We start from the raw sequence: 61956 nt of genomic DNA on the forward strand, positions 1-61956 counted from the left end.
GCATCTAGTGAATTAAAAACGGATATGTATGAGGTTTGTGATAGAGAGGTGAGGGAATTGGGTTTCGAACCCAAAATATAGAGTTTGTAGTGTAACAACTTACCACCAAGCTAAGGTACTTGCAAGAGAGAGAGAGAGAGAGAGAGAGAAAGAAAGATGTGTGCTCAAAGAAGACTATGTTTCAAACTTGCCTTTACAAGGTAAGTAACCCACTTATATTGTTAGGTTAACTATGTGTTCACATTATAGATACAAGGTGGACGGAGTGGGATATTTATCCCAACAAACTCCCCCGTAAAAGGATTACTTTGCATGCATACAATGATATGGGGTGGTGGCCGATTAGGCAAAGATAAAGTCGGCTTGTTCGGATGCTTGCCGAGTCGACTGATGTTCGAATAAGACATTACTCGATTAGACCTTTAACCTCTAAGCTATCAGCTTTTCGTGCATGCTGTTTCCTATGCTTTCTGATTGATCGTTGATCGGCTTTCAGTTCCTTTGCACTCAACTGCATCTTCAACCTTCAGGCTGATTGGCTCCTTCGACTTCGCCTGTTCGACTTGTCTGGCCATGCCGTTCTTTGACTTACCTTCTGCTTTCCTTTCAGCTCTTCTTTGCTTGCTCCCTTGTTGTAGTCCCATATGTCCTCTTAATGCGTTGAATAGTTGATCTGAGAGTGGCTTTGTCAGGCTGTCGACGATGTTCACATGGGTATCCACTTGTCAGACTTCGAACTTCTTGTTAGTGACAAGCTCCCGAATGTGATGGTACCTCACCTCAATATGCTTCATCTTGGCATGGTATACCGGATTCCTGATGAGGTATATTGCGCTTTGTCAATCGCAATAACGGGTTGGCACTGGATGGTCGATTCGGCCTTTAGCTGATAGTTGGTGCAACCAAATGGTTTCCTTGGCAACTTCCAATGTGGCTATGCACTCATCCTTTGTTGTCAAGGGTATCGTGCAATCTTGTAATTTCGACCTCCATGACATGGAGCAACTGCCATAGGTGAAAATATAACCTAATGTTGACTTTCGATTGTCTAGATTATAGGAGTAGTCAGAGTCAGTGAAGCTTTTAACTTTGGTCTAATTGTTCGATCCGAATGTCATATGTAGATCTTTGGTGCCTCATAGGTACAAGAATATGTTCTTTACAGCCTCCCAGTGCTTCCGTCCAGGTTTTGACATGTATCGGTTGTCAATCCCTACGACATATGCAAGGTCGTTGCCACCATTGTGTACATGAGACTTCCTACAACCGATGCGTAGGGTATTTTGCTCATGAGCTTTCTCGCCTCTTCTGTGGATGGAGAGTCTCTGTCCGATAGTTGGAGTGACGTCAGAAACGGTGTTGGTGTTGGCTTCGAATTCTCCATATTGAAGCGCCTCAACACCTTTCAGATGTAATCATACTGGGAGGGCCGTAGAGTCTTTGTCTTCTGATTTCACTTTATCCTCATCCCCAGTATGTGTTGGGCTTGTCTAATTTCCTTCATCGCAAATTTGTCGTGAAGGCTCCACTTTAGTTCTCCGATCTTTGCTCTATTGTTCCCTACAATGAACATGACGTTGATGTATATCTGGAACTCATTGGCCAATTGCCGAATATACATACATGGGTCGGAGTTGGACAGGTGGTACCCGAGCTGTCGAATATAGGTATCAAATTTTTGATACCTCATCCTCGACGCTTGTTTTACGCCATAAAGGCTTTTCTTTAGTTGACATACAAGGTGACCTTCCTCCCTCGTCTTCGTGAAGCTTGCCGATTGAGACATATAGATTTCTTCTTCCAAGTCTCCATGTAGGAATGTCGTCTTGACATCCAACTGCTCGAGCTCTAGGTCCTCAGTCACCATGACCCCAAGTATGAGTCAAAGGGTGGTCATCTTGACTATTGGTGAGAATATCTCATTGTAGTCAACCCGATGTTCTTGTTTGAATCCCTTTGTGACGAACTGAGCTTTGTATTTGGGCGTCTTTGAATCAGATACATATTTGTATCAAAATACCCATTTGCAGGGCATCGGCTTCCTTCCAATTGGTAATTCAAGTAGCTCCCATGTTTGATTCTGATGAATCGAGTCCATCTCAAATTTCATGGCTTGTAGCCATGTGTCGACATCCGATGTGCTATAGCTTCCTCGTAGGAGCTTGGTTCGCTTGCGTCCGTGTAGTTGGCGTAGTTGAGGCCCAGTTGGTAAAACTTTGTTGGCATTTGCACTCGTCCTGATCTCCTGGGTGCCGATTTGTTCGGTTCGGATTCTTCGATCATCATTATTGGTTGATAAGTATTTTTTGAACCATCTTCAGGAGTCCTTTGGGATGACTCACCTCTAGAATGGGATTTTGATGATGTTTGGTCATCCTCCCTTTCTTCGGGATCGATTGATAGAGGGATTTGTGCCTTGGTTGGTTGGGCTTAGTCTTTTGGCACTTTAGCATGAATGGGCGATTTGGTCATTTTGACTCTATCATTTTCACCTCCTGTCAATCTCTTAGTCGAATCGAATTCGACTAGTGAACCTCTTGTCGATTCGAATTCAGTAAGGGGATTGGATTGGTCTATTAAATTCAACAATTTGTTGAATCTCCAATTTGGTCCGGTGGGTCGGTTCTTCTATGATATCTTTGTCGAAGGAGACATTTTTGCCACTTCTCTTAGGTTGGGATGGGTTTGAGGATAGAATGGAGTCGTTATTGAAGACTATGTCGCTGCTCTAGATCAATTTCCGGTTCTCTGGGTCCCATAACCTGTAGCCAAATTCCCCATCGGTTCCATAACCGAGAAATATGCACTTTGTTGCATGGGGTGCCAACTTGGTCCATTTGTCCCTGGGTATGAAGGCGTACGATTCGCATCCGAATTTTTGGAACTTGTTGTAGATCGGTTGTATGCCTGACCATAGTGCTTGTGGCACTTCGCGCCACACTGCCCTCGACGGTGATAGATGTATCAAATAGATGACCGTCAACAGTGCCTTGGCCCAACATTCCAACATTAGTCTAGAGTGCTAGAGCATTGATGTCACCCTCGTAGGGATTGTCTAGTTGATCCATTCCTCCACACCATTCTAAATGGGAGCATAGGGAACGTGCTTTTGATGCCAGATCCATTTGTTGGACAGGTACTATTTGAAGGCTCAGGAGGTGTATTCCCCTCCATTGTCGAATCAAAGTGTCTTCACTCGGTGTCCTGATCAGTTCTCCACTTTGGCTATCCATCGAGTGAAGACCTCGAGCACTTCGTCTTTCGACCTAATGGAGTAGGCCCAAACATTCCATGTACAATCATCTACGAATGTGATGAGGTACCGGGAGCCTGCTAGTGACCTTTCGGGATTGGCCCACATATATATGTGTGGACCAGTTCTAGGGGTTGTCGTATTGTCTTATTATGGAGAAAGTGCGTACTTCGGGTCTGTTTCCCGTAACGACAATGCTCGTAGAAATCCGTCTTTGTCTGGAGCTTCGGGATGTAGCCTATCGTCGTCGGTCTAGTCCTGCTTGTGAAATATGGCCAAGCCGGCCATGCCATAGTTTTGAGTCCCACGATTCGGCTATGTTCACTTCCCCTCCTAGACTGATCACCATAAGTGGGTACACGTTATTGTATTTGTATCCGTTTCCAATTTTTAGATTTCCTCGGCTGATCTCCATGATGATTCAATGAGAGTCGTTCTATACCCAACTTCAACTAGCATGTCGATGGAGACCAAACTCCTTTTCAACGCGGCTACGTACTAGAATTGGTGTAGGGTGATGCTATTGTCATTTGGCAATTGGATGGGGACCTCGCTGATCCTTGTGATCACACACTCCTACTCGTTGCCTAGTCGAATTGCGTTGTTGGCGCTGGTCGAATAGTCTGAAAACCATTCAATGTTGGGGGTTACGTGAAATGTGGCTCTAGGGTCCAACAACCACATTTGTGCATCTTGTGCGCGATATAGAATTTCACTAGTCGATGATTCCAAAGAGAGGATTTCTCCCGATTGCGATTCAACAACATTAACTTGGTTGCCATCGGGAGAACGTTTCAAATTAGATTCTGTTGGATTTCGCCCGAATATCCGACCATTTTGCTTCTTCTTGATCGACTAACAGTGGGAGGCATCATGACAAGTCTTTCTGCAATAAGTGCAAAAATCACTTGATCAACTATTCCTCGACTTCGACCGTTGTCGATTGTCAATCCTCCTTCTCGACCAACTGATTCTTCCAACTGGCTCGGTCAAGTAGTGGGCTTTCATCGATGGTGAGGCCCATTGATTTTTGTTGAATATCCTCAGTGAGGACTCGTCCGGTCATTTCATCAAGATTCATCTTTGGACAACTATTGGTGAAAGCCATGTAGAATACCTCCCAGCTCGCCGACAAGCTTGAAAGTAAGGCAAGGGCTTTCACTTCTTCTTGAAAGTTAATCCCTTGGGAGGAGAGCTCGGATAACACCCGACTGAAGGTGTTAATGTGGGAGATCGTCAAATTTGTCTCTCTCATCTTCATATTGAACAACTATTGGATCAATATGAGCTTTGATGAGGACGACTGCTTTTCATAAATGGCCTGCAACTTCTCCCACAAGGTAAATGTCATCATATCTTTGGCCATGTTGAAGTAAACGTTCTTTGATTGGATGCATTCGGATGGTCGACCTAGGTATTTCATCTAGTGAGCGACATTCGTCTACTATCATTGAGGCTGGTTTGTTATTGTGTTGTATTGGCTCGATTTGACATTGGATGATCAATACATATTGTATCATTTCCTTCCATAGGACAAAGTTCGTGCCGTCGAACTTTCGGATTTCTACTCCCGTGCCGGTTGTAGAAGCCAAGTTTTGTAGGAAGTAAGATTTTTCTGACCTGGTTTTTTCCTTTAACTGATTCTTTTCTTCTCAAGTTTGTGTTGATGTTGCCGCCGGACTGCAAGTCACTGTGATACCAAATGTAGAAGTGGTTGGTACGGAAGCGAGATTAAGGACCTGTCAGTGAGTCTTGCGAACAACACTCGTACTGAAGAAGATGTGCACTATGATAAGAATCAAGAAGATGAAAGTAGACATTGGCATGAAGAGAGAGAGAGAGAGAGAGAGAGAGAGAGAGAGAGAGAGATGTGCTCAAAGAAGACTATGTTACATTAACCTTCGAACTTGTTTTTACAAGGTAAGTAACCCTCTTATATAGTTAGGTTAACTATGTGTTCACACTAGAGATACATGGTGGGTGGAGTGGGACTTTTATCCCAACACAAAATTCCTTCAACAAAGAATTGTGTCATGTTGTAATTCCAATTTGCAAAGTTGGCGTGTCTAGCTTCTTGCCACGGAGTGAGCTACCCATTTATATATTCATGATGACCGTTGTCGCGTTGTTACGCGCGTGCGTGTAGAAGGGGCGGGACCACGGGGGTCTCGAACTAGGGAGTAGAGGAGAAGGAATAAGGTATGATATGGAGGCTTAGCTCAAGAGGAGAAGAAGAAAGAATAAGATCACCACATAGAAGGAGAGATCACGGAGGCAAGATACTCAACAAGTTATATTAAAACGAACAAATGATTACAACAATGGTGGCCGCATGGGCCGCACCAAAACTACTATGAGAAAACCCTAACCGAAGATGAATAAGGAAAACCCTAAACGAAACCCTAACCCTAAAACGGTAAGAACTCTAGACTAAGTGGTATACCTCTCATACGCAAAATAGGCAACCCTTCATAAGTGACCCCTCCCTTCATTTTATAGCCCAAGGAGGGAGGGACCTTACAATGTGGGATAAAATTTCCCCTCTCTTTCTATACACCATATCCTAGTATACATGTGCACATGTTGCACACCACCAACTTGCCCATTCCACCCCGGTTTCACATTATAGTCGGAAATCTTTATGACATCCACCCCCACCAAACCGCACATCCACCGGTATGTGCCAAGAAAGGAAAAGGGTGAGAGATTTCGGCGACGGTGATCAACCGGGTCCTTCGACTTACTGGCACCCAATCGTCTTGCCGGTCCCTTGCCGGTGCCAATCCGTCTTACCAGCTCCTTACCGGCCCTGACCCGCCGGCTCCATCCGATCTACCACGTTCACCGCGTGTCCCCGAACCAGCGGCTCCATCTGATCCGCCATATCCGACGTTCGCGCCTTCTTCTTCGACCGGCCCTCCCGAACATCGTTGGTGACCCGATTGCTCTTCCTTTGTCCGCCTCATATATCCTCCGGATGCGCTCCCAATCTCTCCGATCGCACCCCGGATTCCGCCCTTTGCGTGCCGCGTATGTTCCTCCTTTGGTTTTATCGTCTCCGCATGCCGAACACCTCGGCGTGTCGACTCTTCCCGCTCCGCGCTTGCCTTTCGTAGGCTCTTCCCGTGCGTCGAATATGCACTCATTCTTTGGCCCTTAGGCGACCTCATTCCGCGTTCCTTGCTTCTCCTTTGCCTATCGTGCTCTCTCGTCGTAGAGCGTACCGTCATCCCGACCTATGTGTCGGTGTCCCTCGAGGCTCTCGTTACCGCCTCGCCTCGACTTGCGCCCTCTTGGCCCGCTTGGCCTTGCATGCCCTCCGGGAAGCCGCCGCGTTTTCTCTTCCCGATGTGTACCCCATTGTTCTCCGCGCATCCCCTCCGTTTTCCCAGACACAATTCTTCGTTCATGTCGATCATGGCGTCTCGTCGCACCGTCCTTCGTCCCGCGCTTGCCTCTCGAAGGCTTCCTCCAACCATTATCATCGGTCACTCGTTGCGGCTCCTCCGAATGCATGCTCATTCTTTGGTCCTTAGGTGAAGAATTTCGGCCAGAGGCAGAAACCGGGAAACATTGGCTACATCGGCGGGGTGCAACGTGTGTGCTCACCCATGTACATTTAGTGTGAATAACGAGGGCGCCTTTATGGCGCCGAAGAGTAGTCAAGTTGGGACAGACGATCCCATGTAAGTCGGGAATTATCCCACATTGTAACGCATCTCTCTCCTTGTTCTATAAAAGGAAGGGAGCGCCCTTTGTGAAAGGGTTGCCCATTTTGCGTTAGAGGGTATACCGTTAGATTTAGGGTTAGCGACATTTCTTCTTCTTCTTCTTCTTCTTCCCCCTTCGTGTTCGCTTAGGGTTTGCTTAAGCTCGTCTCCTGCGCAAGACCCCGCTCGGGTGCTTCCCCTTTCCTACGTTTCCTGTGTATATTCCAGTATGTCTGTGTATATTCGCGTCTCTGTTGGTGTCGGGTGCTTCCCCTTTCCTACGTTTCCTGTACATAAGGGCGTGAGTCGGGTCAGCATGTGTGTGTGTGCGTGAGTCAGTGTTAAGCGCGCGCTCCCTCTCTTTCTCTCTCTCCCTTCAGTCGCTTCCGGTGTGCTTCTGGGATGCCCCGGAAACGGTGAAGCACGACTTCCTACGCTCTGTCACTCCCTAGTCCAAGACCCCCGTGGTCCCGCCTTTCTCCACGCATGCGCGTAACAACGCGACATATTTGGTGAACTCGACGTGAAAGGCGGAAAGGGAGGATAGAGTCGGAAGACGACGACCTCGCGGAGATGGTGGCCGAAGTGGTGTTGGAGTCGGCACAAGTGATGATGAGGCGAGAAGCAGCGCAACAAGCGGTTGAGCGAGTGGTCGAAAGAGTCAGCCGTTTCAACGGGGACAGAGTCCCATCTTACTTGGAAACCTACAACGCGGAAGTGGAGGAGTGCGGCGTAGACGAGGCGTTGAGGCTGGAGTTCTTCTGTCGGGTTGTAGCTGTCCGGATGCATGCGGAAGTAAAGGAGCTCCGTGAGGCTCATAGTTCGTGGGAGGCCTTCGAAGAGGCGCTCTTGAAGGCATACGGAGGACGGCGGAAGATCGGTACGACGGTACGACAGGAGAGGGTGCGGAACAAAACGCCCTCTCGACTTGCGGAGATAGAACGGCCAAGGACGAGGCCGAGATACAAATCGCAGAACCGGGTAGTTGGGACCAGCGGTTTCGGGCGTTGTCGCGTTATTACGCGTGTGCGTGTAGAAGGGCGGGACCGCGGGGGTCTTGGACTAGGGAGTGGAGGAGAAAGATTAGCTCAAGAGGAGAAGAGAACGAATATGGTATTATGATAGAAGAAGAAGATGCAATCAAGATACTCAACAAGAAGTTCTATTAAGAAATGAATGATTACAACAAATGGTGGCCGCCATGGCTGCACCAAACGACTATATGAAAAACCCTAAAGGAAAACCCAAGAAGGAAACCGTAACCGAAACCCTAACCCTAAAACGAAATGGGAAGAAGTAGAACCCTCGACTAAGTGGTATACCTTACTCACACAAAATAGGCAACCCCCACAATGGTGCCTTCTCTCTCCCTTTATAGCACAAGGAGGGAAGACCGCTTACAAAGGTGAGACTAAAATATCCCCTTTCATTCAAAGGGGATATTTGCCTTGATTTGGGGGAGGGTGAGATTGATGGCCCCTTAACTCCCACCTCCTCACAAACAACTAGGTACCTATGTACCGCATAGTACCTCTCTCTCTCTCTCTCGCGTGGATGTGCGTACAACCACATCACCTTTATACCTTTATTACTATTACAAATACATTATGTACGTGTGCAATGTTGCACATCGCTCTTTGGCTCTCGTTGCTCGGGTTTCCGCTTGTGGACGAAAATCTTCACGACAGCGTGTCAGCCTGAAACCCCAAAAATCGGAGAAGCAAGCCCAGGCGGGGCTTGCGCGATCGGTAAGAAGACGACCGCCGACCACGAAGAGTCGGTGGCTACAGAGAAGGGCGTAAAACGAACGAGCGATTCTTTGTGTCTTCCCACACTTGCTCCCGAGACGATGGCAGTCGGGCCCGAGTGCCCACGTGAGTGAGTCCCAAGCGGAGGAAGGCGGTGGCGAAAGACCAAGAATCACCGACGAGACGACACGGGGAAGGAGCGGACGAAAGCCCAGGGACCCGATTCCGGAGAACTTAGCATTCGGGCCCGTATGCCCATGTAAGACCGAGGAGATGGATGGTAGTACCGAGGAGTCCTGGCATGATGCCAGCGAAGATGGATGGGAGATGGCCAGCGAAAGGGTCGACGAGGAGACCAAGGAACGACCCGACCGGGGACAGAACCATGCGACGCTCTGATACGGGTGGAGCGTGATCTGGTCGTGGATTGTTCGATCGGGGCCGTATTCGGCATAAAGGTGCCGATACGGGAGAGGGTGCGGGACGAGCCGCCCTCTTTTACATGGGGAGAAAGACCGACTGGGCGAAGGTCGAGAGTTGAAAGGAGAATGAAAGTCGGTCCTATGGAGTTCCTTACACCGATCCGGCTGTCGGCCCGAGTGCCGGCGTGGGTCCTATAGGAGAGATCGGTGGCGACAGGAGAACGGGACCCGGCAATACAGAGAAGGACTAACGGACCCGGACGAGAACCGGGCGGAGCGGACTCCCGGATGACCATTCCGGGAGGGAGGAAGAGAGCAGGCCTAGGGAGAGGCTGAGGAGACGGTACGTCGGTACCACGGGAGAGGGTGCGGACCAAAACGCCCTCTTGGCATGCGGAAAAGGATGACCCGAGACAGGGTCAGGAAGACAAATCGGAGGCCCAAGGAGGATCCTTCACACCGGTTCTAGAGACTTCGGCAGTCGGCAACGCGGCCGACGTAAGACCAAGATACTGACGGTGGCGGCGAGGTGACGAAGGAAAAGGGCTACGGATGGGCAGTCTACGGAGATCCTCACACCGATCCGGCGGTCAGCCCGAGAGCCGGTGTGAGTCCTATAGGAAGGGACGGTGGCGGCAGGTGAACATGACCGGACGACGGAAGCAGAAAAAGAAGGTATCAGGCCAGCGGGGCGGCTACGAACCGAATCGGACCTTCCGGCAAGGTCAGTGGGCGAAAGGAAGTCCGGTCCTACGGGATCCCCACACTTAACTAGAGACTCCGGCAGTTCGGCCAACGTGGCAACATGAGACCGAGAGTGAAGGTTGGTGGCGGCGGGAAACGGGACCCGACTACGCGGAAGACACGAGGAGAGTCCGGGAGGGACTCAAACAAAAGACACCCGAATTTCGGCAAGCATAGAAACGGAGTCCGGTCCTATGGGACCCTCACACCGATCCGGAGACTCCGGCAGTTCGGCCAACGTGGCAACGTGAGACCTAGGGAGAAGGAGGGTGGCAGTAGGGAACGGGACCCGACAACACGAGGTTTCGGAAGGAAGCCGGTAGGGGCAAACACGGGGCGGTGTGTCAGGCCGGAAAGGCACACCTGGGATGGAATAAGAGTCTCGCAAGTGGCCATCGCGGGCCGGATCAAAGCGTGACTACGGGACAGTGTTCGGCACGGGCGGTGCCGAACGAAGGAAGCGAAAGACGGCACAAGGGAGGTGCCGGGAACGAGGTGACAAGTGCCTAGTGGACTGCACAGGGTTGGAGTCAGGGGATGCCAAGAGAGGCCAGAGGAGGATCCTCCACACTCGCTTCGTAGATCTCAGTAGCTCCGTTGAAGTAGCGAAGACTGACACGGCAAGCCGGGATGACAAGCGGGTGGGGGCGAGGGGACGACGGCAAGCGGAAGACTCAGGACCTGTTGTAGCACCACAAAGACGGGAAGGGCCAAGCGGGCTACTACGGGGTGTTCCTCGGATGCGGAGAACACCAGTATGCGGGTGAGCGGCGATGCACGATTTGGCCGGGAAAGGGGCCGACAAGGCGTGCAATGAACCAGAGTACGGCACAGGTGGTGCCAAACAACGGGCGAGGGTATGTGGCGCACGGAGGTGCTGGAGCGGAAAGACGAGCGCAGAGATAGGTTGCGCGGTTCGGAGGTAGCGCGTAGAAGGCCAGAAAGGGATCCTCCACACTATTCCGGAGACCATGGCGGTTCGAGCCGACGCGACGATGTAAGACCATGGAGAAGGAAGGTGGCGGCGAGAGGACGAAGGCAACGCAAAACAACATGGGACGACAATCAGGACATCACAAATGGTCAACGGAGGCCAAGCGGTCCACTACGGGCGTGCCTCAAGCGGAGGACATCAGGCATACGGCGGGAAACGGGGCGTTCATATGGCCGAACAAGGGCCAACGGAAGTACGCGTACTACGGAGATCGCGGCAGAGGACCCATCGACGGGTCGAACGAGCCTATGGGGAGGTAAGCGCGAAGGAAGAATCGAAGCCGAAGGATCAAACCGGCAACGAGCCGGGATGCGGATCACGGAAGACCGGTTTCTCACCGGCCAAAATCTCTCACCCTTCACCGGATTTGGCACGTACAGGTGGACGTGTGGTTAGGTGGGGGCGGATGTCGTGAAGAATTTCGGCCAGAGGCGGAAACCGGGAAACATTGGTTACATCGGTGGGGTGCAACGTGTGTGCTCACCCATGTACATTTAGTGTGAATAACGAGGGCGCCTTTATGGCGCCGAAGAGTAGTCAAGTCGGGACAGATGATCCCATGTAAGTCGGGATTTATCCCACATTGTAACGCATCCCTCTCCTTGTTCTATAAAAGGAAGGGAGCGCCCTTTGTGAAAGGGTTGCCCATTTTGCGTTCGAGGGTATACCGTTAGATTTAGGGTTAGCGACATTTCTTCTTCTTCTTCTTCTTCCCCCTTCGTGTTCGCTTAGGGTTTGCTTAAGCTCGTCTCCTGCGCAAGACCCCGCTCGGCACGACAAGCCCGTGAGCTCCCCGACCGGCGGCTTGGCAGCTAACGACTACTGTAACCTACCTCGGTCCGGCTCGAAGCCGGGAATGTATTATTCCTTTTATATATATACATTTGCGTATGTCTGTGTATATTCGCGTCTCTGTTGGTGTCGGGTGCTTCCCCTTTCCTGTGTTTCCTGTACATAAGGGTGTGAGTCGGGTCGGCATGTGTGTGTGTGTGCGTGTGTGTGCGTGTGTGTGCATGAGTCGGTGTTAAGCGCGCGCTCCCTCGCTTTCTCTCTCTCCCTTCGGTCGCTTCCGGTGTGCTTCTAGGATGCCCCGGAAACGATGAAGCACGACTTCCTACGCTCCGTCACTCCCTAGTCCAAGACCCCCGTGGTCCCGCCTTTCTCCACGCACGCGCGTAACAACGCGACAACCCGCACCTCGATTCTCCCTTGCTCTCCATGCTCTCTCGTAGTAGAGTGTATCGTCATCCCGACCTTCGTGTCGGGGTTCTTCGCGGCTCTCGTTACCACTTCATCCCGACTCGCATCCTCTTGGCCCGCTTAGCCCCGCATGTCCTCCGAGACGCCGCTTTGTCTCTCCCCGATGCATAACTCTTTGCTCTCCGTGCACCATCCTCCGCTTTCGTTGTTCATCCGCCGATCCCGGCAACTCACCACCCTGTCTCTTGCATCGTGCTTGCCTCTCAAGGGCTTGACCGGTCCGCCGTTGCCGGTCACTCGTTGCCGCTCTTCCGGCTACATGCTTGTTGCTTGGCCCTTCGTCGGTCGTAGTCCATGCTCCGTTTTACGCCGTAATGCATGCTTCGTGTTACACGCTTCTTCCGCCGTAGTCCCGACCTCCGCGTCGGCCTCTTCTTCCTTTGTCGTCGTAGACCCTTCCATCTCCGTTTGGACCTCTTGGCCATGCTTGTTCGTCTTCACGCACCGGGTACCCGTTCCGGTAGCCTCGTCCGTTCCGGTCTCCGACTCCTCGTCGCCACCCGTCGTCTCTCCGGTCTTATGTTGATCCACAACCGCCAAAGTCTCTAGAATAGATGGGGAGGGTCCCACTCGTTTCCGGTCTTCCACGGAACCGTAGTCATCATGCCTGCTTGGCCTCCTTCTCACGCTCACCGACTCCCACCGGGTGTTGTGGCTCGTTCGCCTCGACCTCCAATCACGAGCGGAGGTGCCAGGACCTTACCCACACCTATTCTAGAGACTTCGGAGGTCGGCCCCGAGAGCCCACGTGAGACCGGAGAGACGGAAGGTGGCAGCGGCAAAGCGGACGATCGAAACGATGACGAGGAAGGTCATAGCGGACGGAGGCAAGACCACTCGACACCGAGACCGGAGACTACGACGGTTGCGCTCTGTTGAGAGACAAGCTCAACATCGGCCGGATCGGTTGGACCGATCGGTTAGGCCGAGTGCGTAAATCGGTACGTAGACCGGTGCATAGGTAGGGCCGAATCAGTGCATAAACCGGGAGGTTGTTAGGAAAGATATTCCGTGAGGAATATGTTTGGGAGTTAGTGTAGGAGCTCTCAATGAGCATTGAAGTATTGTCAGAACTTCTGTTAGTCCTTCTTGGACTTGTATAAAAGTGTTCACTGAACACACATATGTATAGAATGGTGAATAGAGTTTTTTGAATATAGTTCTTGTGTTTTCTCTCTATCACTCTCTCAGTCTCTCCCGCGTATACTGCGTAAGCTGAAGCTCTCCATTAAACCTGAGTTTTCTTCCTTCTGTTCGGTCTTCATACTTGCTTCCGCACGCTACTTTTTACATGGTATCAGAGCGCGAGGGTTGAGAACCTCTCTGCAGCCGACACAGTGACGAAGAAGAACAAGAAGAACGATGGATAGAGGCATGGCGAGCTCACTTCCAACAGAGAAGCTCGACAGAACGAACTACGCGTCTTGGTCCTACAAGATGCACCAATACCTGCTCGGGCACGGCTACTGGAGTTATGTCGAAGGAGCTAATGACGCGGCACCCGAATCGACACACAGAGACTTCCCGTCGTGGGAGCAATTGGCGAGCAGGGTATTATACTGCTTCGCATCGTGTGTGGGCGAATAGCTATTGAGCTATGTCCGGGATGCAAAGACGCCGAAGGGTGCGTGGGAAAATCTAAAGAAGATTTTCGTCGCGAGCACCACAGCTAAGAAGCTTCAGCTCCGACAGGAGTTGAGCAACCTACGACAACGCGACTTGTCGGTGGCGGACTATACCTCGAAGATCAAGGATATCTGCGACTCCCTCGCCTCCATAGAGGTGAACATCGAGGAGAGCGAGATGGTCCAGATCTGTCTCGGAGGTTTGGCGTCGAAGTTCGGAGCGTTCCGAACGGTTGTGTGTACCCGGGAGAATACGTCGTCCTTTCTCGACTTACAGTCAATGCTCCTGGTAGAGGAGAACCACGCGGGTGCGTCGACAAGCACGCATGCCGACAACAGAATGTTGTACACGAAGGGAGATAGGCCCCGTGGACGTGGAGGACGAGGCGAGTCGGCGCGCAATGGAAGCGACCGACGAGATCAAGGAAGAAGGCACCGAAGTGATGCCGACAGCAACTCTGGACCCTCTAGAAACAAGGGGAGTCGAAGCGATGAGAACCGGCAAGGGAAGGCCATCGCAGAGTGCTGGTATTGTGGCAAGAAAGGCCACAGGGAGAGTGAGTGCTGGAAGAAGCGCGCCGATTCGGAGAGAACCGGTTCCGGAAACGGCTCCGAACATACCGACAAGGGAAATCGGCAGCGATCGCACTACGCCAAAGACTCCGGGAGAGCCGGAGAAGGGTCTGTCTTCGTGACGAGACACGAAGCAAACTCAATGAAACGGACCACCCCAAGATCGGACGAGGTGTGGTACATAGACTCCGGCGCGTCAAACCACATGACAAGCCATAAGGAATGGTTCTTGTACCTTGAAAAACGTTAGTCTTGGCACAAAACGTTAGTCTTGGCGGGAGCCGATATTTCGTCTCCTTCATCGACGACCACACGCAGCACACGTGGATCTACCTCATTGAGAGGAAGAGCGAAGTCTTCGACTGTTTCCGAGACCTCAAAGGGTTCGTGGAAACGGAAACGGGACGAAAGATCAAGTGCCTGCGGTCGGATGGCGGGAAAGAGTACTTTTCCGGTCAATTCAACGGTTATCTACAACAAATGGGAATTCGGCGCGAATTCAATTGTAGATACACGCCGGAGCAGAACGGCGTGGCCGAGAGGAAGAATCGGTCAGTTGTGGAAGCGGCACGGGCAATGCTGGAGGAGAAGAGCTTGCCCAAGTTCTACTGGGCCGAGACGGTAAGGACCACGGTATACATCCAGAACCGGATCGGAGACAAAGTGTTGGCGCACGAGCTATATTTCGGAGCGAAGCCGAACTTGCGACACTTGAGGGTGTTCGGTAGCATTGCGTATGTGCATGTACCGAAGGAGAAAAGGAGGAAGCTGGACGCAAAGGCCGAGAAATGCAACTTGGTCAGTTACTCGGACAAGCAGAAGGGTTATAAGTGTTATAACCCTCGCACCAAACAAGCGCGTGTTAGCCGCGACGTTGTGGTTGACGAGTCCGCGTCCTGGTACCAGCCCCCGACTCCGAACCCCGACTCCAATCCGAGCTCGGACGATGAGGTCAGCGAGGCTGAGAGGCCTCCGGATGAGCCCGAAATCGAGACCCGCGAAGAGAGTCCGATTTCACTCCGTTTAAGTGGACCGATTGGACAACTGAGTCGGTATGACCAATCCGATGAAGAGCCGACAAGTTGTAGAGACTCGGCCATGCATTCCCCGCGCAGGAAGCCGAGGAGACGGTTTACGCGCAAAGAGAAAGGAAAGAAGAAGGTGTCGGATTCCGGCACGGATAGGAACGAGTCAGACCGACACGAGTCCGACTCTGAGGGAAGTCCGCGTCGACCGAGAAGGCCTCGACATCGACTAATGTGAGATTACGCCGATCTTCCCGCCAGAAGAATCTTGTTTTGCGGTTCGGATACAACGAGTACATGGAGCATCACTATGCATACATGACCCGTGTAGCGGAAGTGCGTGAGTCGGAGAGCTACGCAGAAGCGGCTAAAGACGCGACTTGGCGTGCCGCGATGGAGGAGGAGATGCACGCATTGGCGGAGAACGAGACCTAGGACCTGGTTGACGCACCGAAGGGTGTGAAGCCGATCGGGTGTAGGTGGGTGTACAAGGTCAAGTACAACATCGATGGCTCGGTCATCCGGTACAATGCTCGGCTAGTGGCAAAGGGCTACGCGCAGAAACACGGCATCGACTACGATGAGACATTTGCCCCGGTCGCGAAAATGACGATCGTCTGTGTTTTGCTTGCCGTAGCCGCGGCCAAGGGGTGGCACCTACATTAGATGGATGTAAAGAATGCGTTCCTGCAAGCCCCGCGTGCCTGGAACGCGAAGATCACGCAACAATTGCGTCGGATGGGCTTCGTCACGTCAAAATCGGACTCTTCCCTGTTCATCCGGAAAGGTCGACTTGGACCGGTTAGTATTTTACTATATGTTGATGACTTGGTCATCACCGGCGCCGACCTTGGTGAAATCGACCGCGTGAAGCTCCAACTTGCGGCATCGTTCGACATGAAGGATCTAGGGGACCTTCATTACTTCCTCGGGATCGAAGTGATCCGCACCCCTGAAGGCATACTAATCAGCCAACGTCATTACGTGCTGAATATGCTCTTCAAATTCGGGATGGCCGATTGTAAGTCCATCTCGACTCCTCTGGACAGATACGGGAAAGGTATGCGACCGACGAGGTTCCGACAAATTGTCGGAAGCCTCATATACTTGACCATCACCCGACCCGACCTCAGTTATCCGGTCGGAGTGATCAGTCAGTTCATGGCGCGACCTACCGAGGAGCACCTTCAGTGTGCACAACGCATACTTTGGTATGTCAACGGCACTAAGGACTGGGAACTGCTATATCGGATTGGTGCAGCCACGCAGTTAGTCGGCTACACCGATGCTGATTGGGCTGGCAACGTCGTCGATCGCCGATCCACGTCCGGATACGCGTTCTCCCTCGGGAGTGCCGCGATCGCGTGGAGCAGTAAGAAACAGCCGACAGTTGCGCTGTCGAGCACCGAAGCTGAGTACCGAGGAGCAGCTGTCGCGACATGCGAAGCCATATGGTTGAAGCGGCTACTTAAGGACCTGCAAGAGGAGGTGTCAGATCCGACGACGATCTACTGCGACAACCTCAGCAACATCCAGCTCACGGAAAACCCCGTTTTTCACGCACGGACCAAGCACATCGAGGTGCACTACCATTTCGTCCGTGAGCGTGTCCTTTCCGGTGAAGTCGAACTTCAGTACGTGCCGACGGATCGGCAGACTGCCGACATCTTCACTAAGCCTCTTGGTCTGGACAAGTTGCGGCAATTCTCGAGTGCGCTCGGATTGCGTCACCTCGACGTGCCAAACTTGAGGGGGAGAACAGTCCCGAACGACCAAGCAAGGCAGCAGGAAAGGAGCGGAGACCGCGACACCGAGTCAGTTGACTCGGTTGTCGAGTTCGTCTTCAGATTGGCTGAAGAAGCCGAGGGCGGACCCGCGGAAAAGTCCAGAAGCGGACAGAAGGGGAGCAGCTAAAGGAGAGAGCCTAAGCCAACCACGCATGGGGGAGATGACGCCATCGAGGGCGAGAAGACTGAAGACAAGTTGGAGACAGCCAACTCGGACGAGAGCGAAAACCGATCGGAGGTAGCCGAGTCGATTTGGATGTTTGATTCAGATACGTTGAATCAACCGAGGCCCAAGCGGAAGAAAAGGAAGCAGGAGAAGCGTCAACACCGCAACAGCAGAAGAGCTAATAAGGGCCACATGAGCAGACAAGCCGACCGGAAGGGTCGAAGCGCACGGAGTCGAACAGGTCGAGGAGCGCGAGCGAGGCGTGAAGCCAGGAGGAACCGGAGCTGTGAGCTCGAAGATCCCGAAGAGCCTCAAGTTGAGCTTGAGGGGGAGTGTTGAGAGACAAGCTCAACATCGGCCGGATCGGTTGAAGAAGCCGAGGACCGGATCGGTTGGACCGATCGGTTAGGCCGAGTGCGTAAACCGGTACGCAGACCGGTGCGTAGGTAGGGCCGGATCAGTGGCCCGGAGCGAACACGTGCGAAGATGAGGATGCGAGGCCCGGAACGGGCATATACAAGAGGACCGACGGAGAGGTTGGTGACGGGAACTGAACGCTCCCTCTACGCAACGCTCGGCCACAACCGAGCTTAGGATCATACACAGAAAACGGGAAATAAATGCACGACACAAAGGAGAGAAAAAGGTAGACAGGATGTTTACGTGGAAAACCCAAACTAAGGGAAAAACCACGGCAGCCCACAGGCTGCAAACTATCACTATGTTGGAATGTACAAACAGTGAGTTCACAGAGGCAACGACCTCGTGCTCACGATCTTCGCCACAGGCGGCGGTTACAACAGAGGCAGCGACCTCTTTCTCTCTCTCTCTCTCTCTCTGTACACTGTTACGCGCTCTAATCTCTTACAAAACAGGAATGACAACAACAACCATCAACTACAACTAAAAGTTTGCCCTAAGTCATATTTATACTAATATGACTTTTCAGCTATTTACAAATATAGCCTCGATGGACTCTCAGAAACATATTTACGAATATGTCTCTTCATCCGGTTCTCACCGGGTCTGCACCATCCGGTTCTCCGTAGCCAGGTACTCCTCATCCGGTCTTCACCGGGTCTGTATCATCCGGCTCTCCGTAGCCGGGTACTCCTCATCCGGTTCATACCGGGTCTGCACCATCCGGCTCTCCGTAGCCGGGTACTCCTCATCCGGTCTTCACCGGGTCTGTATCATCCGGCTCTCCGAAGCCGGGTACTCCTCATCCGGTTCATACCGGGTCTGCACCATCCGGCTCTCCGTAGCCGGGTACTCCTCATCTGGTTTCGGCCTCGACCGAGTTTGTTCATCGGCACTGTTCTTCTCCCTTCCCATCCTGAGGGACCTGTCTCCCAACAGTTGGGAGCGGCAAGGAGGAGAGAGTCGGGAACCGACCCGATTGGAAGATGAACCAGTTGATAATCCGACACGACCGGAAGACGAGGCGGAAGAAGATTGGAGCGGGGTCCAGTCAACCGGGCCCGAAATGAAGAAGAGCCGGCAAGGCCGGATTGGTGCGGACAAACATGTACCGGCCAATTATGGTTACGAAAGGGAGTCGACCAAACCGGAACTCGATCGGCCGAGACCGATCCGGGCAAAGGCTAAGACGGCATGATTGGAGGTCGAGGCGAACGGGCCACAACACCCGATGGGAGCCGGTGAGCACGAGAAGGAGGCCAAGCATGCACGACGAGTACGGGTCGATGAGAGGCCGAGAGCAAGAGGAGCCCTCCACAACTATGCTTGAAACTTCGGCGGTTGCGGATCAACGGGAGACCGAAGAGATGGCGGGTGGTGGCGAGGAGTTGGAAGACAATGCGGAATCGGGTACCGGAGCGGATGCCTAGTGTGGGAAGGACGAAGAGACCAACGCGGAGGTCGGGTCTACGGTGGATGAGCGTGAAGTGAAGCATGCACTACGGCCGACGGAGGGTCAAGGAACAAGCATGCACTTGGGGGAGCGTCAATGAGTGACCGGAAACGGTGGACCGATTGAGCCTTTGAGAGGCGAGGACTCGGTGGTGGACCAAGAGTGGGAGGAACCCTCCACACCTAACCGTGAGGCATCAGCGGTCGCGGATCGAAAGGAGAATGAAGAAATGGTGGGTGGCAGCGAGGAGTTAGAGACTAACGCGGAGGTCGGGTCTACGGCGGAAGCGCGACATGAGACGCATGCAATACGGCCGGTGGAGGGCCAAGACACAAGCATGCATACGGCAGATGGGCGACAACGATTGACCGACGATGACGGTCGGGTCAAGCCTTCGAGAGGCAAGCGCAGGACGAAGGACGGTGCGGCGAAACACCAAGATCGACGATATGGGCCGAGCGCGATCGGCATGAGCGGAGAGTCGTATCTAGGAGAACGGAGGAGGTGCGTGGAGAACGGAGGGCTACGCACCGGGAAGAGAAAACGCGGTGTCCCGAAGGACATGCGAGGCCAATCGGGCCAAGAGGGCGCGGGTCGAGGCGAAGCGGTAACGAGAGCCACGAAGAAGGACGGGGTGATGGCACGCTCTACCGCGAGAGAGCACGGCGAACAACGGGGAAAGCCTGCGGAAGGCAAACGCGGAGCGGAGAGAGTCGGCACGCCGAGGTGCGCGGCACACAAAGGACGGAATCCGACATGCGAACGGGAGCGCATCCGGAGGATATACGAGGGGGACAAAGGAAGAGCAACCGGGTCGGCGACGGCGTTCGGGAGGACCGAACGGGGAGGAAAGCACGGGCATCGGATACGACGGGTCGGATGTAGTCGGTGGTTCGAAGACCCACGGTGGACGTGGCGGATCGGGTGGAGGCAACGACTCGGCGAACATCGTCGAGTGTGGCGGATCGGATGGTGCCGACGGTTCGAGACCATTCGGCGAGGATGGTGGACCGAAAGGCGGCGGTGGTTCGTGTGGACGGGGTGGTCTTGCTCGAAGTGGAAAACAAAACCGGGCGGGCCCACGAGGACGCTAAGGACTCGGTCGATCGTCGTGGCCGAAAATCTCGTGTCCTCTCCCCTATGTTTTGGCACATACCAGTGTATGTGCGGTTAGGTGGGGGCGGATGTCGTGAAGATTTTCTTCCACAAGCGGAAACCCGAGCAACGAGAGCCAAAGAGCGATGTGCAACGTTGCACACGTACATAATGTATTTGTAATAGTAATAAGGGTAAAGTGTATGGTGCTAGAAATGCCCCATAGGATCCCTAAGGTATAAAGGTGATGTGGTCTTGTGCGCACATCCACGCGAGAGAGAGAGAGAGAGAGAGAGGTATTATGTGGTACATAGGTACCTAGTTGTTTGTGTGGAGGTGGGAGTAAAGGGGCCATCAATCTCACCCTCCCCAAATCAAGGCAAATATCCCCTTTGAATGAAAGGGAATATTTTAGTCTCACTTTTGTAAACGGTCTTCCCTCCTTGTGCTATAAAAGGAGAGGGAAGGCACCATTGTGGGGGTTGCCTATTTTGAGTGTGCGAGGTATACCACATAGGTCGAGCGTTAGGGTTAGGGTTAGGGTTTCTTTATCTTTATCTTCGTCTTCGTCGGTTAGGGTTTCGAGTAGTCGTTTGGTGTGGCCTATGCGGCCACCATTTTGTAATCGTTCATTTCGTTTTAATACATCTTGTTGATCATCTTGTCTCCATCTTCCTCTTGTTCGATCTAATCTCTTGTTCATTCTTCTTCTTCTTGAGCAAAGCTCCCATTCCATGTCCAATTCCTTCTCCTCTATTCCTTAGTCCAAAACCGTCGTGGTCCCGCCCTTCTCCACGCACGTGCGTAGCAACGCGACAACGCGTCGACCTCTCGTCCGACGGTAGTGCGTAGCCACTCACCGCCCTCTCTTCTCCGCCGCTCGTGGGCCACGTTGTTGCCGACCGCTCCCCATCGGGTTGCCGGCATACCCACTCCGGTTTCGCGTAATCGTATGCGTCCAATAGAGCTCCCTCAAAGGACACCCATGACTCGTGAGCTTCTCGTAGCTCCTTGACCTCCTTGTGCACTGGTACGACCGCCACTCGAGGAAAATACTCTAGCCGCATCGCCTCGTCCACGCCCCCTTTCGCCATCTCGGCCTTGTAGGCTCCCAAAAATTTTGGGACCTCATTCCCATTGAACCGGCCAACTCGATCGACCACCGTTTCGACGGCTTGTTGAGCCGCGTCTTGCTTCTCCATCTTCCGTCCAGCTTCCATCACGATATTTGCCATCATCTCCTCGAAGTCGAAGTCTTCTTCCATCTCCATGCTCCCTTGCCGCCCTTCACGTCGGGTTCACCAAAGATGTCGCGTTGTTACGCGCGTGCGTGTACAAGGGGCGGGACCAAGGGGGTCTCGAACTAGGGAGTAGAGGAGAAGGATTAAGGTATGATATGGAGGCTTAGCTCAAGAGGAGAAGAAGAAAGAATAAGATCACCATATAGAAGGAGAGATCGCGGTGGCAAGATACTCAACAAGTTATATTAAAACGAACAAATGATTACAACAATGGTGGCCGCATGGGCCACACCAAAACTACTATGAGAAAACCCTAACCGAAGATGAATAAGGAAAACCCTAAACAAAACCCTAACCCTAAAACGGTAAGAACTCTAGACTAAGTGGTATACCTCTCATACGCAAAATAGGCAACCCTTCATAAGTGACCCCTCCCTTCATTTTATAGCCCAAGGAGGGAGGGACCTTATAATGTGGGATAAAATTTCCCCTCTCTTTCTATACACCATATCCTAGTATACATGTGCACATGTTGCACACCACCAACTTACCCATTCCACCCCGGTTTCACATTATAGCCGAAAATCTTCATGACACCGTGGCGATTCTTATTCATTCTCCTACTTCTCTTTATTGATTTCCTTTTATCTTTCTTCTCAACACACAATATGTGGTTGATGGATGTTTTCCATACATGGGCTATTTTGTTGCATTGCAATAGCAATGGTCGTCCATGTTCTCATGCATGAGTTGGCTCTCCAAACAATAAACAACTTCAAGAACAACACAAATCAACCAAGTGACTATGCTAATAATAACCCTCATGTCACGAGACCATAGAATGAGCTAAAAAGTATAGTTACATGAAATGAAATAGGTTAAATTTTAATATATATGCGTGTGTATGTGTGTGCTATAAGAGTGAATAGAGAATCATACACTAAAGCCAATATATATTATTTAAAAAAATGGCCAAATGATTACAATGAATCTGCAAATTAACATGGAGGGAACACTTTGATAATATAAGATGTATGTGTTGGTTCACATAGAATTTATGATCAATCCAATGATGATGGGATCCCGAAAGTGTCTACTTCATTGCTAAGGCATTTCCCATTCAATAATTCAATGGTAGAATTAAACATAAAGAGTGTATGTTCATACAAAAGTGTGAAAGATGGGAGAGTGAATGAAATACCTAAAGTTTTTCTTCATAATGCTAAGGCATCTCCCATTCATTAAATTAATGATGGACATAAACATAAGGAGGGTATGTTCATACAAAAGTGTGTGCTTGACATCTCCAACACCTATGCTAGCACACAAACACATATATGTGGAATTTATAGGTTAATGTATGGTCCATTGAGCTTTAATATATGATGGTGATTGTTCTCGACGGCCAAGTGTAGCTACATGCATTGGCCTAGGTTATATAGTGAATTACTAGAAATGGAAAATGTGTCATTCTGTTGCATTACAATGGTCTACGAAGATAATAACAAGTGGGCACAATATTGAAATGTCTCCATACAATGCAAGGGTGGTTTTGATTTCATAACCGATAGCTTTGTATTCCAATAATTTCCATAAAAGTCATCAAGTTGCTTAGAGAGAATGGGCTACCAACAATGACCTAGGCGCCACACATGGCTTGTGACAATTTCCATCACCAATTGTGTTATTAACATACACTAATCACATCGGGTTGCCAAAGGGAGGTTGGATTTAATGACACATGCATAGATGTAATAGAATCGAAAGAAGTCAATGCTAATGTTCTCTTCACCACCAATACCTCGCCGATATGCACACGCATGGAGAGATTTGGAGAGGTAGATGGTGATTTCCTCGCGGGTGGACAGTCAACGTAAACTTTGAGGACATAAGGAGTAAGTCTATCTCAAAAAATGAAGGGTATGATTAAGAAGGGATGAAACAAACTCCTAAGGACTCAGAGATCATTCATTAGTCACAAACAAGAGGAGTTAAGGTCATTAGGCTCATGGCTGCATAATACCGCTTGTGTCATGTTGTAATACCGCCTGTAATTTTGTTAGACCGCTTTTGCGTCTCCTTCTTCTTCTTCTTCGTTTTCTGCAACAGAAGCAGAGAGAGAGAGAGAGAGAGAAAGGGGGGGAGGGGAGCCATGGATCCCCTGAGCGTGCTCCGGGACTACGCCATGCGTTCCGACTTGGACAGTATCAAGCGCGTGGGTGAGGAATACCACTTCGGAGATGAGTACAGATTCCCCTGCAGCGTCGAGACGGCCTACAGATCGAAACAGGGAAGCCTTTATACCTTAGATTCTCTGGTCTTCTTTGTTAAAAACACACAGGTGAAGCACACCGAGTATATGCAGCAATCTCGTGCTTTGAAGCTTCAGACTGTCACCTTCATAGATCGCAAAGCTTTACTTGACTATCTGGAAGGGAGGATACAAAGCACAGATGCTATTGAGCTTCTTGCCCCTTCCTCTGCTGCAGTCTCTTCTGCTCCTTTGCACATGGAACAAGGGTTTCCTGCTACAGAAGAAGATGTAGAAGAGTATAGACCTGATGATCCAAGCTTTGCTCCTTCGAAGAGGAGCAGATTAGATGATTCTGTAGCAGGCGAGTTCAGTTCGGCTTCTGAGTTTGAACCGAAGGATTTAGATGCAACACAGATTATTGCTTATATAAAAGAGAGAGAGAGACCTATTCGAGACAGAAATACTATTCTTCTATGCCATAACAAGGATTTTCAAGAGATCTTCACCATGCTTACTAAGAGAGATGAAGAGAAGAAGAAAGCAGAAGAGAATCGAGATAAGCAACAAGCAACAGCGGATAATGAGTTAAATATTGATCCTTACTCTCATAAGCAGCAACAACAGCAACATTTGAGGAAAGATGGAAAATCCAAACCAGATGGTATCAGGTCATTGCAAAGCCAACAGCATTCTTCGCAAAATCACCATCATTCGGCTCCTCTTCGGAGTTTGCTTCCAACATCAACTTCATCTCTAAAGGGAGGAAAGGGAGAGATTGAACCTCCTATCATATTGGTTCCAAGTGCGTTCCAAACCATGCTTAATATGTATAATGCAAAGGAGTTTTTGGAGGATGGTATGTATATATCGGCTGATGTAAAGGCTAAAGAGCTCATGAAGAAACCTGAAGTGGTGAGATTTTTGAGGAAAATGGGACGTGAAACTCCCATCAAGTATGAAGTTAGAGATAAATCGTCTGCTTTGTCTCCCAAAGATTGGGATCGTGTTGTCGCTGTCTTTGTGCTCGGTAAAGAATGGCAATTCAAGGATTGGCCATTCAAAGATCATGTGGAGATCCTGAGTAAAAGTAAGGTTCTCTTTTTTTCTCTCTTTTTTTCAAGTTCAATCCTATACAAAATACCTACAAATTTGATTTATTTTGGATGGAAATGTCTAGTTATGGGCATATTCCTCCGATTTGAGGATGATAGTATTGAATCAGCCAAAAATGTCAAGCAATGGAATGTGAAAATCATCTCTGTAAGTAAATTATTAATGTCATTGGCTTGTAGATCTTATTTCCTCTTGAAGCTTATAGCTTGGATATTTCTTCCTTCTTGTTGGGTCTTTGCAGTTAAGCAAACATAAAAGACATCAGGATCGAACTGCTGCTTTGCAATTCTGGGATTCATTGGAGGCGTTTATCCGTGCACGAAGGTTGAGCATTGTCTTTTAATGCATTGCAATGTAAACCTATTTCATTCATGAGAACTACTGTTACATCAGAATTGCAGCGAAACCCACTGTTTATGAACAAACCTTTGACAGAATGATAGTATTTGCAATGAGTAGTATTGAGTGATGTTTACTCTAATATTTCATATTGCCAAGTTTGATTTGATTTACTTGCATTAAATTCAAGATGTTGGATGGTTAAGAGGCTGCATTGGAGCTTTGATAACAGCTATAACAATACCCTTGTTCACATCACCTTCTGGTCATGCCTCTTTCCTATAGTCAATGTTCTTGTACATTCATAAAAAAGCGTATGGAATTGTGCAAAGATAGAAGTCCAATTCATATACAATTTGTATAGTTGTTTTATACATACATATTGTCCATCCTAAGATATAGCTTGCATTTACAACATTTAAGGTCATCTTGCAGATATATGCAAGACTTGGTAATGACAATGAGGACGCAAGTGAGTATATTGATCTAGGTTCCAGCTTATCATATGATAAATTACATGTATAATGCATCTTCTTGCCCATTGAATAGTAATGTATCATGGAGAAGAAATTGTTGGCATTACATATGAAGGAAAGAACATTGTTTGCACAATGATAAGGAGTTGTGTTAAAGAAGACTCGGTGGGAAATGATAAAATGCAAGTCAGAACAAGCAACTAACAGCATGCTATTGATGTTGACAAGGAAAATATAGTGCCACAGAAGTATGCATCTATAAAAAGAGCTGGAACAAGATTGTACACGTTATTCACAGCAAAACAAACCATCAATTTTGAAGCTTAATTTACAACTCTTTGCAAACCGATATTTTCAGATGGTAATAGAAAACTTGCATATCCAAATTTTCCTATTTTCAAATGATAAATAGGGGTTGCATATCCACTAAAATTTTCAAACTTGCCAAAGAACATACGTGAAGATCCAGGAAACCAGGATGGGGCAAAGCTAAATGCAAATAACAAAAACAGCATGATGACATTTCTTTCAACTAACCGTAAAACCCCATTATTGTGACCAGTCTAATCAATGATAATGAGTTACACATGGCCACATTGTCTGACTTGGAATTTTTATGAGTTCCAATAGAGAAAATACTATGCAAAACAACCCAAAGCTCTAAAAGAATTCCCATAAGTGAACTCAAATTTTGATATCCCTAGCCTCAATCATGAAATTGCAACCTACACAATAAAATGCATTTGTGGAGAGATTTAAACACTAATTTTCCATGAGATTACAAAAATGACCGAAAATTAAAAGTATATTATCCATGAAAATATTCGTAGATCTTTATCAAGTTAAAAGATAACAACTTACAATGTCACGTCATCAATGTCTAGTGGTGGATTCTCTAACAAAATTTGCAAAATAAGGTCCACAAACAAGGATATCCTTTGCTTTTTTTTGGAAAATAAGGATTCATAAAGTTGTGGGGAAATGTAAGGTCCGCAAGCAAATTATAGCACTTCCCGTGCTTTGGCAACCACATTGTCCACATTGATGCCAAACTCTTTATAAAGAACATTGGCAGGCGCACTTGCACCGAAGTGATCCACACCAATTGACTTGCCTTTGACTCCAACAATCTTCTCCCACCCAAATGTCGAGCCTGCTTCCACACTTACTCTAGTAGTAACACTAGCTGGTAAAACGCTTTCCTTGTATTCATCACTCTGGTCATCAAAAAGTTCCCACGACACAAATGAAACAACACGAACATTCTTTCCTTCCTTCCGTAGGACCTCAGCAGCCTTATAAGCTATCTCCAACTCAGATCCCGTGCCGATCAAGATTAATTCAGGTTTGTTCCCATTTGAATCATCACTAATAATGTACCCTCCCTTTGATACCCCTTCGATAGACGTTCCTGGCAAATTCGGCAACTTTTGCCGAGAGAAAGCAAGAACAGAAGGTCTTTTCCTGTTTTCAACAGCAACCTTGTAAGAACCTGCAGTCTCGTTTCCATCAGCTGGTCGCAACATTAAGATGTTAGGCATAGCCCTAAAGCTTGCCAAGTGTTCAATGGGCTGATGAGTTGGCCCATCTTCTCCTAGACCGATGGAGTCATGAGTCATCACGTAAATCACCCCAGCCTCAGATAGTGCAGAAATTCACATTGCAGCTCGCATGTACTCGGTGAATACAAAGAAGGTAGAACAATATGGTATCAGGCCACTTGCATGAAGAGCAATGCCATTGCAAATAGCACCCATACCATGTTCACGAACACCGAACCTTGCATTACGCTCAGATGGAGTATCCTTCTGGAAGTCTCCAAACATTTTGAGTAAAGTCATGTTTGATGATGCAAGATCAGCGCTACCTCCAAGTAGACCAGGAAGCACCTTTGCAAGTGCATTAAGACATATTTGCGAGAGGTTTCTTGTTGCATCTCCAGGTGCATCTGGCGTATAAACCTGAAGCACAGTTAACTATTTGCCTAATACTTCTATATACAAAAGATACTACCATGAGAACAAACCATATAATCTCGACCTTAGAAAAGACTTACTGGAAGAGCTTTTTCCCAGCCTTGAGGTAATTCTCCACTGATCAAATTCTTGAATTCAGCAGCTTCTTGTGGGTATTTATTTTCATATACAGCCAGATCAGCCAACCATCTAGCTTCCAAATCTGCACCTCCTTTGGTATGTCGATTCCAATGACTAATTTGTTTCATTCATCAAAATTCCATCAGAAAGAATCTTCATTTATGATTTAAAAAAGAAAGAAAGCTCAATCAATGCCTTCCACACAAACCTTTTCACATCTTCTGGAACAAAGAAGGGCTCATTGTGCCAGCCCAAATTCTGTCTAGTAGCTTGAACCTCTTTGGCACCAAGTGCACTACCATGAACATTGTAAGAATTGGCTTTATTTGGTGAGCCATAACCAATAGTAGTAGTAATCTGCATTGCAATTCGGCAATATTGCAAATATGAGCCTTCAGTTGAAGCATTCAAAACACGGCCTTGATAAAGCTTTCTAGAAGGCATTATATCAAGCCCGAAATATACCCAGATTTACTTTAGTTATCAAGAAAAAAGGATGACCTTGATATATGTAGGTTTATCGGTTACTGCCTTAGCTTCCTCGATTGCTTGCTGAATGGCTTCATAATCTGTATTACCATTTCTTACCCAAATCGTGTGCCAGCCAAGAGCTTCGAACCGAGCATCAACATTCTCAGTAAATGCAATATCTGTGTTACCATCAATAGAGATATGGTTGTCGTCATAAAACAAGATGAGTTTTCCGAGACCCCAGTGGGCTGCAAGGGAGCAGGCTTCATTGGAAATTCCTTCCATGTTTCAGCCATCTCCCACAATACAGTACCTATATGAGTTTAATACCATATATATTAACACCCCATGGAATAATCATAAGATGGAACTGTTCAATGTCTCCAATGGTCCAGACCTCACTTTTATGCAAACAAGCCCATGTCAAGACCTCATCCTTGAGCAACGTCAGTTTTTTAAGAAGTCCAGGCATGACTTTGGCAAAGAACCATACAGCATGAACTTGAAAAACAAATTAAAACACGTAAGACAAAAGGTATTCAATAAACACGTACGTATAATGATCCACTATCGTGGCATCTGGCTTATTGAAGCGAGAAGCCAAATGCTTCTCGGCAAAGGCAAGCCCAACTGCATTACATACACCCTGACCAAGGGGTCCTACGAATGTGAGAAATCAACAATGATAAGGAGATGATTTATTTAAGTAGGAAATGCACCACAATAAATCATTAAATTGAAACATGCATATAAAGAAGAGACAAATTACCTGTGGTGACCTCTATACCCGGGGTCTCAAAGTTCTCAGGATGACCTGGTGTCCTGCTATTCAACTGCCTGAATTGCTTCAGATCCTCTTCCTGTACATGTAATGCCACCCATACAGATTTAACACAAGCCCTAAGATAGAGAGAGAGAGAGAGAGAGAAGTCAAAACGCAATCCCAAATGATAAGAGACAAAAAAAGAAACAAAATGGACAATCCCCACATATGGATCACGTGTGAACGGTCGACCTCCTGTCTTGTTTTCATTGCATCAATCTCTAGGGTTAAACCAGAAACCATAAAACCATGTACATGATATAGCTGATTTCATAGCTAGGAGACTCTACCGAGACATTAATCCATGTGCATGTTGTTTATATTTCATTACACATCATACCTGGGGTCTTGTCCATAAAACAACAAACTTAAAATTAATGGGAGGCTAAAAAGTAGGTCGGAGAGATCACTAATCTTTTAAGCATAGTACCTACCTTGACGCTGTCATAGCCTGCAAGGTGGAGGAGAGCATAATGCAGCATGCAGCCATGACCAGCCGAGAGGACAAATCGGTCACGGTTGAACCAAAACGGATTTTTTGGATTGTACTTCATGACCTCGTCATATAGGATGTGTACTATGGGCGCGCACCCCATGGGCAAACCAGGGTGTCCAGAGTTTGCCTTCTCCACGGCATCGATGGCAAGAAACCGTATGGTGTTGATGGATTTCTCGATTACGTTAATGGTATCAGAACTACTATCACTTTTGTTCGGATTGACCGTGTCCACAGGTGTGAACGCAGATGCAGCTACGGGTCTGAATCTGCATCGACTGTGGGTGCGGATTAGGGTTAGGGTTATGGTGTTGCTGCAGAGAAAGCTGTTCAATGAGGAGGGCGAAAGCTTGAATCTGTGGAAAGTAGGGGCAGTTCTAGAGAGGCTAGAAGTATTGTTAATATTAACATCAAGCCGATGGAACGAAGAAGAGGAAGAGGGAGCAGAGATGGTGGTTTGAGAAGGGATAGAAGAAACAGAGGAGGACATGGCAATAGTGGGGTTAGCCATAGCTGGTGATGGTATAAGAGAGAGTGTAGGAGGATCAGAAACTGGCCGGTCAATATAAGAAAGGAGGAGGATGGTGGAATTTCAGCGATGGAAAGGCGACAGAAAGAGAGAGAGAGAGAGGCAGGGCTGGGCAATATAGCAGCCAGCCCATGCATATACGTATTTTCTTCACGGTTTATATACATATACGTATAATGTGTGTGTGTGTGTGTGAGAGAGAGAGAGAGAGAGTCCCTCCCATGCAAGCTCAACTCGACTCAAAAACCCAATTTCTAGCTCAACTTGGGCTCCATTCAAGTCCTCCCCTTGCCTTCTTTGTCTAATTGCCATTGCAGGTAATAAGTTTGTGGCCGAAGTGTAGCTCAAGAGCAGTTGGATTTCGGCTCAAGTGACATAGGTTTGCTTACCTAAACTTTCATTTTCCTATCGGCCTAGAGCCAAGTGGATTGGCTCAAGGCCCCTATAGCCAAGTCGAGGTGATGCCTACTTGAGCAAAGCAATTGCTTGACCCATGGTTTTCCAACTCAACCTTGCTCCCTTCCTATGCCATTCCCCTTGTCATCACCCTTGCCTTTTGTCTTAGTCGCCATTTCCCAAGCTTCTCATGCCGATAAGCCATGAGACAACTTGGTTTTGACTAAAGTGGCTTAGACTTGGTTGGTTGAGCCCAAACTTTGACAATTTTCATTGACTTAAAGCCAATACAATTGACTTGAGCCCACCACAGCTAAGCCAAGTCATTGTCTTTTCCTCTTACATGAGTGGAACAATGACCTCGACAATAAATAACACAAACATTCATTACTCTTCACAACCTTGTCATTGATATTGTATTCCCATCTTAATAGCAAGCTAAATAATAAGCTAAACATATGTGTGGCAGAATTCTGAATCCCTACAATACACTGATTTCTTAGCAATAACAACGCAACCATGAGGGCTACTCCCCATTTCCATCATTGGACTATGCATTCCTCTCAAGTGACCATAGTACTGCCCTCCAATAAACTATAGGGAAAAGTACCATGATACCCCTGGAAGTTCGTCTATTTACCAGATTGCCCCTAGAAGTTCCAAATTTAGGGGCATTCTGGTAAATAGACGGATTTCCAGGGGTATCATGGTACTTTTCCCTAAACTATATCAGAAGACAATATAGTGGGTGATTAGTTTTTACAACTTACTTGAAGCGCGCAAACATGGGACAAGGGTTATATATATATTTTACGAGGCAATATTTCCTTGGGAGTTCGATCTCACAAGGTCCTGCTTTACAAAATGGGGGAGTAAGTCCTCTCCAGATGTGCCCACATTGATCCACGCCTCCGAGTTAGACAGACGGCAAGAGAAGATGTCCATTGTCCACCAATGCACATGTGTTTTCTAGACTCCTCCCTCCCTTACAACCAAGAGCTTGTGCCACATAAATGACAAACTCCATGTGAATCCAGTCCCTTCTTCAATTAAGAGAAGAGTATACATACATACATACATACATACATCCTTGGCCAATGGCTACTACATAAAATCTCTCTCTCTCTCTCTCTCTGGGTTAGGTCTTTCTCAACATTTCGCTAAACCCTGCCTGCTTGCTTGACTCCTGCCTGCCATGGCTCGTCGCCGTCGAGCTCCCTCGGACTCAGATGAAGGCAAGCCGAGTTTTTTCTTCTCATCATGCTAGTTTTGTCTTCTTTCCCTGAATGCGTTTGTTTTCTAGTAGCAGAAGATGAAAGAGACGACTACGTGGAAGACCCTGCTGAAGACGATACAGCGGAGGAGCAAGAAGATGGAGACGGAGACGGAGACGAAGACGAAGAAGATGAAGATGAAGATGAAGATGAAGATGAAGAAGATGAAGATGAAGAGGATGAAGAAGGAACAAAAAAGATGAAGCTTATGGATTCTGAAGAGGAAAGCGACCAGGATGACGACGACGACGACGAAGGTAAAGTCTTATCAAAATTAGTTTCTGCACCTTGAAAAATTTCTCTCTTTGAGCTTAGTTAGCGTGGTTCTGAGATGTTTTCTTATGTAGATTTCTGATTCTGTCCTGTTATTATCAGAGAGTGACGACGAATTGGATGTGGAAAGGAAATCTAGACTGCTCGATCTTGAAAAGGCTGAGCAAGAAAAAGATGCTGAAGCTGAGCTGCAGCTAAATATACAAGGAAGGCAAGATGACTTTCAGCTCCCTACTCCAGAGGTTGGTTCAGAAACATTTCGTTTCCATAGTTCTATCGAGGTCTCTATGAAAATAGCTATACTTGAACATTTAACATGCCACATTATCCATGGTTGGATATCCGTGAATGAGCAGTAAATTGGCTCTCCTATATCGACAGATTCAACACTTTTTTTGTATCTTCAAATGAGCAGAATTTAGCCCTCTCTTTCTTGCTATATCAGTATGCGTTATCAACATCAACACGCGTTCTCAACACTTATTTATATTATATCTTGTTTAACAATGCTGCAGGAATTAGAAGAGGAGTCCCAAAGGCCTCCAAACCTTCCTGCTGTTCTGCAGAGAATCAAAGATAGTGTGTCTTTATTACCGAAGTTTTGTTATTTAGCACCAAATAGCCCAGAATCATGCTACTAACTTCCATTTATTACTGTATGATTTCAGTTGTTAGAATTCTGTCTAGTTTCAAAGACCTACATAAAGAGGGAGTTGCAAGAAGTAATTATGTGAAGCAGCTTACTGCTGATCTGTGCTCATATTTTGGTTACAATGAGTTCTACATTGACATGGTGTTGCAGGTATACTCTGATAATTATGTATCATTTTATCACATGAGCTTTTGCATTATTCTCATAGTAAGGTGGTTCTGGCAGATGTTTCCTCCTGCAGAGGCATTGGAGCTTTTGGAAGCAAACGAAACTCCTCGCCCAATTTGCTTGCGATCAAACACCTTGAAGGTGTAGTATTTTATTGAGGATACACTGATAACTTACAGTGATTAATCATTAGTAAAAGGTTCGTGGAGATTGCTAAATAAGTGCCCACTCTCCAAAAAGGGTTTCAAGTGAACTCAATTATCTTTCATTAGCTCTCCCGTAGGTATTGTAACAAAGTAAGATTTGTATCTGAGTAGTAATCAGATGTCCAACATTTACATGCATCCTTTTTTTATATGTGCATGCTTTTATTTCATTGCTGGCAGTTGATATACAGTTTGGACTTTGGAATTACTTCCGGGGAAGATTTACATGCTTCAACAATTACATATCTCATATTTTTATTTGGCTTTTATTTTACTACTAGCAATCAATCCTTAAACTATGATTGTTTTTTTTTTCGTTCACTTTAGTTAGCCTTCCTCCAGGGAAGATTTACATGCTTCAACAATTACGTATCTCATATTTTTATTTGTGCATGATTTTATTTGACTGCCAGCAATCAATTATTAACCCATGATTGTTTTTTTGTTCACTTTAGTTAGCCTTCCTCCAGGGAAGATTTATATGCTTCAACAATTACATCTCATATTTTTATTTGTGCATGTTTTTATTTGACTACCAGCATTCAATCCTTAACCTATGCTTGTTTTTTTTGTTCACTTTAGTTAGCCTTCCTTGTGGTTGAATTTCTCCATTGCATATTAAAGATGTGATAGAAATGTTGTTTAATTAATTCTTTTATGTACATATGCCTATTCTTAGGTCTTATAATGTGAGTATGTATGAAATAAACTTGCTGACCTTTACTGCATTTGAAGCCCTCAAAAGGCTATGGTTGCACTTTAGTTTTACACTGCAGCTATGAGTACTTATTAAAACAGGGGGAGGTGGATTGGTGCAACAGTGTAGCCTTTTATGCCCACATCTTATCCTGTGTAGATAAAAATCCATCTCGTTACGGTCTGCTCGTCTTTCCCAATTGTTTTCTATTATTTTCTCACTGTATCATATACACATACATTCATACTAAGGCCCGGATTAAAGAAGCAAACAAAACTTCCAAAGAAGAGAAATAAGAAAGTGAAAGGGAAATAAGAAAAAAACAAGCCCAACTAATGATATATATATATGGTATATAAGTCATGATATATATGATGATGTCTATACTTTGATGCCGTGTTAAAAACTTTTATTCTCAAGTCATGTTTCCAGAAGCATCAAAGTCTGCTTGTTGTAATGCATAATCACAATGAAGCTATTTGGTTCTACAGACAAGGCGTCGGGATCTCGCAGCAGTTCTGATAAACAGAGGAGTGAACTTAGATCCACTTGGCAAATGGACTAAGGTCAGTATACTGCAACCAAAGATTCATAGGCTATTTTTTAAACATTCTTTGCAATGCTATATACTTGCGCTCTTCAATAGGTTGGACTGGTAGTATATGAGTCTCAAGTTCCGATTGGTGCGACTCCAGAGTATATGGCGGGTCATTATATGGTACTAACAATTATCATTATATACTCTCTATTAAAGCTACCATAAATATTTATATTTTTCCATCGTTGATTTTATCTGTTTATTAGCTTCAAGGTGCAAGCTCCTTCTTGCCAGTTATGGCCTTGGCTCCACAAGAGAAAGAAACAATAGTTGACATGGCGTATGATTTCCTTGATCTTGAAATTATAACATCATTTGAACTCATCAGAAGATGATTTAAGTTTCTCAGGCTTATCTATTTGCTTATGCTGCAGTGCAGCACCTGGAGGGAAAACTACATATTTGGCTGCCCTTATGAAGAATACAGGTTAGGTTTAGTTTTTTATTTTCTCAACAATTCTGCAATGAAATAGAATTGTTTATTTGGGTAATTGAGATCAGCACTGGGCTAAGTTAAAAAAGCAATGTACTTGTTTTATATTCCATGTTTCAAATGATTTAGTAAAATGGCAAATATGAGTGATTGGGTAGGAATTGACATCTCCTATATAGAAACGATGGATTGACATGTTCTGCCTTTTGGTTTTATGTGTTTCTTGCTTCTTTGTGCTTCTCCTGTTGGGGGATTGTTCATTCATCTCTCTCTCCCTCACTCATGCTGTGTCAAAGGATGGTAATGTGGTAAAAAAGAATCAACTGAACCGAAATGGGTAATGTTTGAGTGCTGGCTGTCAATTACCAAATGTTATGGCTGTAATTTCATAAATGATTGACAGTATGAGATTGATGCACTTTTTGGAGAGGAATGCAATCTAATGGATTGTACGTGCTACTGAGTATTCAGCGTGCATTTAGGTGGGAATCAAATAGCTCCATCTGTGCTAAGTATGAACTAGAACGGGATATTTGTGTCATTTTAAAAAGGCTTTGCTAGTTGTGGAAGGTGAATTTTCTGCCTTCTAGGAAGAGAAAATGCCATTCTCTTCATTTTTCGTAAGTAACAGAGGAAGTATCATAGTCTGCTTTTTCTTTGTCATTTTATTTAGTGAATTATGTTTGAAATTCCGCCCATTTATGTGTGTGCTAGTGCATGTGAAAAATCTTGAGAAGTTTTAAGTTTTAAGTCCGGTCCATCAGGGGTGATATAGATACACTCGCATTTACTACGGTAAATTTTGCTTCATTTATGATTCACTTTCTATGCCTTTCTGATACTCCACATGTTCCCATTTATGTGAATGTGCTAATTGCATGTGACAATATTGAGAAGTTCATGGTTTTGGTTCTTTCTGCAAGGGGTTATATTTGCAAATGAGTTCAAGGAAAAGAGGTTGAAGTCTTTATCTGCAAATCTTCATCGAATGGGTGTAACCAATACCATAGTTTGTAACTACGATGGACGGGAGGTTAGTTAACGCAAAAAATACTGTGCTCTTTTTAGCTATTGTTATGTGAAGGAAAAACAGTATCAAAAACAGTATCTATTCTTCTTCTTCAGCTGCCAAAAGTTGTTGGGATAAACAGGGTGGATAGAATCTTGCTGGATGCACCTTGTAGTGGTACTGGGGTGAGTATTTGACGTGTTTTCTGAATTTGATTATTTGAATAATATAGTTGTTTTTCAAATTGTTTCAAAATTTGCATTTTGTTTTCCAGGTTGTAGCAAAGGACCAGTCTGTGAAGGTGTCAAAGGGTGCATTGGACATTGAGAAGTGTGCAGCTCTTCAAAAGGTATAATATGTTTATTGTTGATGTACTGCTATCACTGATGTACACAGAAACATAAATTTCTGAGTGTTTTTATTTGATACTGTGTTTATGAAGAAACCTATATAAAGATCTACGTATCTTGATCTTATTTACTTTGAAAGGTTTAAGTGGTTGTAATATCGTAAGTGCCCTTCTCAAGATGTGAGAAGTTCTACGAAAAAGGAAAATAAGAAAAGCTTTTCTGCTCATGACACGCCCAATATGATTAATATCTATTTATCCTGTTAAAAATCAAATCCGCAAGAGAGTGACTTTACCTATAGCACTGTTGATCCCATGATATCAATATTGCTCTTTTTCTCCTTTGCAAAATTGAACACCTTCTCTTCTTCTTTGGTTTGGGGTTTAGGCGCATGCTAGATCTCAACAAGATTTAGAAAGGGTAGCAGCCAGACAACTGTGTAGGGCTCCTTTCCACGGAGGCAATGAGTTAATTTACTCGTGTTTCTACTATTCTAGAGCCCACATTCTTGACAATCAATGCAACTCATTGTTTGTCCCAATAAACAGGGTGGGTTTCAAAGTGTTGGGAATAGCTTGTGTTTGTCTTAAGCAACCAACATGTGTGTTACTATTAGATGTGTAGGTGGATAATGAAAGGTTGAAGTGGTTGTAATATCGTAAGTGCTCTTCTCAAGATGTGAGAAGTTCTACGAAAAAGGAAAATAAGAAAAGCTTTTCTGCTCATGACACGCCGAATATGATTAATTTCTATTTATCCTGCTAAAAATCAAATCCGCAAGGGAGTGACTTTTACCTATAGCACTGTTGATCCCATGATATCAATATTGCTCTTTTTCTCCTCTTGCAAAATTGAACACCTTCTCTTCTTCTTTGGTTTGGGGTTTAGGCGCATGCTAGATCTCAACAAGATTTAGAAAGGGTAGCAGCCAGACAACTGTGTAGGGCTCCTTTCCACGGAGGCAATGAGTTAATTTACTCGTGTTTCTACTATTCTAGAGCCCACATTCTTGACAATCAATGCAACTCATTGTTTGTCCCAATAAACAGGGTGGGTTTCAAAGTGTTGGGAATAGCTTGTGTTTGTCTTAAGCAACCAACATGTGTGTTACTATTAGATGTGTAGGTGGATAATGAAAGGTTGAAGTGGTTGTAATATCGTAAGTGCTCTTCTCAAGATGTGAGAAGTTCTACGAAAAAGGAAAATAAGAAAAGCTTTTCTGCTCATGACACGCCGAATATGATTAATTTCTATTTATCCTGCTAAAAATCAAATCCGCAAGGGAGTGACTTTTACCTATAGCACTGTTGATCCCATGATATCAATATTGCTCTTTTTCTCCTCTTGCAAAATTGAACACCTTCTCTTCTTCTTTGGTTTGGGGTTTAGGCGCATGCTAGATCTCAACAAGATTTAGAAAGGGTAGCAGCCAGACAACTGTGTAGGGCTCCCTTCCACTGAGGCAATGAGTTAATTTACTCGTGTTTCTACTATTCTAGAGCCCACATTCTTGACAATCAATGCAACTCATTGTTTGTCCCAATAAACAGGGTGGGTTTCAAAGTGTTGGGAATAGCTTGTGTTTGTCTTAAGCAACCAACATGTGTGTTACTATTAGATGTGTAGATGGATAATGAAAGGTTGAAGTGGTTGTAATATCGTAAGTGCTCTTCCCAAGATGTGAGAAGTTCTACGAAAAAGGAAAATAAAAAAAGCTTTTCTGCTCATGACACGACGAATATGATTAATTTCTATTTATCCTGTTAAAAATCAAATCCGCAAAGGAGTGACTTTTACCTATAGCACTGTTGATCCCGTGATATCAATATTGCTCTTTTTCTCCTCTTGCAAAATTGAACACCTTCTCTTCTTCTTTGGTTTGGGGTTTAGGCGCATGCTAGATCTCAACAAGATTTAGAAAGGGTAGCAGCCAGACAACTGTGTAGGGCTCCTTTCCACGGAGGCAATGAGTTATTTTACTCGTGTTTCTACTATTCTAGAGCCCACATTCTTGACAATCAATGCAACTCATTGTTTGTCCCGATAAACAGGGTGGGTTTCAAAGTGTTGGGAATAGCTTTTGTTTGTCTTAAGCAACCAACATGTGTTACTATCAGAGGTATAGATGGATAATAAATGTAAGTGTGAAGATCAAATGTGTTACTACCAAATGTGTAGATGGATAATAAATGTAAGTGTGAGATCAAATGTGTTACTACCAAATGTGTAGATGGATCATAAAAACCGCTCCAAGGCTCTTGCATAACAAAACGTGATCCATTCCCGAGTCATGATCCTAAAGTTAATATTCTTTGTTGCTATTATATTGTTGTTCTTTAGCACGGTCACTAGTGCTTTTGTTCCTCTCCAAATGTAGCCTGATTTCTGAACAAAACCTCACAGCTTAAATAAGAGGACAACCTTTCAATGCAAGAATTGGTTATGTACTGAAAGATCCACCAGATATATGTAGCTCTTAAAGTGTTTCCAAATGATTGAGACATATATAGGTTGAAACCAGAGGTTAGGATTTTGGCTCTAAACAACACACATAGCACGATTTATCTTGATCAATAGCTAATACAGTCTGTAACATGCATACACATTAGAGTTTTGAGTATTTTAATGGCCATCAAGAACTGAATAAGTGGTGCTATTGATGATATAATATTGATATATGCAGGAACTCATTCTAGCTGCTATTGATATGGTGGATGCGAATTCAAAATCAGGGGGCTATATTGTCTATTCAACATGCTCAATTAATGTAGCAGAGGTTTGTTTCAATTGATTTGCCTGTGACTACTCTGATGCTAAATATATTAACCTGATGCGGTTTTTAAACTTCAAATTCAGAACGAGGCTGTGATTGATTATGCTCTTAAAAAGAGGGAGGTTAAAGTTGTTCCTTGTGGATTGGACTTTGGGAAACCAGGGTAAAATTCTGTTCTATTGATGTCAGCATTGTCATATTTACTGTCGTGTCTCATAGATGCTCTTATATCACAGATTTATTCGGTTTCGGGAACATCGGTTCCATACATCATTGTCGAATACCAGGCGTTTCTATCCTCATGTGCACAACTTGGATGGTTTTTTTGTTGCTAAGGTTTGTTTCTTGTCAATAATATAGAGGTTCCTTTTTTATGGCACCCAATTGGTTTCATAAACAGTTATTACTTACATTTAAACAGTTGAAGAAGATTAGTAATGCAAAACCTGCCCCAAAGACAAATGGTGATTCTGGAGACTCTGTTTCTGAGGTCATTGATGATGATGGATGTATGGCAAATGGCACTGCAGCTCATGTTGAGAAACTGGTAGAAGAATCTGTTGAAGATATAGAAGCAAAACAGAACAAGGTCTCTGGTATAAAAAGGCAGAAAGTAATGAGAAAAAACTTGAAACAACTGCCTTCTAAGGATGAAATATCAGAATTGAGGTACGTATAAGACCATCTGTTCTTGTTTTATTGTTGGAAGAAAGGAAAGCTTATTTATCTAGTTGTTATTCAGAGAGGAGAAGAGAAATGAGCTTCGTCTAAAACGGAAGAGCCAGATGATGAATGACACATCAGAAAAACCTGATTCAGCCGTCAAAGTAGATAAGAAGAGCGTAGTAGCAAACGAAAATGAGCTTACCAAGAAGCGTGATAAAAAGCGCAAAAAAAACTCGTAAAGATATCTAAAGAAAGGCTACCAAGGGAGAGGCTACTCTTGACAGGGGACGACAAATCAACGTTTTGCCTGAATGTAACATATTTGAGTGTTCACTTATTCTCTTTGTAAATGCCTAGCTACTTCTAAAGGAGTCTTGGTGTACTCCACTTTGTATGTGGAAGAGAATTTGAAGTTTTGATACCCCTTATCATCTGTGTTGAAGCACCAATTAAGTCAATTGATTTATGAGTGTAATGCAAAAATATGCTATGCACTTTCTTACCGGGAAGAGTGAATTCATTAGAGATGAAGTTTTGGTACAAGTATGTATTGTGTAATTGGGAGAAGTATGTTTGTTACATGGGGCTAAAATCTCTAGCTAATCTCCAGGAGTAATGATACAAAGAGAGAATGTAAAGGCTTTAAATGATTACTTTGCTTTGTGGAAGGTTACCTACATTTATGTCTCTTCAATACAAATCATTGTGAGAAAACTTTGCATTTTGAAAGAGTTGACTCATCAAAGATGAAGAAGCTTTGGTTCAAGTATGTATTATGTGTAATTTTTTGTTACATGAGGCTAAAATATCTAGCTAATTTGCAGGAGAAACAGAACATATACAGGGTTTAGATGAAAACTTTGCTGTGCAAAAGGTTAGCTACATTTATGTCTCTTGATACCAAACGCTTTTATGAATATCTTGGCAAAATGTCAGATTAGCTACATTTCACAAACACTTGAGCCGTCTCACAGAATATTTGGCGGATTCAAATTTCTGATATAAACCACTTGATATCCTATTCGAACAAATGTGCATTTCTCAATGGGCAATTGAACGCACAACATTGCTTGCTTCTTGATATCATACAACTTTTGCTTGCATCAGGTTCTCAGATTAAACATGGCATGCAAAGACAACATTATTAAGGTGAGACTACATTTGGTACATACGTCTTGCAAAGGCACTATAGGCAGGACTATATGAAAGACAACACTTTGTGAAAGAGTTTTTTATGATATCTATTACTGTTCAGAATCAACTATCTATTAGTCCTGGCTATCTTGAAGCCAACACTTCATGAATTAATTTTAGTCCAGGATGTCATAATTTGCAATTTTGTACAAACAAATTACATGCATGATAAAAATGCCACATCTCAACAGAAAATCTCCTTTCTGTTGTACCCAATACATATTTAGGGTGTTGAACTCACATGTACACAAAACATCCAGGTTATACTTTGTACAGCCTCTTCTCAGGATATACTTTTCACCCACACATATACCTCTAAGGATATCAGTATATGCTCTTCACCTCAATGCAATAGAAAGGACAACTGAAAGTACAAACCACCCGAAGAAAAAGTACCCAACCTTTCGCACACCTTCGTCGTCTTCTGCTTCCTGCCAAAAGAAACCACCCATTTGTGAGCATTAGGAGAACTTATGCTATAAGAAGACATAACAAGCCGTTTCTTCTTCTATAAGAGGGCAAAATTACACATGCTTATAAAATTGGGAGAAGGATTGAATTGCAAATATTGGTACCTCCATGGGAAAAGGTCCATAAGTGCTTTGGGTGATGTCAGACTCATAGGGCCATGTGTATACATCTGGACTCTGAACACGGTACAAGCTCCAGTCATACAGCCTCCTCTCTTCCTCCGAGGACAAGATATCATAGGATACCTGAGTCATAACATGTATGTATGTATGCATACCCACACACCCACATAACTCTTGATCATCAAAACATGGTGCTTTATATTTTAAACTGAAAAAGAAGGAAGAAAGTAAACAAGAAAGGAGGAGTTTGCTATAAATGCAGAGGTTGGGGCACCTTGAGGATCCTCAGCTTGGTTCGAATCTCATCTTCTTTTAAACTTTCCTGCAACACACTCTCACATCTCTGCTTGTATGCGATCTCCACCTGGGTATGTGGTATATGAAAAAAAGAGAATCTGACCATTCTACTCTGCACACACAGTGATGTACTGTACACTACTTGGCATTTGAAAAGAAGAAGAATATGAAGAGGAATTTACTTCTTCATATGAGGCAGCAGGTGTCAGTCCAAGCGTGGTGTAATGGTCCGGTGTCAGGAGAGCTAAGTTGTGGACAAAACATTATACATTTTATCATTTGAGTCATTGTGTACACTTGATATGTAATATCAAAATGCACGAGCAACACAGAGTACTCTAGGAGATGCCCATGAGAGCATACATATATTACTGAATCACTGCAGATGAGAGATATTGGCTTACCTTCCGCAGTGAATGCTTTCTCAATGTTGGCATAGCTGATGAGGGAGAAGGGAGGCATGTCCACTGCTGAAGCGAGGAGGAGATCTCTACTACTGCGACCATCATTACTCGTAGTAGTAGTAGAAGTCTCGACGGCTTGATCTGATGACGAGGAGGAATCCTCACTATTCAGAGACTTCAACACTACGGATGTCCGCCTGCGTGGAGAGGAGGAAGACGACGCAGGGAGGAGGATGTTGGAACGACACTCAGGTAGCAATGAAGAAAAGGAAGATGCACACACCACCACTCTCTCCATCTCTGATCTTTCACCCTCAGCCTTATCATATTATGTGCGTCTATAGACTATAATACATAGTATATGCGTTCATACTTTTTACATAGTTTTGTCTCATTTGGAAATCCATGTTGATGTGGCACACCATATCATTGGATGATGCCAACATACCTTTTTTCCGGGCTTATAAGGCGGAGCATGTATATATATATAGCGATGAGTGCTCCGTGCATATCTTACATCTGCACCACTTGGGTACTATTTGCCATATGAATGAACAGATGGTCCACAACACAAAGCTCCATAACTTGATTACCATCTATCTAGTACACCTTTAGCTCATACACATGTTGAGAAAAAGTTACTCAATTGTGATTAACTGATTCGTTAGCCTATAATTTGTCATATCCATCATGTTGTTTTTCTAAGCATGACACAAATTCTCATTCATGTTATTTTTGTAAACTAAAATTTGGTGGCAATGGAGAGACACAATTCACTTTATTTTAGCTATCAATACCAAATGGAACACATCATTAACAGGTGCAATGAGGGAACACTATTTGTTGCTTCACATACTATTAACAGGTGCAATGAGGGAACACTATCTGTTGTTCTGCATACTATTAGCAAATACATTGAGGGAATAGTAACTGTTCCTTGCCTAGAACACTTCAATAACAGGAAACCATAATAAAAGAATGTTGTTTCACTCAGCTCATGTGGAGAATAAAATAGAAAGCCTAGTCTGCTCCGAGCATAATAACCAACCAAGCTCTGAGTAAAAGTTCGAGAAACTTAAGTTTATATAATAATGTCAACTTTAAGTAAAGAATAAGAGATATGAAGGCATCATCAAATACAAGTTCCATTTCAACTGAAGCATTCACATGTTTGGCAACTATAAAAACAATTTTAATTTTAGCAGGCAAATTAAGACAACCACTAGTCAAAAGCAATGAAATCATCATTATTATGTAAACTTTTTGCCAGAAGAACTATCTAAGCAACCATTGGAAGTCACTGAGAAATTGATCATTGTAGATAATAATAATTTTTACAGATTCACGTTGAACATACTCCATAATATTTACTAAAGCTTCTGCATTTTTTGCCCCTTTGGACTTAACTTCAACAACTGTCGCACCAAGTCTTATTCATGCATGCTACGTTCCTCATCAGCAAATAAATGAGTACTCTTATGACTTCAATTATTACGCCATACACTACTCATGTTGCTCAAAATTACAAAAATGAGGCTGCAAAGTTCGGAAACACAAAATTCATCATCAACTCTTTGCTATAGAATTAAGAGTGCCTATGAAGGGGCTGTAAATATTTTGTACTAACCTCAAAACTATGATGGGTATCATTACACGTGTCTGGGAAATGAGCACGTGGTACAAATCAAGCGTTAACTTGAAGAAAAAGATACTCCCCTACGACAATGGGCTGATCTGGAAGCTTATCTTTCCATGAGCATGACCACCTCACAATGAGGAGTATGTGGGAACATGTCAACTGCCACTGCCTTCATTGGACAAAAAGGAGTCGACATGGGCATTGACTTAATACGCTGCCGAGCATGTCCCACCACTGTCCTCCTCTGAGGGCCTCTTTGGGAACCTCCCTTGACTTGATCTGCTGATCCAATAGGGGTGCAAAGCTCTACCGCATTCGCAAGTAATGTCTCAGGATTGCATGAAACATAGCTGTTACGCAACAATAGAATCCACCAGTCACATGATGACAAAACCAGATGGTAACCCTAGCTCAGGGTGAAACCAATATCACAAACAAATACTAGTTGGGTTACTTAAAAAATAAGGTAAAAAACACTCACACCAAACGACGAATTCGTTCATGTGTTCTGAGAAGTTTCACCACCTATAATTACATTTACATGAAGATATGTTTCAAAACTAGCACAAAAATGAAAGTGAGAAGCAGTTGACTCTAACCAGAAACCTATGTTTTCTTACCACAGGATGAAGACCACTCCTTGGAGGATCTACTAGCACTACCACAGATGAAAATCTGTTTTCAGAACTGGAGGAAACCCCACTTTCGAGAGAGAAACTTGAATCTATGACATCTTTAGAAGGAACTCTTTCTGATTCTTCCACCAAATAATGTTCGAGCAGGTTCTTCATCACATCTTCAGCCTGCAAAATTAATGTCTTTTATCATCAGTTACAATTTTTCTCAATTTAAATCTATGAGTAATGTCCATGAAATGCATATAGAAACCTCATATAAGTACCTTTCCACACACAAACTTGCAGTTTTTGATACCATTGATTTCAGCATTAATGTGTGCGTCTGCAATCGCTGCTTCGTTCATTTCGATTCCTACAACCTATATCAATGTAGTGAGCATGACAAAAAATTATCCATGTTCAGATATGAAAGAACAATGCATGATGGCATACTAAAAATAAACGCATTATGGTGAGAAATGATATATTACTGGAAATTACATCCATAACTCAGTGTAATGAAGTATAAGCATTCTTTTTTGGTCCATACTTACGTTTCATACAATGAAGTTATGAGTTTGCACTTCATCCGTTCAACATGCAGATACCATCATAATAATGCACACATGTAAGTCTGAGCAGAAAAACCTCATTTCACAGCTTTCATCATTCATTGGTGCACAAGCATTAATCGATATAATATGAAGCAACCCAGTATTTAAAATGGTTCTCTAAGGAAATTCTTAACACCATCTCTAAATGTATAGACCACTATATATGCCCACTAAGGTAAAGGAAAAATTGTGATATGCGTTTGCTCATGTTCCAAATAATGGTGAAAAGCATATAACGATACACCAAACTTCTGTAGGAGGAACTAGACCATACAAAACTTACCAATCAACAATAAATTATAAATACATTGAACATGGATGAAGATTTTTGCAGCCTCATTGTGCCCATGCATCTTTGTAATGCATACTAATAAATACTACAATTCATGCAAGCCTTGCAATTCACATTCACATATGCTCTACATATTTTATAACTGTATGCGCTAGTGACCTTCAGAAAAGTCTGATGGATGCATATGCTTATCTATGTTCGAGGAGAGTACCATCCCAACTCTGTGAGCAAGAGTTAATCCAATGGTTCCAGTTCCACAACACACATCAAAAAGAAGAGTTTTTGCGTCAAGCCCAGCCCAATCGCCTGCCTGATTGTACAATTTCTCAGCAGCTGACGTATTAACCTAAATAGAAGTTTTGTGAACTATGAGAATTAGAGAAAACTAGAATACAGGAGAAAAGAATTAACAGAGAAAATATCAAGTAAAACCTAAAGCAAACAGAATAAACCTGGAAAAATGCTGTTGGTGAAATACGGAACTGGAGATTGCCTATACGATCATGTATGAAGCTAATTTCATTCTGCTTTTCCACCTGCTCTTTTCCGTCCTCCATTTGGGGAATCGAAAGTGAAATCAAGGGTGAATCAGGGCAGGCTGCATTAGAAATGCCCAGATGGTCCTAAGAATCCATACGAAGTAATATTCAGAAAATTAGTGACTGCAATTGATGCATCAACTGATGGGTGAAACTGAGGTCCCACATGACCACCCATTGAATGAGAGAAAATTTAGGGTTCCAAATGAATGTAGTGGAAATAACCACCATAGCTGTTGCCTACAAGGTCATAACTGGGCCTCTCAAGTGACATAGTCAAGCTTTATTTTGACTCTTGGCTTTATAAGAAGATACCATGTTCGCAGAATATAGCAAACTAATTAACTGATAACTCCTGCAGAAATACCTGTACAAGTAGTGCTGAGAGCGGAAGTTTTGGGGATGCTTGAGATGCTGCTAATGCTAGATCATGAGCCATTCTATTATATTCTTTTGTTCTGACATTTTCGTCTACACCTGATGAGCAAACCTGCAGTTTTTTTCCAAACAATCAGAATTATGAAAAAACTCTGTTGATATCAGCTCAAATAGAAAACATTATTCTATACCAAGGATCCACCTTAGGAGTTCCAGATGATTGTGACAATAGCATACACATGAGTTTAAATGTTTAAAATTAGAAATATGCATGTCCACAATCAAAAGTGTAACAAACCTGCACCATCAGCATCACTTCACTAATGGCTGATGTATCGCTTGCTGCGCGGCCCTCACGTACCTGCAAAATTCTACATATGTTATCCAGCTTTACAGTAAATGAATCAATATTCCCAAAGAAAATTCATTTGTAATTCCTATATCAAATACGTTATTGCAACATGCATCATTTACATTCTTGAACTAAATAAAGCAAAATGAGGATTGCGTATGTGTCATATTGCTTCGGCAAATGTGGCAATATTGATATGATATGAACTTAAATCAGTATGCAATAATATTCCTAACAAAAAATAGGAGATGTCAAAATTATTTAACCTGATGAAGTGCATTTTCATTTTAATTTTATTACGAGGTTATTGAGGAAAGGAGCATATTTCATTTTGAATTCATTGAGTTGGTAAAACTGCATGCCATAATTTTTCTCGTGTAGAAAAAATGAACACATAACCACTAAATATTGTTATTCCTATGGCTATCTCACTTGGAGATTTCTACGTAAGCTAGTTATGGATGAAGCTGTTTCATCAAGGTCTTATGTCTGCAACTGAGAACCAAAGTAGGGAGTCTTTAGTTCGTGCTGTTATTTCTCATAAATTTCTCTTTACTTTAAGAAAAAAACTGCTGATACAGCTTCAATATACCCCCTTTAGTTATTTCTATATAAGGAACAAAGAACCCTAATACTAACCATACCTCACCATTATAAATACTAGTATTCAAAATATAAAAGAAGTGTATTAATGAAAGTCTAAAGTTGATAACTAGTATGTTAAAAGTTGCTTTCATAGAAATGCACATTCACAAATAGTTTAAACAGTATCTACTGTGTAGAGATGTTTAAAATGCAAACAAACGTGGCAGCAGATTCAAATGCTGCTTCTCAAATTACAATTTCAAAAGACACTGTAATGATACGGGCAGGTAGTCTCTTGTGAGTGCAACATTGGCACAGGTTTTAAGGAAATGAAAAATATTAATTGTGTCAAATCAAAATGCGAAATGTTAAATTGCTGAGATGGAAAACCAGATATTTTCTACAGAAAATTGACTTACAGTGAATAGCCTCCAAAAGCCACTGTTTGTTTTCTTGTCCCAAACAGATAGCTCAGAACTCTCAATAAACTTCTGAAAAGCTTTCACATATGACTGAGCTATTACTGAGACATTTCGGCACTGGTCAGGCTCCTTTACAATATTGCACCCTTCCCTGTTTAACACCATGCCAGTGGCCAAAATGACCGATGAGACTGGAAAAAAGACTGCACCTTATAATGATGTCTCATCTTTGATATTAAATGCATCAATAAAATAGACACTCATCAGTGATTACTGATGCAATTTGAGTATTCATAAAAAAACAGGTTTTTTATTAGTTTAAAACAAGAATGAAAAAAGGTACAGATTTCCTCATAGGTAAGTGAGAACACATTATACACATAGACACATTAAAAATATTACAAATACACATAAATTAAAAGAAGCTTTCTTAGATACAGATTTAACTGTTCTTAACCATGGTGAACTCAGTCACGACATGGGGGAAATACATACTATTCACCCAGTTGAAAATCTTAAATACAAAAAATGGCAACTGGATGGTGCTCCTCATTCATAGTGCGAATGTGCATTTTAAACACACATTCTTTTTATGAAGTATATCTATCCCTGAATTCTTTCATTTTATCAAATCTGTATCTTGATGCAACCATATATGCTCCATAAAAACCAAGATCCTATTGAATTAGCCTCATTTTAAAACACATCAGGTGAATGAAAGCTTTAGACTATCATGACATTTAATGCCGCTTGAACTTAGGTCCAAATATATTACCTATTTGCAAAAATGTGTGATCATTAAAAAAATTAAACAAGAAGCTACAGAAAATGAAGATAAAACAATGAGGAGACAGTGATTATGATTTACTTCATAATGCATGGTTCCTGCATTGCACCTAAAACTCATCCCTCTTCTATTATTCACATAGGGTTGGCAAATACCATGACACTTAGATGCACTTCAACTGGCAAGAGAAGTAAGAAGAAAACAGAAACGTTACACATTTCAGAAGCACTTCCCATCCTGTTTACAACTTTTATAGTGTCGATAAAGTATAAACTGCTGATACAATTCTCAAGCAACTGGAGAATAAAGACAAAATACCTATGCTTTTCTGATTTACAAAATAGACTGACAAATAAGCATGAGTTAACAAACGCCCTTCTTATGAGGGTTCACTTCAACTTGAAAGAACTCACAACAAATATCTACTGTGCCTTCCTATTGGCCTTCATATTTTATCATAAGCATCCAATAATACCTCAGCAGTTAACAAGAGAAAACAAGATGTGTAGCTGTTTGCATGCAGTATGCTGACCAAAATTCTCAGCATCTAGAGTATTAAAATAATTAAATTCTGAAATCTGAAGACATACCGAAAATTGCCAAGAAGAAATCCCACCACCCTCTTTCCATCGGACGAATGACCAATTGTGAATTCACATTTATTACGATATCCATCAACAATAGGTGAAGGAATGATACCATCAAAAGGGCAGCACATGCCTCCTGAAAAATGATAAAGTTAAGTTGACATGGAACCTGGAAGAGGCTTTAAAAAGTGTTTGTGTTTATGATGCAAGCATGAGTCACAGTTCAATAAAAACAGTCATTCATTAATGCACATGAGAGATGGACCAAATAAATTGAGAATACAAATTATTGGAAACTATTATGTATTTATTAATCATCTGCTCCCTAACCTTGAAATTTTGCATCAATAACCCATTGTGGAAGCGAAACACCTGGAGATATTGCTTTTCGAACATTGCGCACCTACAAGTATACTTCAACAGTTAAGAAAGCTGTTCCATCCAAATAAAAAAAGTGATCTTTTACACAAGCATTGGACTAACCAGCTTTTTGAGAAGGTGCGATATTTCACTGCTTTTTTGGTCAAGTTGTTGTTGGTAAGGCAACTTAGCAAGAGGAGTAACAGCATCACATATATCTGATATTTTGGTGTTACCTTCAATATCAACATTGATGGAGGAATTGGCGTTTTCCCTCTCCCAGGCCCGGGGCAAAGCATCTTCCATTTTCAGCATCTTAGAATTCACCAATAAGCCATCAAGTGTCTACAATAAAAAAGATAACATCAAGTGGCATATTATAGTAACATAAATTCTCGATGTCACCTCTAAAAGTAAAATTGAATTTCAAAATGATGTTACATTATATGCATTGAATCTCACTTTTCTCTACCTGCTTGGCTAGGGCTATGTGCTCATCACTTTCAAATTCTACGAAACCCACAGATGAACGAGGCCTTTTCCTTGATGATCGAAATGAAATTCCCTGCAAATGAGAGGGTCACATATACTGAAAAGTGGAAAGTGTGCAAAACAATGGAAGAAAGAGGTGTGAAGAAGAAGAACCAACATTTTCTGCGAGAAGCTTATCAAGGTCTTCCGAGCTCCACTTGAGAGGGAGGTCAAGGATGCACTTTTGAAGAGGGTTAGCTACACTCTCTACATTCTGTACAGTTTCCATGGCTGATTGCTTGAGAGAAGAAATACTGGCCTCGGCACGAGCTACAGAAGAGGTGGGATCCCATGAACCATCAGGCCGGCGCCTGAGCTCACATTCTGCATGAGCATACCTGCAGCTCTCCCCATGCCTACACATACCAGCTTTCCTAAAGTAGGAGCACAGGCTGCTCTTGAAGAAAGGGTCTTCTTTATCTTTCTCTTTCTTCTCTTTCTCCTCCTCCTTCTCTACAACCTCTGTTCCACAGCTATCACTATCCAACAGGCCTTTCTTCGGCACCATTGCATCTGCCGTTCCCTCATCACCTGCACTGCACATGCTGTTACTGTTCTTCTTATCGCTTTCCATCTCAAACTTAGTTATGCTGCTGCTGCAGAGACTTTCCATGGCCACAACACAGAGCAGAGCAAATCAAAGTGTTTGTGTTTGTGTTTGTTTCTTTGTGTGTGTGTGTGCGCACATGGATACTCTCTACATAAGAGTTTGGGGTTTTTCCTTCAACGAGAAAGTAAGCAAGTACATACATACATAGAGGTTCCGAAAGATCGTGATTGCTTCGGCTTCTTCCCCACTAAGGAGAGAGGATCGATTGGTCACCATGCAGTTGCAATTCAATGCCCATATGGTCCGGTGGTCACACACTTGTTGACTTGACCGACTGATAGCACCCCAAATTAGAACCCATCTTATATGAAGCATGGCCTCCATTTACACTGTAGCATGGTGGTCTTATGACCCCATGGTTCAACAGTCACCCTCATGTTGACTTGACAAACATGACCTAGACTAGATTCCATCTTATGACACACTTCCTCACTCTATACACTACTCCATTCGGCTCTCCTCCTCCTCCGTCGCCGCCTCTCTCTCTCTCTCTCTCCCTCACTATTAGGACATAATTCCTTAAGTTGATCCCTCCTATGCACAACCGTCTCTTAACATACCTATATTAACACACAACCCAATAACCAATTTGTTTATGCTTAACACCATACATAATACAAAGGGTCGTGCTCTTATAGTAAATGCTCGCACCCTTACAACTTGCAACACCACCCAAACTGTATGGGGTTCTCTCTTACATTTAGCCTATGTCTTGCTCTCTCTTTTATGGGTTTATGAATGATGCTCTCTTTTGATGATTTTGAGACCATTATCACTAATCAATTTATATTCCTCTATTTTAATCAACTTCCATTGCACATTCTTATAAAAGTGTAGGTTCAATTTCCTCTAGTGCTCTTCAATCCTACATGCAATAAGGTTTTTGTGCCTACGCTATTTTGTTATTAAGAGTTGAACAAAATGGATATTAATCTCTATATTCTACATCACAATATGAAGAGTCAATGCTTTACTAAGTTATTATGCAACTTGTAATTATCGTGTGAAGATCCATGGATAATAATCAAAGTGATGGTATAATGATTGTGTGAGGTGAAATCTCTCATAATTAGCTTACCTTAACGGTGGGTTGTTACACTATTAGCATTACATATTGGGTTCGAAAACTAATTATCTCACCTCTATTACTCCATACATATATCTTAATTTACTAGATGCCCCTGTCAAAAGTAGGGGTTGAACACATCACCTTTTGGTCTCCATTGGGAAACCTTACCAACTAAGCTCCCTCTCACATGCCGTTGGCCCATTTACTTGATCTGCCCCTACTAGATCTACCCATAAAAGATTTGTAAATACAATACCATACAACATAAAATCTCATTTGAGGCCTCACTCTTGTCATTGTGAGGTCAAAATGATATTTCATTTCAAACATTTTTCGCTGTTCTGAACCAATCTTAGTATTCATTGAAAGTTCATAAACAATCTTAGAACATAAGCACTATTTAACATGATGTAAAGCAAGGGATGTTCAAGATGAGATTTGCTCAAATTTTAATATCAACAGACAATGAAGCATGTAAATACTATTTAACAACGGTATAAAGCAAGGGAGTTTTGAGATAATATTTGCTTTAAATCATTATTTTAATATGAACAGAACATGAAGTCAATCTTGTTGAATCTGGGATAGAACTGCAGGTCGACAAGAGTTCTTGCTGCTGCATTAAGAAGGCATGCATATCAGGTTTATAATCAAACTTGGATGCCACACACCAGATTCGCAGGTACAGCCACATCAAACATCTTCGGATATGGCAATCCTAAATCTGAAAGCGATAAGTAAAGATAGAAATAATGTCAAATTACTTGGCAAACAAAACACCGACCTTAATCAGATATAAAATACTCAATACTTACTGTTCATTATGTTTTTATATGTTTCCTGGAACAAGAAATAATGATGTCTCTCTCTCTCTCTCTCTCTCTCTCTCTCTCTCTTTCTCTCTCTCAGACAGGCAGTTTTTAGACGACCAGACGACCACTCTTTATCATAAATCCTAACTTTGTTCTGCATTGCCTCATTGATGGTGCAGAAGCGAGGAAAAAGAGGTTATTTTGAGCCTTTAATACAATACCACACAAGAGGCTCTTTCATTGCCTCAAATGATTGGGGCTACCCTAAGAGATTATTTTGGCCAAGATCTATATGACAAGTGACAGGTAGAGTGTATATAATGCCCGAAAGCCTGTTAAAACCCATTGCTAGCACCATTGATGTGAATCAAGCATTTCCTCTCTATTTGATGCTTTTTGGACTCTTGCATCGGAAGAATGCAGATCCTTTTCCTGATTACAGTACCTACCCTGGCAAGTAACTAATTTATCATTATAAATAAAGTTATCTGAGTTGTTGATGGATACACAGATTAAGGCATTACAAAAACTTACCCATGTTCTCCTACAATGCATTGTGCAACCTGGCTATTTAGAGGATTTCTAATATAGTTTATGTTCTCCAGTACAATGTTCAAGCTTTTATTTTGAGCAAGATTGTATAGATACCTCATCTTTTGTTAGTCGGGGGTTGTACACAGATTCTTCCCCCACTGTTGTCACCTGGAAGATGGGATCAACAAATGAGAAATTATAAAATATTGGAAATTATGGGAAAGAATTGACTATATGAACAATGATGCAGAGGTCTACATTTCATCTACAGCTACAAAAATCTATTTCCCAAACTGAAACTTGTCATATTGACTGAGGTAAATAATTTTTGCCATATATACTTTATATAAATGGTTTCTTCACTGCAGCAACAATGATTTTGATGGTGATACTGATAGATTTTGAAAACAAACGAAGTTCTTACAGAGAATCCCTTGTAATCATGTGCAGGATAAATAAGGGTGTCCTTTGGTAATGTGAAGATCTGTACAGAAAAAAAAACAAGATAATGCTCAATAAAAATCAACAAGACACGAGAAAATCATTTATAAAGAATAAAAAAGTTCAATACTGAATATTGGAGAATAAAGACCATGGTTTTTATTGAAGGATCTGTTAATATCCTTTAGCTTGTGACTTAAAACTATTGTATTTGAAATTCCCTCCTAAATTCTCTTCAGTATAGCTGGAAATATATAATCTAGGGCAAAGCTCATGGCTTCACCAGTTCCCTCACATTTCTTGAGTCCACTGATACATAGCATAGCTACAAACTAATAATTACTGCATGCTTATGAAAAATCAGGTTTGGGTTTATCGTATTTCCTTAAACTTGTTATTCTCGGAAAAAATAAAGCCCTACCTTCACAGAGTAATTTTAACTTGGCATTTATTGACATGTATCAGTGTAGTGAAAGCCACAGGAAATTGCACGCATACAAGGTAGAAGAAGATCAAGGAAGGTGTGAGGGTTCAAAGCAAGCAGCAAACAAAAATATAAATATAAGATTTAAGTTTTCATGGTCAAATGTGTATTGTTTATTGTAGATTAAGATAGATGGATGAACAATGATATTTATAAGAGATCTTTTTCGTATTGACAGAGGTTATGGTTATGCACATGATGAGAACTGTGTATATAAATATTTGTAAAATATAAATATAAATATGAGGTAGACGAAGTTCAAGGGTTCCACAGATACTTGGATGGTGTAAGGGTCAAAGCAAGCACCAAAACAAATATAAATATAAGACTGAAGTCTTCATTTTTTCAATAAATGTGTATCGTTTATCCTAGATTAAGATAGATGGATGAATAATTATATTTGTAAGAATTAATTTTTTACGTATTGTCCAGAGGTTATGGGTATGCACATGATGAGAATTGAGTGGATTTGGTGCTTTAATGCATTTCCAAAAGTAAATCTTGTATCTATAATATCTCCCTGCTTGAATTTAGTGCTTGGATGCAAGGGCTGAGTTCAAGGTGATGTGATGATCAACAAAATATTCACGGTTTGCAACTGTGCCACAAAATTACTCAAGGAAATAAAAGCATAACAAAAGGATAAGTATAGGTCAAGGCAACACAGAACTTGGAGCTGCGATTATAGGTTCACGTATCCATGCATGTCTTCTTTCTTGCACTCATGACTCGTGTCCTTGTAACATATGCTCTCATAAATTGCCAATAGTAAAAGACTTCACAAAACATTACGAAGCTTTTAAAAAATGTAAATAGCCCAAAAAAATCTTAAGCAAATAAAAATAAACTGCTCAGTTCCAACCTGAGAATGAACCGACTTATAAAGTTGGCCTGCATCACCTCCCTGAAATAAATTGAATAAAAAAATTATTTTGAAGTAAACGAAACTACAAAATATTCATTCTTACTATTGGAATTTTGTAATGGCCATACTTGGAAATCAGTTCTCCCACATCCACGAATAAGGAGGGCATCTCCGGTAAATGCCATTCTTGGATTTGGCTGTTCAGCTCCATCATCAGTTACATATGTAACACAACCTGCAGTGTGTCCAGGTGTTGCTCGGACCTGCAATGAGCATATAAAGACCATTACTGCCGCTGTTGGTAAAGAGGTACATGTTTTTTATTCCAAGGCTAATTTCATCTAGTACTGTTCTTGTCAACAGCTTTATCTGCATGACGTCTTCCATGCTTCCAAGGCTTGCAACCTAAAATTCCTAATAGAACAACCAAAGAAAACCTATTCATGGGACACGTTTCCTGGGTGAATTCCGAAACAATTATTGCTGCAGTGCACCCATTCCTACTGCAATTCAGCTTATCGACTACTCTGTCACGAGTTTTTCTAATCTCACAGAAAGCCATGCACACAAACTTTCAGATGGATCAATAATGTTCAGATAATCCAACATAGAGCATATGATTGTACAAACTTCTGCAATAGGAAATCTATGATTTCTTTATGCTGGTAACTATCAATGCAAACATGCTTTGAACCATTCCAAATAGCACCAAAATTCCACTACAAGATGCAAGACATTTGGTGCAATAGGCTGATTCAGACTTTACTAAGCTACATCACATGTAAAGCTGTCGCAACAAATAACCAACATTGACAAAACTCTGGCATTTTCTCTAAATTTATTTACCAGGATCATGGAGCCAAAAGGTCAGAGCAAACTTTCGATAAAAAAATAAAATTCTATGACATGTATTCGAGTAGAACATAGTACAACACGTCATTTTCCACCTCAATATGCTAATGGATAAGCTAGATCATGCATATGTGTAGATTTTAAAAGGCCTTTTGACTAAGAGTGTTCATACCAAGACAAATGCCTTAATGGTAAATGTAAATTTTGGAGTAACTTGAGATCACAGTACATAGAATAGAAACACTACTGTTTTGTTTTTGCATAGAGACATCTAGCAATAAACCAGAGGAAGCCTTGAAGGCATTATATAATGACAGTTAAAAGCCTATTTACATTATTCGTGTGCATCTATATGATATGCACAAAACTATGACCAAGTTATAATAATTCATAGAATTCACATAAGAAAGACGAGCCATAGCATGGGAAGAACCGTTGAAAGAATATTAAAGTAGGCAACAATACTACAATAGATACGAAAACTTTTAACAATTTGCAGAACAATCATTTCAAATTTTATATTTTGGATTATTTAACTGATATTTATCGAACATTGACTTATATTCAACTCTTCTAAGTGCAATGTGCATCTCTAAGACAGAAGTACTTGGAATGCTTTATAGGGAAGTTTAAATGGGATTTCAAAACAAAATAATGCTTACCTCTAAAACTAGGTTCCCGACTTGAATCTTGTCACCTGGATCTACATGTACATCAGCTTTTGCACCACTCGCCTTTGAAATCAATGACTGAACTCCTGGTATCCGTGTCTATAAAATAGAATTTACATACAGAAAACAATAGACCATTTTTTAATGGGCCTAGATCATAAAGTTTAAAAAACAAATTGAGACAACTGCAATCATCTTCAAAAGAGCAAACTGTAGAGAAGAGATGGTATATTGTTCCTGATGTGTTAAGGAAAGAAAGCACCATTTGTTAAGAGAATCAGATTCAAAGGATTGGGTAAGTGCATTATCACTACATGATCCCAACTTGATAAGGCAATCTGATTCAAACATTCTGACTACATCCATTATGAGCATGCATTTGTCATTTTATGCAATCCATTGATACAACAGTTTAACAAAATACATGCTATAAGAGAATGAATTTACAGCTAGTTTTCTCCTCCCCAAGGTATATTCCCATCTCCAACTTTCTTTCATTTACTAGAGGATTTTCTTTCCAATCCTACACTTTATACTTCATATGGAATTTCCAATGCTACCATTTCTAATGAGGCATCATATGGAATAAATAAAACTAGGTATTTTGTGGGAATTCGCAAATGGCGGTAGCCCAATCAAACTATCATCTAGGTATATCAATGAAGAAACACTCCTTGAGATTTTGTACTAGCTAAGCCTTAATTCAATGTTCAATATGTTAGACTGCTCCTGGAAAAGGAAGTTGGCACCCTGATTGCCCCAAAGATCGAATTCCCTTCTGATTTTTCTTTATGATAATTAATAGTAAATACCATAAGAGAACCTAAAACCTAAAAATACCTATTTCAGCAACTAGATCCTGTACATAGAGCCTCTATGGTACTCTCAAACATAACAGTAAAAAGAGAACAAATCAGCTGCAAGACCAGCAATTGTCGACATTATAAAATGACTCCATTTGAAGTTCTACATCAAGAAAGGTTTGCTTCAATAAGACAAGTCTGATCATGCTTGTCACCTCTTCAAAACAGTGAGTGGGCTTTCAACATTATGAAATGATCTCCATTTCATGGTCTACATCAACAATGGTTTTGCTTGAATAAGGCAAGTCTTATCATGTTTGTCTCCTCTTCAAAAGATATCTTTAGTCCACTCACAGATAACTTTTAAGTGACTTAATATACGACCTAACTTAAAGTGACTTTATATGCACAACTTTAAGATTGCACGCACACATCACCACACATCAGAATCCAACACTAACAGGAATGACGTCATGATGATCCAGCAGCCATTTCATTCTAGCCATGCAATGCCACCTTGCCCTATTTGAAAAATACCATAAAATAATTATTATATAATTTGGTAAAACAAAATCAAAACATACAACCTCTTGGTGTCATCTTCATGGCTACTATGCAAATCAAGCTTAAAAAATTGCAGTTGCATTACAAAAATACAGGGAATGTTTAATTTGCCAACAATTTACCTTAATCAAACCAGTCCCTGTCACATGATCCGCATGCACATGCGTATTCATGGCATATATCAACTTTAACCCAAGCTCCTTGATAAGGTTCACATCTCTATCAACAGTCGTATCGACCGGATCTATCAACTGAAAATAAGCATCATTCATTATTTAGAATGCTTAAGTATATACAGAATATTTTGTGTGACTTTAACATTTAAAACATTGCGGAATATCTGATTATTAAATAAGCATGTAATTTTGACAGATAGAAAATTCAAAATTTTACAAACATACATCCATTAAATCGGACGTATGTGCATTTAGCACATAGAGCATACCTAAGTATCCAAATAAAAATGGATAAAAGCATTGTAGTGAGGCACTCAACCTCATTGAAGAAATTTGTAATTAGATTTATACACTATAATCTACAACGAAATGGTAATGTTTGATTCTTTAAAGTGGGATGTCTGTATGTATCCAGTTCAGGACGAGTTTGGTCTAGTTTCTGAATTCTTTTTGTTGATCCCAATATCATTTGCAATAGATGCAGTCAAACAATTTGAAGAAGCAATCCTCAGTCCATTTGGTCCGTGTTTAAGGATAAACTTGATTATAGTTCAAAGGCAAAATCTCTCTATCCGTGCACTTAGACTTTCATTTGACGAAATATCCGTGCAAATAGTGTATTTGTTGTACAAGTACACAAGATTATCACATTCTGATGTGTAGAATTCAATGTTGGTTCAGCACTGTAACTTCTTACCACGTGTGATGTAACTAAGGAGATTCCTTGGTCTCCTTGAATTTTATTATTAGATATCTAGCTAGCCACAAGCGGTTAGTGTGGGTGGTGGTGCATGCCATGGGGGAGCAGAGATTCGTGAACTGTTTCTAGATTTCTTGCCGTGAAGTGCGAATTCCTCTAGCAATAGAGACAAAGGAGGAGGCGGGAATTACCACGGCAGGTTTGTCAGGGTGCGCAACATCCGCAAGCAGGTAGGTGTAGGTGGACGACTCTTTCTCGAACAGCTGACGGAACAGCAATCCGACGCGGGCCGGAGGTTCAGCCATGGAAGTAGCGGTAGCCAAAAGCCTGCTGCTGGCGCTGCGGCAAAGGAGAGGATGATACAGCTGCGAAGAAGAAGAAGAAGAAGAAGAAGAAGAAGAGCAGCGGCGGGTAGCTGCAGAGAAGAGAAAGAGCGGGGAAAGAGAAGAGCGGGGGAGGGAATGGGAGGAGGCACGGAGCACCATCATCATCCTTCACTGTGCCTCCGCTAATATATACATTCAGTGTGCCTGGTCTCTCTCTCTCTGTGGAAGCTACCAACGAAGTTGCCTTCCTAATTCTGTTTTATTTATATTACGTGTGTGTGCCCTCTACTTAAGTAATAGTAGTAGTAGCCTCTTTTGGATTTGTTTTATAATATATACGTATGTGTAATGTGTGTGTCTGTGTGTTTTTCTAGCCCATTGTTTCGGGTTCCCCTATATTTATTTTGCTTGCGCCGAGATTCCTTTCTAGTTTCGCTCTTTCTGTGGGTGGGTTTCATCATCATAGCCTGCTCTTCACCGTGCCCCTCGATAATATTTAGACCCATACCCTCCTCCCCCAACCCCAAATATGAAGTTTTTTTCATTGCACCTTGTTTCGTGAATAAAGCCACCAGAGTGGTCACGCAACCTGTATGAACATATGTGTATGTTTTTTTATTCCGAGATATGTGTCACTTGTGGGCTTTTCTTTCTTTAATCTCGTACCTAAGGCACATAATGTGTTTTCTAGAAATCCTGTATGGGGGAGAATCCTTTATTGCTCGACAACAATGTACATATGTGGGTGGTGTGCGTGTATCCTTTTTAATTCCAAACATATTTGACGGTCCTTAATGGCATGGTAGAAAACTAATTTATCCTACAATAGATAACCATAATCAAAAGTCCTAAAATCCAATTGTTTTAGCATTTGGATTTAACAACAACTTTTTGACAATAAGATGTACGAAAGTAACAAAATTCACCAACATAAAAATCATTTTCACTTTATCATCACTATATACAAAGGCATTGATTCCAAAGTCACAATCCCCGTTAAACCAACTTACTCCTTCACACATTTTCCACGAACCAAAACAACATCTATCTCTTAAAACAACCCATTTTTATAGAATGTCCTCATGCATTCAATTCAACTTACCATGTTTGGATAGGAATATCTATTATGGATTACAGTAATCCTTTGAGAGAGAGAGAGAGAGATCATGTCACACTACCCTTGTAGTGCTGACCACACTCAAATGTGGTACCATTGTTTTGTTTTTCACGCACATTTATTAATATAATTGTGAGTTGAGTTTTCCCCTAAATGTGTGAAGGAGTAAGTCGCAACTACAAAACGTAGGAACAATAGTAATCTTTTACTGATAGAGGTACTCACGTCTAGTGGGATAAAAAAGAACATCTCTAGCCTAAATTCAATCACATGGAAAATCTTGGGTTGGTAATTGTGCAAAATGTTATTTTAGAGTGACATGGGCAAGTCATGGCCTTCAATAACTAGGTTTCATAGATCTATTGGATATGATCATATTTGCCAATCATTACCTATATTGCATATTCTTGCAACTGAAAATTCAAGTCTGCTTGACTCCATTTGTACAAAAAAACATTCCTATGTTTTTGTTCAAGACGACTTGGATCATATTGTTCTATCTGTGTCAAGCTTCATGTTCAAGTCCAAGTATTCTGATAAGGATAACGGTTAATTCAATTGGGCTCAAGAGTTACACTCTTGATACATCATTTATCCATGGCTAGATAAATTATGTGGCCATCTGGATCTCTTCTCACATATTCATCTTCACCTAGTGTTTCACTTGTGTCTTCTAGTGGAGCCTTATATCTACAACAACTATCTACAAGACATAGTTGCACAACCACCTTTAGTTCAACTTGTTGATGGTTTAGAGTATAAGGTTGAGGCTATTTTGAACTCCAAGGTTATGTGCAATAGACTATAGTACTTGGTGGGTTGGTCAGGCCACATGCCCAATAATGATCAAACTAGGGAAGCCGCCAACAATCTTGCTAAGGCACGCTCTTTTTTGTTGAAGAAATCTCATAAATGATATCCTAATAAGGCAAGTCCTAGTTTTTGCGTTGTCATGGTTTTTCGCGGCTTGCGGGTCGGCTTGGGCGGGCTCACCAGGGAGAAACGGTGACAGGAGAGCCACGCTTCGTTGGTATTGATCGCTTCGACTAGGATGCCAACCAAGTCGTCTTCTCAACTGCACCGGGTGCAACCTATTGAGAGAGAGATATAGGAACGCCCACGCTTATGCACAGGAACCGGTAAGAGAGAAAGTGTGATGAAATATCCGAATAGGAAACGACACGTTGTACACAACCATAAGTGTGTATATATATATATATATATATATATATATATATATATATATATATATATATATATATATATATGGAATAGTTGCTTGTACCTACGGCTTCGAGCCAAACAAAACAAACTAGATACAATGAGTATTTATAGGCAAGCCCCTAGTCGAGGAGCTCTTGGGCTCACACCTGTGAGTGGAGGCCTTGCACAATAGTCTACGAAGAACACCGAAACCTTACGAGCATTCGAGCTCAAGAAACCCTTGATGAATAGAGAACCTATCGACTAAACCCTAATAGAAACCCAAAACCTCGACGAGCATTCTAGATTTTGTATGAGGGCATCAGAGCCTTTAAGGTTTTGTGGTTGTAGGAGGAGTATAGGTAGGAATTGGTTATGTAGTCATTTTGAGGTTTGTTCAAAGATAGAATTATTATAAGAACATATGGGTCTAAATCTAATAGGATTCTTATGAGGTTTAGGAAGCCTAGAAGTAAATATTACATATCCTATAGGCTATATCCTTTAGTTGGATCGGAACCGGTGCACCGGATAACATCCATATCCTAACCACCCTTTTGGAGAAGTGTTCCAGAATGGACACCCTATGCCTATGGCTAAGTCCAACCCAATGAAGATTAATATCTATGTTATAACTTATCACTATTGTAAATGATGCTACAGAAGATCAACATAGGCCTATTTTAAGAGTAAGAGGGCCAGCAATAATCATGGGCAATGAAAGCTCCTGCAGAGTATGCATCAAAATCATCGAGGTAGCCTCGATCCTACCTATCACGGCCACATTCTTCTCTCAGAAAGAGAGATGTCTCGATATGGAAGCCGCTTGCAATAGAAAGCTCGATCCATTCAAATCAAAATCAGCAAAGCTATCAACATCATTGCGTGAGGACAATGGCCGGAGAAGCAGCAACGGCCAAGAATAACGAC

General features: G+C 43.0%; 5 protein-coding genes and 1 pseudogene across 6 annotated transcripts; 2 read left to right on the forward strand and 4 right to left on the reverse strand.

Annotated features, from left to right (window-relative positions):
* Window positions 1-23602: 23602 nt before the first annotated feature.
* Window positions 23603-25395, forward strand: PHP (PLANT HOMOLOGOUS TO PARAFIBROMIN). Its single transcript, XM_087321679.1, has 3 exons — window positions 23603-24857; window positions 24948-25030; window positions 25125-25395. The coding sequence occupies exons 1-3, from the start codon at window positions 23669-23671 to the stop codon at window positions 25224-25226; spliced, it is 1374 nt and encodes a 457-aa protein (XP_087177805.1). The 5' UTR covers window positions 23603-23668; the 3' UTR covers window positions 25227-25395.
* Window positions 25396-26517: 1122 nt separating this feature from the next.
* Window positions 26518-29915, reverse strand: LOC147862843 (transketolase, chloroplastic-like; annotated as a pseudogene). Its single transcript, XR_015529897.1, has 7 exons — window positions 29523-29915; window positions 29035-29125; window positions 28820-28925; window positions 28296-28578; window positions 28003-28151; window positions 27755-27908; window positions 26518-27659 (listed from the first exon to the last, which is right to left on the reverse strand). The product of XR_015529897.1 is annotated as a transketolase, chloroplastic-like (transcript).
* A 1752-nt stretch (window positions 29916-31667) lies between these two features.
* Window positions 31668-40111, forward strand: LOC147862844 (26S rRNA (cytosine-C(5))-methyltransferase NOP2B-like). Its single transcript, XM_087320679.1, has 18 exons — window positions 31668-31744; window positions 31819-32040; window positions 32159-32298; window positions 32572-32635; window positions 32725-32858; window positions 32934-33017; window positions 34271-34345; window positions 34426-34497; window positions 34584-34657; window positions 34752-34804; window positions 35734-35843; window positions 35936-36004; window positions 36094-36168; window positions 38853-38945; window positions 39026-39105; window positions 39179-39278; window positions 39364-39611; window positions 39685-40111. Exons 1-18 carry the CDS (start codon window positions 31705-31707, stop codon window positions 39845-39847), a joined length of 1896 nt encoding a protein of 631 aa, XP_087176805.1. The 5' UTR covers window positions 31668-31704; the 3' UTR covers window positions 39848-40111.
* Window positions 40112-40929: 818 nt separating this feature from the next.
* Window positions 40930-42437, reverse strand: NDHU (Chaperone DnaJ-domain superfamily protein). Its single transcript, XM_087321925.1, has 5 exons — window positions 42097-42437; window positions 41875-41936; window positions 41670-41759; window positions 41378-41518; window positions 40930-41233 (listed from the first exon to the last, which is right to left on the reverse strand). Exons 1-5 carry the CDS (start codon window positions 42392-42394, stop codon window positions 41141-41143), a joined length of 684 nt encoding a protein of 227 aa, XP_087178051.1. The 5' UTR covers window positions 42395-42437; the 3' UTR covers window positions 40930-41140.
* A 960-nt stretch (window positions 42438-43397) lies between these two features.
* On the reverse strand, window positions 43398-50470 carry LOC147862846 (zinc finger (CCCH-type) family protein). The gene is made up of 14 exons (XM_087321316.1): window positions 49918-50470; window positions 49741-49833; window positions 49392-49613; window positions 49239-49311; window positions 48912-49044; window positions 47532-47685; window positions 46474-46536; window positions 46165-46287; window positions 45711-45881; window positions 45470-45604; window positions 44637-44732; window positions 44356-44538; window positions 44217-44260; window positions 43398-44085 (listed from the first exon to the last, which is right to left on the reverse strand). Exons 1-14 carry the CDS (start codon window positions 50410-50412, stop codon window positions 43839-43841), a joined length of 2232 nt encoding a protein of 743 aa, XP_087177442.1. The 5' UTR covers window positions 50413-50470; the 3' UTR covers window positions 43398-43838.
* A 1419-nt stretch (window positions 50471-51889) lies between these two features.
* On the reverse strand, window positions 51890-58796 carry GLY3 (glyoxalase II 3). The gene is made up of 9 exons (XM_087321250.1): window positions 58572-58796; window positions 57627-57755; window positions 56129-56236; window positions 54743-54877; window positions 54612-54653; window positions 53249-53308; window positions 52939-52992; window positions 52294-52318; window positions 51890-52202 (listed from the first exon to the last, which is right to left on the reverse strand). Exons 1-9 carry the CDS (start codon window positions 58683-58685, stop codon window positions 52129-52131), a joined length of 741 nt encoding a protein of 246 aa, XP_087177376.1. The 5' UTR covers window positions 58686-58796; the 3' UTR covers window positions 51890-52128.
* Between the last annotated feature and the right edge of the window lie 3160 nt (window positions 58797-61956).

Source organism: Azolla caroliniana, unplaced genomic scaffold (assembly GCF_043228905.1).
Source record: "Azolla caroliniana isolate FFs.n. ecotype wild unplaced genomic scaffold, voAzoCaro1.0.p SCAF_6, whole genome shotgun sequence".
Classification (NCBI taxonomy): Eukaryota; Viridiplantae; Streptophyta; class Polypodiopsida; order Salviniales; family Salviniaceae; genus Azolla; species Azolla caroliniana.

What these genes read in the sequence shown, in the direction of transcription:
- PHP (XM_087321679.1), top strand. Translation starts at nt 23,669, where the DNA reads ATGGATCCCCTGAGCGTGCTCCGGGACTACGCCATGCGTTCCGACTTG. An exon ending in TGTGGAGATCCTGAGTAAAA is followed by an intron (nt 24,858 to 24,947) that starts GTAAGGTTCTCT and finishes GGAAATGTCTAG; the next exon opens with TTATGGGCATATTCCTCCGA. An exon ending in GGAATGTGAAAATCATCTCT is followed by an intron (nt 25,031 to 25,124) that starts GTAAGTAAATTA and finishes GGGTCTTTGCAG; the next exon opens with TTAAGCAAACATAAAAGACA.
- LOC147862844 (XM_087320679.1), top strand. Translation starts at nt 31,705, where the DNA reads ATGGCTCGTCGCCGTCGAGCTCCCTCGGACTCAGATGAAG. An exon ending in TCCCTCGGACTCAGATGAAG is followed by an intron (nt 31,745 to 31,818) that starts GCAAGCCGAGTT and finishes TTCTAGTAGCAG; the next exon opens with AAGATGAAAGAGACGACTAC. An exon ending in TGCCCTTATGAAGAATACAG is followed by an intron (nt 34,805 to 35,733) that starts GTTAGGTTTAGT and finishes TCTTTCTGCAAG; the next exon opens with GGGTTATATTTGCAAATGAG.
- NDHU (XM_087321925.1), bottom strand. Translation starts at nt 42,394, where the DNA reads ATGGAGAGAGTGGTGGTGTGTGCATCTTCCTTTTCTTCATTGCTACCT. An exon ending in GAAAGCATTCACTGCGGAAG is followed by an intron (nt 41,937 to 42,096) that starts GTAAGCCAATAT and finishes TCCACAACTTAG; the next exon opens with CTCTCCTGACACCGGACCAT. An exon ending in ATGGACCTTTTCCCATGGAG is followed by an intron (nt 41,234 to 41,377) that starts GTACCAATATTT and finishes TTCTTTTGGCAG; the next exon opens with GAAGCAGAAGACGACGAAGG.
- LOC147862846 (XM_087321316.1), bottom strand. Translation starts at nt 50,412, where the DNA reads ATGGAAAGTCTCTGCAGCAGCAGCATAACTAAGTTTGAGATGGAAAGC. An exon ending in ATAAGCTTCTCGCAGAAAAT is followed by an intron (nt 49,834 to 49,917) that starts GTTGGTTCTTCT and finishes TCTCATTTGCAG; the next exon opens with GGAATTTCATTTCGATCATC. An exon ending in TTGCTCACAGAGTTGGGATG is followed by an intron (nt 44,733 to 45,469) that starts GTACTCTCCTCG and finishes ACATTGATATAG; the next exon opens with GTTGTAGGAATCGAAATGAA.
- GLY3 (XM_087321250.1), bottom strand. Translation starts at nt 58,685, where the DNA reads ATGGCTGAACCTCCGGCCCGCGTCGGATTGCTGTTCCGTCAGCTGTTC. An exon ending in ACCCTGACAAACCTGCCGTG is followed by an intron (nt 57,756 to 58,571) that starts GTAATTCCCGCC and finishes GCTTATTTTCAG; the next exon opens with TTGATAGATCCGGTCGATAC. An exon ending in CCCGACTAACAAAAGATGAG is followed by an intron (nt 52,319 to 52,938) that starts GTATCTATACAA and finishes TTCTTGTTCCAG; the next exon opens with GAAACATATAAAAACATAAT.